The following is a 71,934-nucleotide window of genomic DNA, read 5'->3' as shown; positions in this document are numbered from 1 at the left end:
AATTTGAGACAAATAAAGGTAAAGAGACCGATTTAATACTTCCCAACAAATGAATGGAATGATTTATTTGATTATAATTTCACCCACTAATTTTCATTATGAAAAAATTGGCTCCAATTATTATTTTAACCAAAGAAATTAAAACATCAACTCACAACATATTATAATAAAATACAGATCATAATAAAATAAAAGTAATTTATATTTTTCTAATGATCTTAAAGTTAACGGATATTTTAAACAACTAACATAATATTTAATTTTAGTGTAATAAAATAAAATTCTTACAAGGGCGAATACATTATGTAAACTCTTCAAACTTCTTCAAAAAAATTTTGTTATTCTTCAAATTGAGAGGTTCTAAATTCACATTTCTTTAAGACTTAAGAGGATATGTATGCAAAAAACACTCTAACGTTCAAGTTAGTTAAGTGCGTCAGACACCGATTAGTGTTATAATAATGAACGTACATTATTTACCTTGATGACTATACTATTTATAGAGTAATTATAATGTTTGTGCGTCCTTACCTATATGGACTGGTGGGGTCAATGACCCATTTACCTCATGAACAAGTTGATTGATCCAAATTCTGCTAAGTTACAAAGTAATACGCTATTAGCATTATTATTTTGAAAGGTAGTAGGATTGACCGATTTATGGTCGGGTAGTGATAGTTATACAGGTCGGCTTGTGATCAGGTAATTGACCATTAGCTTTGGTAAGCGACACATAGTTCTGATAAACAACATGTAGCCTTTGACAGGCATTACCTAGTTATAGGTGACTCCTAATTTTGGTAGACAACACATAGCCCTTGACAAACAATATTTAACTCTTAATAGGTCACATATAGGTCTCGGCAAGCAGTATACAAGCCTTGTTAGACAACATATAGGCCTCGACAATTATCATATAAACCTCGATAAGTAGAATATAAGTTTCAGTATACAAGATATATGATATATTTTGTTCTAAACTATCCTAAAACGAGATTAAAATTATAAGACCGAAGAGTGATAGACCATTTACAGTACAAAAGATATAAAATATAAAAATATAGCAAATTCTTAAAAGTTAAGATAGATAAGCATGTATAAGTTTAGAGAAAATAAACATTGAAAATATAAATAATGTAACTTTTATTTTTAATATTTATTTATGAGTGCGTTTTAACTTTGAATTATATTATTGCCTACTCATTATTGTTTTTGCATTTTTACCGAATGAGTGAATGAGAATTCTTCTAAAACAACATTTGCATTTTTACCGCGAATGAGAATTCTTCCAAAACAACATTAAAAACAGTTATTTCATATATCAATTAGTCTTAGTTCATGTAAACTGTGCATTTTCTAAGTTATTTTATATATACAAATACTATATTACTTTTATTAAATCATTTAATATGTAGTAGCACATTAAAAGTTTTAGAACATAAAAATATATTACTATTTTATTTTAAGAAACTTTTATAGTTATTCTTGTTAACCATAATTCCTAGACCATCTAATTTTTGTAGGAAAGGAATTTGACATTCTTTCTTGATTTTGATTTCTAGATATAAAAAAGAATTACCCATGTTAAAGTTTTTTTTATAATTTGTGTGTAATCAAATTTGCTTGAAAATGTAGATTATAATTTATTGATATTTTAATCGAGTCAAATTAAATGTCTGTGTGTTAAATTATCTTCCATTTTGATACTTAAAAAGAAAATATTGATTGTACTATTTATATAATAATTTCGTATGCTTATTATATCTGGTAACATTTTGTAATGAAATTCCACGGCATAATCATATATTAAATTTAAATATTATTTATACTCATTTCCTTATTTACATTACATCATACCTTAGATACCTTTATTGCATTAACTTAATAAAAAAATAAAATAAATAAAATGTAAAATTAACACTTGCAAAATGATATTCTAGTAATATTCTTGGAGAGAAAAAAAAAACATATTATTTGTTTACCATCACTTTAGTTATGGACCCTACCCGCACTAACTAAATGAAGTTTTGTGAAGTGCAGCTTTAGGGTTGCCAACTATATATTTAGACCCACCCTTTTCACTTTCCTTCGTCTTCATGTTCATTCTTCTCTTCTCTCTTTCCCAAGGAACCAATTTACTTTCAATTCATCCAAAAACCTTGTAACCATGTCTTTTCCTCTAACTATCTTTCTTCCAAACATGTTGTAAAATCCCCACTCTCACCTTAGCATTTTCAAACAAACTCACAACTCCCCTGTTTTTTTTTCCTCTGTTTTTTTGACATTTTCACTGTTCAGTGTTGACACGCGCAAATGTCTTCCTCTAGTGTCTGCCAAGGGTTGCAATCTTGTCTCGAACCCTGCGTAATGGAGCCACGTGTACTCAGTCTCAAACTTGCACTACAACAAGGTTCCAATTTTCCTCAACCCTCTCCCACCACTGCCAACAACACCAACACAAACTCAGTTTCGCTTTCGTCTCTCTCTGCCTCTCTCGAAAAACCACTCACCAACCATGAATGCGACGAGGGCCACACAGAATCCAAAGAGGGTAGGGGCTGGAGTATCCTTCAAACTCTCTCACAATCTTCCGACTGTCACAACAAAACAGAGGACTCTGTCTACGTCCACCCCACAGTTAAACGCTCCTCCTCAATTCTCAGTGACAAAAGCTTGGAAATGTGCACCGAAAGCCTTGGCAGCGAGACCGGTAGCAATGCCGGCGACAGCACCGATGACATCTCCTTGTTCTCTTTTGACGCTGCCATATATAGTACTCTTACTTCTACTACTACTACTACTACTGATGTTACAACTACCGTTGCAAGTTGGGAGTCCAAAAGAGTGAACCGGGTTTGCAACTTTCCACCGCCACTTACCACAATCACTGATTTGGGTGGCGTTCAAGTCCGGCCACGTCGCGAAGGAGGAAGGCTGATATTGGAAGTTGTGGCTTGTCCTTCTCCTTGCCCTTATTTCCGGGCTGAGCGCGAAGATGGTAGGCTCAGGCTGTGTTTGTTTGAGAAATTTTCGGACAGTGAAGATGAAGTTTGTGATGTTGAGGAAGGTGTTGAAGAGAAAGAAGAAGAAGAAAATGAAAACGAGAAAAGCAGAGAAGAGTGTGATGCTGAGGATAGCGGGGCGGAGGAGTGTGTTGAGAACGTGGATGAAGAGATGGGAGTGACGAAGTTCTCGAGACCAAGCAGTTGCAAGGAAAGTGGGAAAAGAGAGATTTTTTGTGATGGCTTGGCTAGTTTGAACTTCCCTCTCTTTCTCTCTGTTTCTGAATAGAATTTCGTTTACTGCTATTATCCATTCTCTCTCTCTCTCTTGTTTCATTTTCTATTTAGGATTGGAAGATGATCAGTGCTTCATGTTTCAGAATGTCCTAATGCTAGTTAGTTATTATAGGTATTAGTTATATTGGACATCGTCCTTCTGTGGTGTTTGTTTCTTTTCTCTTTATTAATTTTTATTGTAGGTTCGGTGTTGCTGTCTTGTTTTTTTTTGTTTTGTATATTTATTTGGCTTTTCCTGTTCCTAGAATGCCCCGAAAGCATATTATTTCTTGACAGCAAAATTACAAAGTGTGATTAGCATTGCAGACGCCAGAAAAAGAAAATGGAAGGAATAGTCATGCAATGGGGTATGCAGATCCCAATCAGCATATAATGACATCAAATCATTCACACCATATTTAATTGCTTTCTTTTGAAGCCCTTTTATCTACACGTACAAGTCTTAAAAGATACTAACAAAATCATTGAGCCTTTGGTTTATTGTCTCGAGATTATTGATTTTGGATTAAAGTTCAGTACAAAGAACTTTACTTTCATAGAAGTTTTGCTTGATTCAACAAGTTTCTTAATTGAAAGACACGATAGAGATAACACAAAACAACAGTCGTAAAATGGTTATGATGGGGCTTTGTGTGTGTTTTTGTTTTATCTTGCTACAAATCAAAACGAGGGAAGTAGTCTTTTTCCTTTTCACACAGTGTTGACAATGGTTAGGGTAATAAAATAAAATAGTGTTAGAATTGGGGTCTCACGTGAGTCTCTAATGACAGTGGCTATTAGAAGCAAATCCCAATCCAATAAGAGTGGGTGCAATGCTTATTCTGAATAGGAAAATGGGGTAGCAAATCTGAGTCGTGGATGGAAAAGCATTGATGAAGATGATAATTGAATGGATGATGTAGTCGGAGAAGAATGTCAGTTAGAGCAACATGGGTGGGCTAGCTAGGAATCTTGCTCATGGAAGTGTTGGGTTGGGGCTTAGAAGGAGTGAGAGATATGAAAAGTGCATGGCTTCTTAATCTGGTAATAAATCAAAGAGGCAATTGAAAAAAGTATTGCTGCACGTACCTCCTCGTTCAAGAGCAAACCTAAAACAAGTGGTGGTGTACGGATTTAGTACCAATGCCCGGTAACTATCAAAAGGAGGGAGGGACCCCAAAACAGTAACGTGGACTGACTTCATCACTTAGTATCACCCATGTGAATGCCTTCCCGCTCCTCTCAGTCCATCATGTTATCGACGCATTCTAAATTGCACATATGGCCCTACTCTCTTCCTTTACTAAACCATTCTTATCTCACCTAAGCATTTCATCAAACACATTCTATACAATCACGTTTCATAACAATCATCAAAATTTATATTGAATGTCATTAGTTTTTATGAAATGAAGTAGGAGAAACCTATGACTAGAAAAAGAAAAGTGTAGGTGATACCCCTAGTGGCATTGATGTGACCCTGAGCTTGTTAAGGATTAGAGATGAGTGAAGTTGGGTGAGGTTCTTTAAAATCGTGGAGTCTCTGCATCCATTCGTTAGGTTGTTTTTGTTGAGGGTTTGGATGACAGTGGATGGAAACTTTGAAGTATCACATGCATCATTTGGTCCCTAATATCATGTGCAGTAGGAACCTTATTTTATATATTGCTTACTTTTAGCACATATATTCTCTCACCATGTCATGTCACCCTAGGAAAAATCCTTGGGGCAACTAGCTAGCTGCCATGTCCCTTCAAATTATGGATCCTAAATTTTTCATACTCGATCCTTTTTACACACCTCTGTCACTCAGTGTCAATATCTAACACTCTAACTAAATGTTCTAATAAAGCATGTTTTCCTTTCCCCTTCTTTCTTGTTCTCTATCTTGTTCATATGATTCAGTAGACAGAATCTGGACTGGAAAATACCAAAATGTAGCACATTACACAAGCATTGTATTTATCATTATAAATACTGTGATACTATGTAGTGATATTATGAGGAATGATTAAGAAAAACAGTTGTGTTGGCATGTAATACTGAGGTCGATCAGAGTTGAACTGATAAAGTTTAGTGTCCGACATTCTTTGTTAGGGGTGGGAGTTAAGAACATTTTACACGTGAGGACAGACATGTATGGCACCTCGCAGTTGCAGATGGATCTCATACACATGGTAAAAGCAACAAAATACTTGCGCGCAACTCTGAGAATATGGAATGTACTTAGGGATGAAAATGGACATCAGATAATATTTATCTTTATCTAATTTATAATAAAAAAATCTATTTATTATTCATTATATACTCGTTTAAAAATTATTTATGAATATTTTAAAATTTGTAAAAATACGTCCGTATTCATAATATTTTAAATAAATATTTTATAAAATTTTAAAATAAAATTTTAAAACATAATATAAGCTAAATTAAAATTTAATTTTAATTAAATTTAATCCTTAAAATATAAATTAGTTTTAATTTTAATTAAATTTAATTTAATTATAAATTCAATTTTAGTTTTAAATTTTTGTAAATAATGAATACATATAGATAATATATCGCATTCAATTTATTTATAAATAGATATTAAAATATCCTATTTATAAGTATCAACTCTCTCTTGATGAATTTTATTGACAAATATTTATAGATATAAGTATTTATTTTCTTATCCATAATCATAGTTAAGTATTTAAAAATGGATAAAATTCAATTAATTAATTATTTTTTTATGGCCAACTGTAAACTTGTAAAATACAATTATTCTTCAGCAATAGACTTGTTCTGAAAAAAGAAATTATTTACTGCCATGTAACTGAATTTCCAATGTCGAAAAAGGTTAACTGCTTTAAAAAATTGACTGGAATTTGGTCTCTTTAAATTAGGATGCCAGTCAGGTTTTTAAATTCTTTTTAAATGAGAAAACGACGAGGAAAAGAAAAAAATAATTAACTAAAATGTTGAATTTAATTTTAATTTGGTTTGAGAAAAAACCAAAAAAAAAAATTTTATCTAAATAAATTACAGAAATTTTTTAGTAAATTTTAATTGGATTTTTTAATTTAATTTTAAATATAAATTATCGTTAATAATGTAATGGTTTATAACATAAAAGTATTACTTAAATATTAATAAATAAAGTGATTAAAAAGTATTTTAACATATTATAAAATAATATTTTGAATTATGTTTATGATGAGTTAAATTATTTAACAATTTTATTATAAAGAATATAATTGAAATGAATTGAAAAAATAATTTAAAATATAATATAAAACATAAAGCGATGCGATAATACTTAAGAGTAACGATTAATTTAGACTATGTAAGATAAATTTAATTTAATTCTATTTAAATAAAATATTTGAATTTTAACTTAATTTATTTTTATTTTTATTGAATATTTTTCATTTGGAAGGAATTTTTAAAAATAAAAATATTGGAATGAAAATTCATTAATTAAAATTTGAGATTTTTTTTATAGAACAATTTTAATATAATGATAAACTTTTAGTCTCTATAATGGTGATAGTTTCAAACTGACAAACATGTTTATTGTATTAGAGATTGTGACACGATGATTATGATGGTTGTGACTGAATACTATAATAAAATATCTTATTTTTATTTTGTGGAATAATTTGGAATGAAGCGGAAGAACTATATGCTTAATTCAAAGTGTTAGTTACATAAATTGCTTGCAAGTATTGTTTAAATATAATGTTGTTAGATTAATTGCGAGCAAATTAAATGAAAAATTAGATGAATTTGGATACAAATAAGTATTTTTTTTTATCTTTCACAGTTATTGTGATGCCAAGATCATGAATTCTCCACTTGTGAAAGAATATATTTTAACATTATTTCCACATCCAATTTTTTTTATTTCATTTAATATTATCTTTCATTATTTTTTTCTTTTATAAATATATAAAATTATTTTTATAATTATTTTATCTATACATGACTTTAGGATTAATCGTCATAGTATTGTGTACTTTTTTTTTTTCATTTACAAATATAAAAGTGGATAAAGTTACCTTTTCAGTCATTATTTCTAGTACAATCACCTCCATACTTAGTTTTACACAAAGAAACAATAAAACAAACTGATCAGTTTTAGACTCTGAAAATTCATTAAATAAATTTAGAAAATTAAATACCAAAAAATAACGTAGAAAATCTCACAAATAATGGAAACTTTGTGAAGTGTGTTATTAGTATTAAAAACAGATGAAATAAGAGATATGTTTTTGGAAATTAAAACATATCACTTATCTATGTTTTTACGAAAATAGTTGCAAAAAACTGATGAAAAGTGTACGAAAATAAAGTTCGCATAACTGAAAAAGACTTCCAACTTTAGATAAAAAAAATGTTTTTCATAATTAGCTTCCTAATTATCGTTATTGATAAAATCATTAAAGAAAAAATAACTTGGACAACTATTAAGAATCATAGTAACGTTTCTATAAGATAATAACTTTTATATTATTGTCACAGTAATATAATAATGGTTTGTGTAGCAACCATCCTCGTATCTATTATTAACATATTTCAGAAAAAACAAATATGGGCATACTGTAAAAAATTATCCACACATTTCAAAAAAATAATTTATGGACATACTCTAAAAATTATCAACACATTTCAGAAAGAAATTGTGGATTCACTCTATAAAGTGGGTATAATAAGAAGTCTAATTAAAAGTTGAATACAGTGACAATTGTAGTAAGAATCATCATCTTAAGTAATGTTCTTTTCTTAATGTTGATTTTATTTTATGGCTTCCCAAAGGATGTATTCAACTATATATATCACGTATCAATTTCATAAGCACAACTAATTAAGTTCCATAATACCTCACATAATTTATAAAATATTATCAAACATTGAAGTGTCGCTATAAATATTGATAAAATATTTTGTTCACATTTTTTAATGTTCAATGCTTGTGAACTCAACCATTGTACATTGTTAGAAAACTACAATAATTTACTTCAGAATTTTTATAATTATCAAAAGATGCTTACTCATAGAAATAATTTTTTTCATAAACTCAAATTTATTAGCAACTTTTAAAATTTAACTATCGATTAATGAATATTTTTGTCGATTGATAAATGTATTTGACAATCATTTTTTAAATAATTTGTTATACATATTTCTTGGTCAATAAATTCGTTAATAGAATGAGCGCTAAATTTTTCATCAAGTCTAATGAGATTTTTCTATATATTATAAGAATATGAGTTAGAAGAAGAATAAAAGGAATAGGAGAAGGGGGACACAATGACAAGAGAGACGATGGCACCACAACAATAATGGCACGATGATGGTTCGACAATGGTGGTGACCAGAGTTGACTGAAGAGGAGGAAGAAGAAGAGTTGAAGATAGTGACATTAATGACAACATTGGAGATGAAGGAAGATGAGGAGGATAGGAAAAGGGGAGGAGAAGAGGAAGAAGAAGAAAAAAAGAATGGAAAGAAAAGGATGATGAATAAGACAAAATTGTGACAATGACTAGAGTTTTTTTAGTAATTATTGAATAATATTAATCGAAGAATTTACAACTGTCGAATTATTAACAAAAAAAAATTGTTGTTGTTAATATATTAGTAAACTAAAATTACCAATGAATTTTTATTATTATCGATAAAGGTTTAATCATTCAGATAGTCTTTATTTTCGATGACTTTTCTCAATTAGGTTCCTCATTTTTTTTTATTTCAATTAGGTTCCTATTTTTGAAAAATTGAAATAATTAGGTCATTATCGTTAGTTTCGCACTAACACTGTTAAAGACGGTGTCACATGTTTGTTCGTGTTTTTTTTAATTTTTTAAATATTTTTAATTATTTATATTTATATTTTTATTTTTTTAAATAAAAATTTGTCACGTGTCAAGCTGATATTATGTCACATGGCAATGACAGTGTGACGTGGCACTAATAGTACCACTTGTCACTGTCAGACTACGTGTCAGTGTATTTGTCTCAATTTGGTCCCTATATTTTTATTTTGTCTCAAGGGATTCTCCAGTTTCTAAGGGAGACAAGTTCAGTCTCAATCAATGCCCAAAAGTAAATTAAAAAACTTAGAAAATTCAGAAGATTTCCTATGCTTTAGCTGTAGGGAGGTTGAAGTATGTATATGTCTAGATATGCATACACAGTTGGGGTTTTAACCAATATTTAAGCAATCCAGGAATGAATAATTGGAAATCAACCAAAAGAGTTACGAGGTATTTCAAGAGAACATAGGTTTTATAAGATGACATATAAAGGTCACATCAATAAGAGATCATTAGTTATTCTAACTCAATTTTGGAAGATGTCAAGATAGTTTAAGATTCGCTTCAATTTACATTTTCTTGTCCTAGTGCCAAGCAAACCCTTACGGCTTCATCCACTATGGTTGTAGAATTTGTACCATTGAGGCATTAAATCAAGGAATATGGTTGAATTTTTGTCACAAAGTTGCACATTGTGGAAGGAATTGAAAGACCACTTAAGTTATACTATGACAAAAAATTAATTGTACCGTATTCTAGCAATAATAAGAGCTCGAGTAAGTCAAAACACATTGAAATCAAGTTTCTGGTTGTTAAAAAAAGATACACTAAAAAAATTTCCATAAAATTCTTAAGAATAAACTTCATGATAAAAAATCCTTAATAAGGCTCTTACACCCAGAGTCTTTCATAATTATTTTGCTCATATATGTATTTTACGTCTCTGAGGAATCTTTGTTTAGTGAGAGTTAGTCACTTTTATATGTTTGGTGTTCTATGCCTCATTTTATGTATGCATATGTTGTCTTTTGGACAAATTTGGTTTTATAAATATATTGTTTATTGTTCAGAAATTACACTTTGTATATTAAGGTTTTTATGTTTATCTCATTGAGATAAAGAAAAGATCAGTTGAAAATAGTCGTGTACAAGTCACCTTCACGCAATTTTCATGGTACACATTTCATAACGAATCTATGTCATTTGGTTTTGTTTGCATTAATAATCATTGTCAAATTTAGTTGTTATATAATCAATGGATGAGATTATTAGCAATTTAGGTATATATATTTGAACTCATAAAGTCTAACTTTATAAGAATTTATAAGGATATATATATATATATATATATATATATATATATATATATATATATATATATATATATATATTTGTGACTAGTGAGAGGTTATCAGCAATTTGGATCATATATAAAAAATCATTAAATATGTTAGGGTTATTATATTTAATTAATTAAGTCATGGCTAAAGAACATATATGTCATGAAAAAAATTATAAGGTAGAGACCATCAACAATATTTTAATTTGTTGAGGAGACAAAATATTGAAATTTAAGAAAAGTAATCCATAAAAGTTACATAAAAGAATCACGATCTCTTGTGTAAGCATATACAATTTCTTTTTCCTCGTCCACAAAAAGAAAATCAAGAGAGAACCTAAAGTTCATTAAATACCAGTTAATCTACATAGTTTTTAATAACTAATTAAGATACTTTTCCGAGTTTAAAAGAAATTAAGAATTGCTCTATTAAAAAATATTTATTATTTATTAATCATTGATATGTGTTTGAATGCATTAGCAGTGTCTTGTATTTAATACACGACACAATGTAATCATTTATGAAATGAGTATATAATACTTTACTATCATACGCTCTTAATGAACACATCAGACATTATATAATTGACTGAATTTTGACTAGTGAGTATCATTTACGTCTTATTTGTTGCTTAGACGGATCGAAAGGCATGAATAATGGGTGTTTGCATCTACTGATTTTTATGGAAATGCGAATATAAAAAGGTGAAAGTTAAGTTGCTCAAGTGATTATCCTTCCCATGAGAAGATGAAACAAGGATGCATTTGACTTGTTTTCTATTATACATAAAATTATAAAACTTAGATTTTTTTTTAAATTTAAGCAATTAACTTTACAATTGTAACTTAATTAATGTAAAATGATTTTAATTTTCCTTTTGGAATATAACAATTGAAAAACTGTTACAAAAAAAATAATATTAATATTATTTTCATTTTCCTTCACTCTCTTTTATTTCGTTTTCTTTCATTTATTATGAGAAGTGAGAACTCACACTATTTGTAACTAACATAATAGTAAGACATATTTTCATTTATTAGGATGTCAGCCGGACATAACCTGCCAAGAGAGTTACAATAACAATTCTCAATAAATAAGCATTTTGAGTTATTTTTACTTAACAATTTAGATTTTTCTTAATTTTTGCATTACCTTGCTAAACTTTCATCAACTCCCTTATGTTTTCGTGGTAATGTGTGATCTTAGTGCAAGAAAGAGGAAGAGTTAGACTCAGTTAATCTTCTCGTAAACTTTTCAATATTGTATTTGATTCACTTATTCTGACTTTTTCTAGCTTGGTCCATATACTTTTGAAAGCAATTATTATCTTATCTATAACTCGCTTTTTGTTCCTTTCAGACTGGAAGTGGAAAAAGATAAATGTTTCGATGTTAAATTTATTTCTGTACTTATTTCTGGAATATATTTATCTAACTTTAGCCTTTTTGGATGCAAAAAATAACTTAGATCGGATTGGCATAAATAAATTTCCTTATTTCCTTAAATGACGAAATATTTATCACTTGCCCAAGTTAAAAAAAAGAAAGTATCTTTATACAAATAATGTAACGAGATTAAAACCATTAACTCGAGTCTGGTGAATTCAAATGAACAAAAAAAAAATGATAAATCATAAACAAATTATTATTAATAGGGTTTAGCAAATCCTGGTCAATGCAAGGGATCGATTTGAAACTATTAATTAAAAACATGATTAATTGAGGTTGTACTCAATTTTAAATTATAAATTTCATTAAATTTTTATCACAATTGTAATGATGTGAATGGAAAAAAAGTGACTCCATTATTTATTTATAATCAATGTGGATGGATTTTTACAAGTTACACGATAGAGTGTACAAAATTTAGATATTTATTTTGGATATGGAATAAAAAAATGGGAATCCAAAATACGCATTAGAGATAGTAGATAACAAATGTTCCTTTACAAGACGGCAAAAAAGACTCTGCAATAGCACTGTCAAGAGCATCACACATATCCTTCGTTAGCTATGATATATTCCATGGCTCACTTCACATTATCATAGCATTTCATTACAAAGATTACATTTGTAGGGACAAGTCATTTTCTTCAAACAATGGTGTTTCTTATTATTTTTTAATATTGTTTTGTCTATGGGTTCATGATTTTGATCCAGTAGGTAGGTAACATAATAATATATAACATGGATTTTCTATGCGTGGATAATAACATATACCTGAGACAAAACATAATAATTACGCATATGAACAAACAAACACACATAAACATCAACTTTTATGCGCACGTTCAGAAAATAATAAGAGGCTATTTAGTTTCCCTAATTCCAAACGCCAAATGTTGTGCTTAATTGGAAGGATGGACGGATCTGAATAAGAAAAAGAGGATAGTCGGTCACTATTAACCTATTTTCAATCTATAACTTTTGATATATTTTTTTTTTCAATATCACATTAAAGGTTAATATGATTGTTAAAGTTAAAAAAAATTAATAAATAACAATTAATTTTAGAGACAAAAAATATTTTTTTATTATATTAATTAATTTAGATATCATTTTATGAATTAAATCTTATTTAAATTTACATTAATATATATTATAAATAAAAAATTACAATTGTGTTGTGAATTAGAGATTAAATTGATTTCTAGTTACTAAAAAAGTAGTATCTAAGTTCATTTATAATTTAAAATTAGAAACTGATTTAGAATTAATATCGTAAGTAATTAAAACATTAGTAGCTAACATTAGATACTAATTTCAATTTTAATTCACATATATCAATTATAACATTTTGTTCATAATAAACTATTTTAAATATTAATAACTTTTAGTTTATAAAATGATATCTAACTTGATTTTATTGTAATATTAAAAATAATACATAATTTCTTTTTCTTTGCTCACATGCAAAGTGAGAGAAAAATGTTGAATAGGTGTGAGAGAAAAAGAAGTTTGCTCAATTTACCTTACAATATATAAAAAGTAATTTTAATAAATAAATTTTAAATTTAACTTTGATATATATATATATATTATATTATATATTATATATTAGAACTAAACATTAATAAATAATTCAATAAAAGTGATATAATAAGTCTAACACATAATAAATTACAATATAATATACTTAAGATATTTGATATCATTTTAATAACTGACTTGTAAAATAAATTGTATACTTATATGATGTAAAATCTCAAAGAATAAACGTAATAATTTTACATGAAAAATAAATATTATTGTGTAAAATCCGGTCATCGAAACAATTGGTTAAAATTTACTAGTTATTTTAAGTATCCCACGAGCAGAAGCATATATATATATATATATATATATATATATATATATATGTGGTTTTGGAGTGCTATGATTGATAGGTGTTAGTGTGTTGAAGTGTTTGGTTTGGGACATGTTGTAAAGTTTAAACAGCAGGTAGTCCTTTGAGTGGCTTTAGATGAATTGTAAGGTTGGATCCGTGTCATCGTAGGCCTAATCCACATTCCATTTGGTGATGTTATGTCTTGAAAAGTTTGGAGTGCCCTAGAGGCCAGGATTGAATTTTTAGTCTTCCATTGAGCTAGATCAAATCCCAGTACATTAAACATCTTTCAGACATATCCCCAACTACCTCGCTACTTCTTTAATCAACCCATTGATAGGGACATCTTGCATGTGCAAAACCATCCAATTATACACTAACTTTTTATCTTTCTTTATCTATACCTTTCCCTCACATTTTAAATCAAACTAATTTACTTTTTTCTTAATCTAATTATACTCAAATTTAAACTAATTTAATTATTCTATTTGATTTTATGACTTAGATTAATATAAAAATTGATCAGCCTCTATTATTTGGAGGAACATATTCCAACATTTAATTTTCACTTTGGATACACCATCGCATATAATCATTGTCATGTACTACTATGCCACCAATTAAAAAAAGTTTTCTACACCCGTATACATGTGGTATTGAAAGATTTCAATATATATATATATATATATATATGGGGTTTGCTAACGCGCGTATGCCTGTTTTTCAGTTGGTACATTTTAGTAATGTGTACCGAGTTTTAGTAGACAAAAATATCCTTATATATAATGGATTCTAAGTTTTAAGGTTAAGGGTATTTTAATAATTTTCATTCTCAAAACTAAAAAAAAAAAAAAGAAACCCCCCAAACCCTTACTCACCTCTCTCGTTCCTCTGAATCTTTTCTCTTTCATCTTTCTCACTCCAATCTTTTCTCTGTCATCCCTGTAACATCCCAAATTCTCATACTTGATATTACATAAATAATATGAAAACTGTAACATTTCTACAGTCATTCATTTGAAAATATAAAATATCTCACATTAATTACATAAATTTAAACTCAGATTTCAACTTAAAGATAACCCGAGTTTTTCTTTACTATCCTTCCTCCTCCGTCTTCACTTGTATTGGATTAGACGACGCTCCTTCATCTGCTCCCGTATAACAAATACGTTATACGATCATCGCAAAAATATGATTTTTCCGGTACATGCACAAATAAATAAGGGTGAGCTACCATGCAACCAATTATTAAAATGAGGCATGATACTACTACTACGCCTAACTCATATTTATGAAAATGATTTTTTTGCTAGACTCAATTATCCGGATCTAACGTTGATGGAAGTCTCGGATGGTCGTGCACTTGTGATGACCTCGACTCCTCATACTAAAAATCATGGCCAGATATAACTTGTCAACCACAAGGTTAGTCCGTTAACACTATGTCCAAAATTGGGACATAGACAAGGACCTCCTGCCCCTCTCACCACCTAACTCATCCTTCTCTACTTGAGATTGGAGAGTTATTAGAGTATCCAGGATGACCTTCCATACAGGACCCTCAACATCAACGTGTACACAATACCATGCTACTACAAAATCTCTCCGCGAGACTCATATCATGTTCATATTTATCAACTCATACCATACCATTACAAAATCTTCTCATACTACTCATATCATGTTCAGATGCATAATTTCATATCAACATCATAAAATACATTCATCACAGAAATCATACAAGATAAATATATTACAAACAAATTAACAATAATAAAATATTACTATAAATTGTCACCGGAGAAGAATCAAATGTTTGAAGATCATTAAAATAATCTTAATAAAATTTCTTGGGGAAACAAGAAGTTGAATCTGGCAGAGCCGGTTAGACAACTTCTCATCCTTTCAGGAAGATGCAATAAAAATTAAATAGAACAATAAAAGTTCTGGGGAAACAAGAAGTTGAATCTGGCAGAGCCGGTTAGACAACTTCTCATCCTTCCAGGAATACAATGTAATTAAATAATAAGAATAATAACAGGTCTGGGGAAATAAGAAGTTGAATCTGGCAGAGCCGGTTAGACAACTTCTAATCCTTCCAAAAATAAAAACGAATAAGGAAAACAATATAAAGTATGGGGAAACAAGAAGTTGAATCTGGCAGAGCCGGTTAGACAACTTCTAATCCATCCAAAAATAAAAACGAATAAGGAAAACAATATAAAGTATGGGGAAACAAGAAGTTGAATCTGGCAGAGCCGGTTAGACAACTTCTAATCCATCCAAAAATACAACAATAAACAATTAATAGCATACATATGGCATAACATAATCAACATCACATTTTACAACTATCACACTTGGATCTAAACAAAGAAGCATGTTCTCATCCAAAATTCAAAATCATACAGAAACAAAATACTTCACATTCAAGATTTAAGATAAACTAAAAGCAACATATACAAGACTCAAAATAATATCAAACAAAATGTAACTCCCCTTACCTCTATTCCAGACTTAGGTTCCTCTTCTCAAACCGTTCTCCAGAAACTTCCAGAATTTCCCCTCTTCAACTAGAATTTCCTCCAACTCTCTCCTCTCACAATTTCCCTAGAATTTTGGTGCAAATCTTCATCCTCCCCCCTTGGCTATTTATAGCCAAAAAATTTTACTATTCATTTTTACTATTCACTTTTACTATTCATTTTTACTATTCAAAAATTATTTTTTATTCACCATTCTTATCTCTGAATAATTGATTCTACGTGGAGTGTCCTCTTCCACAATTTATTTTAATATTTTTTTTTAACTATTCACTATTCACTATTCACTATTCACTATTCACTATTCACTATTTTACTATTTACTATTCATTCATTTTTTTTTTAACTTTTAAAATAAATTCTCAAATTTTTTAAACTCCTTCCTTTGAAATTATTATTATTGTTACCTATCATAAATTTTAATTTTATTATTTTTTTTTTTACCATACTTTTATTAACTTTATAAAAATAAAAATAAAAAATAAAAAAAATAACTATTTATTAAATTTAAATATTTTTTTTTTCATGGGTCTTACAATCCCTGCTGTAGCCCCAATTGAAAAAATCAGAAACACTTGCCTTTAAACAATTTGCCTTTGTAAAGAGTTGAGTCATTGACATATTCACCTTCAGGCAAAGGTTCATTCAAGATCTCTTCAATTTCACCATCTTCACTAACCTCTCTAATTTCATCATCTGCATATGTTGAATCAACATCTCTAAAAAAAACCCTCCAGGCTAATTACCAATTCTTTTAGATGTCATTATACTTGTGAAAATTAGATAAAATTATATACGACAAAATTTATAAAATGAAAACTCATTATAAAGTCATTTTTTGTAAGAAATTGATTAAGAACGAGTGTTTCTGATTTTTTCTAGGCCAATTACCAATTCCTTTGATGTCATTATGCTTGTGAAAATTAGATAAAATTAGATAAAGACAAAAATTATAAAATAAAAACTCATTATAAAATCATTTTTTGTAAGAAATTGTTTAACAGCGAGTATTTCTGATTTTTTTCCAGGTCAATTACCAATTCCTTTATGCTTGTGAAAATTGGATAAAATTATATAAGACAATTGGATAAAATTATATAAGACAAAAATTATAAGATGAAAACTCATTATAAAATCATTTTTTTAAGATTGTTTAACGGCAGGTGTTTTTGATTTTTTCAATTGGGGCTACAGTAGGGATGACAGAGAAAAGATTGGAGTGAGAAAGATGAAAGAGAAACGGTTCAGAGGAATGAGAGAGGTGAGTAAGGGTTTGGGGAGGTTTCTTTTTTTTTTTTAGTTTTGAGAATGAAAATTATTAAAATACCCTTAACCTTAAAACTTAGAATCCATTATATATAAGGATATTTTTGTCTACTAAAACTCAGTACACATTGCTAAAATGTACCAATTGAAAAACAGGCGTACGCGCGTTAGCCAACCCCTATATATATATATATATATATATATATTATTATCGATACAGAAAGTGTTATTTTTTATACTAATTAAGTCTACAATCCGTATATAGAAAGTATTTCACATGTCTTCATCCCTTCCATTTTTCTTCTCATTCCCACCTCAACAACTTATGTTTGCCCTCCATCTTCATGCCTACTGTACTTCTACCTCACAAAATCAAAGGCACCACCTTTAAGAATTTTTTCATACCAAACATTTGCATTTTAGAAAAAGACATTAATTTCATATCTTAATAGATAACTTAAAACGAAAATCAAAATACCAAGAAATGTAGTAGCATGTTCCTCTTATATGAATCCTCATTTGCCTTAATTGGCTTGAACCAATCATCAATCAAAGAAGCACATGTGTTCTCCTTCGGTTGACTTCAATACAATCTGCTAACATTGATTCCTCAAAGCTTAGCCAACCCTACCATCTTCATCGTTTGCAACAGTTCACTTTTGATTTTGAGGAAGAATCCAGAGGTACACGATGGCAGTGATGCTTTTGCGGTGATCATCAACGATGAATGAAAACAAACGAGGTGGCAAAATAATAAATTGAGTATCTTCGTATTTGGAATTTCACATTTTGTAATAGAAAAATGAAAGCTTGTCCCCACTCAAATTCACCTTCACATTGGCCGTTACTACTATTCTTCGCCTCGACCCGTTGGTTGCCACCACCGTCAAACGCTTGCCAAACTAAGTGTGTGTGGGAGAGAAAGTGTCGCCTGGTTTATTATAAAAGTGTTGCCTGGTGAGAACATGTGTGGTGCTTGAGAAAGGGTTTCAATGTAGCATGGTTTATTGTAAAAGTTTTGTTGCATCACTTTATATATTGATTGTAGGTTTTCTACTTTATTACAAATTTGCCACCATCCTCACTTTCTATTTTTGTTATAGTGATGAGCGACATTGAAAATCTTACAATATTTACAATTATGTCATCGTGTCACTTGTTATTATCAGGTAGGTTACCTAACTAATTGAACCCCACATGTTTCCATCATGAAAAGACATAGATAAATTAAGGTGGAAGAGATTATAACGAAGTCCAACTTTCACATTCTCAAGGCATGGTAGGTTAATGGATAACTTCTCATTTAACTCACGTTTCTAACCTTATAAAAGGGAATGCTTGTTGCAAGAACAAAACACACAACAAAGAGCTTTGTGCAATTTTCACATTCTCTATTCAATACCTCTTATGAGAAAAATTAGAGAAGTCATTGCAGAGTATCTCTAGTGAGATTAGAGAGTGAGAATGTAGAAATTCCTACAAGAACTAGGATTATCACAATAAAAGTATGTTTTATATTGTGATAGTCAAATTGCAATTCATCTTAGCAAGAAATCAACCTTTCATTCAAGGTCAATGCATATTAAAGTCCAAAATCATTAGATTCAGGATGCCTTAGAGATGAAGTAACTATATTGAAAAAGATCCATACTAACAAGAATAGGTCAGATACGATGACAAAGATTCTACATGCAAGAAAATTTGAAATATGCAGAAAGGAAACCAATTTGGTAAACTATGGCTCTAATTAATTGGTTAAGAGGAGATGTGTCAAAAGGTTACCCAACTAACTAGGCCCCACATGTTTCCATCATGAAAAGAGATGGACAAATTGAGGTGGAAGACTTCATAATCGAAGTCTAATTTCCACACAATTTCTCAATATGGTGGGTTGTTGGACAACTTAGAAAGCCCCCTAGCACACATTTTTACCCTTATAAAAGGGAAAGTTTGTTGCAAGAACAAAACACAATGGAGAACAAAGCATGAGAGGTAAGAGCTTTGTGCAATTTTCATATTCTCCATTCAATATCTCTAGAGAGAAAAACCAAGAAGCCACTAGAGAGTGCTTTTAGTGAGATTAAAGAATTAAAGTGATCATTTGTTTGTTTATTTAAATATCTAGTGAGGTAGTTTCTTGTGTTGTTATACACTTGAGAGTGAGAAAATATTTTCTATAAATCCTTAGAAGTTTCAAAAGAAATTTTGTTGTATCCATTACATATTATTAGGGAAAGATTTGTCTAGGCTAAATCACGAAGGTTTTTTTTTTAAGTTTTTCACAATAAAAGTCTTGTGTTTCTTAAACTTTCCTGTGTTCTTATTGTTTATTGGAAATTTTTATATATGAACTACTCTTTTCACTTTCTATTATTTCTTTCAATAATTATATTAATAAATTATAACAAATTCAAAAAGTCGTTATTATGAAAAATTATTTTTATACTAATAATACAAAGAAATTAAGATGTGAAGTTCATGATGATAAAAAATAATATGAAATTGTATTGTCATAACACATAATAGCTAGGTTTAGGTAAGAATATATTCCATGAAAAATTAATGTAAAGATGGTAGGAAAAGTCATCATTTCAAAAAATGAAAACCATGAACAAAATATCAATATTAAAATCATTATATGACCAATTAAAAAAAAAATACTTTTTCTTATTTTTATTTTAACTTACTAAAATATGGTTACAAGTTTTTTTTTTTGTGTTTCTTCTTTTCACATTAATTAAGAATTTTTACTTAATTTTCATCCCTTAATATTATATATAGATAGAGATATGTAATATTATATATAGAAAGAGAGATAATGCAGGAATGGTAAGGGAACGTGTGAGCCACTTGGGAGTGGTCTTCAATGATATGAAGGCATAGACCCAACATGTAATTCCGTAGAATACTACACGATTAGGTATACATATTAGAAAGTCACTCTAAAAGCTCGAAAAAATCGGTTTGTAAAATAAAATTTATATTTTATTTATGTATTATATTTTGATTTTATGTTTAGTTGATATAAAATTTTTTACATATACAAAAATAATTAAACTATTTTAAAAATAGTTTTAAAATAAATATTTAATTATCTTTTATCATAAGATTAAAAAAATGAAAACAATACTAAAATAATTGTTAAGAGAATTTTTTGAAGTGACTGAATTGAAATTTTATTTTAGAAAATATTATTGAAGTTTCTATTTTTTTTTCTTTATTAAATTTCTAATTTTTTTATATTTTAGATAAGTCAATTCATATAACCAACGCTTGTAGTTGAACTGGCTATATCTTAATTCATTAAAAATGTATTTCTTAATTATGACCTAAAATTTTATTAATCCAGTCCTAGCTAAGCCTAGAACCAAACCAGCGAACTGTACCTCGCTCACTTTTTAAATATATATATATATATATATATATATATATATATATATATATATATATATATATATATATATATATATATATATATAAACTCAAAGTAAAAATGGAAGATTATCAACTGGAATTTTTTAAGGATTATAAATTATAGAATATAATTTAATATCTATAAATGAAAATAAAATAATTATGTAATACTATAAAATAGTAAAATACAATATGCGATGATAAAAATAGAATAAAGTGTCAGAATTAGAGTAATAAATAAATATTATAAAAAACAAAGTTTGAAACACATAAGGTATTAATGTTAATTAAAATAGACATTATGAATACATGAAATGTTAAATGTACCAGTGAAGGGCAACACAGTGAAGGTAATGATACTGACCCATAACCCAATTTGAGAGTTTCATTACCCAATCAAAAGGTGGATTGGGTTAGAACTAGGGGATCCCTATATTTAGGTTTGTATATTTGAATTATAAAATAAATTGTTTATATGCACATTATAAATAAGTTTTTGATGTTTACGAGGACCACATGTTTCCTAAATCTCGCATGTTATGTAAACAGGTATACACCTGCAAAAATTACCTAAAACAATTTACATAAATTTCTGAAATACTAAACATCTTTTAAGTATCCCAAATAAATTTTAAATTCAACCAAATTCAAATAAAAGAATTAAAATTAAATATAAAGAATATTAAGTATTAAATTATACAAAAGATTTACCTACTATATTGTATGATCATCGAACACTTCCGCCAATCAAAAATTCATGACAAATTAGTTAGTCGAATAACGTGAATCAAATAATCGATCTTAAACAAGAATTATGATTAAGGATGATTATTTTAAACCAAAGCATGATCATTAGACATAATTAGGTTAGCATTAGTCTAAAATTCATTTTGAAATCTATAAATACATATTTGAGGTATTGCAGTAAGTTGGTTGCATTTAATGTCCATTTATTGTTAAACTGCTGAATCTTTACTGATTTTGGCATTTATTGTTAAACTGGAGGTCATAATAAAAGGCGAAAGTAACCTCTGGAAGGAGTTGGAGGAATGGACGTTAAAGAACTATTAACATCAACGCCACTGAAACACCTAAATTTTTATAAACAATGGAAATTCACACTCATATAAATTATAAATTTATTAAAAAATAAATTTTAAGTTTAATTCAATTTTACAAAATTAACTTTCTAAAATTATGTTTGTAGTCACTTATATACTATAAACTAAAATTATCTTTAGTTAACATGAAACTTTCACCGCAAATATAACTCAATCTTATAAAATTCATTTGTAAAATAAAATTTGTGTTATTTATATACTTAAATTGATCTTAATTAAAATATTTAATTAATGTGAGAGTTTCATATGCAAACTATAAATTACTAGACGAAGAAGAACTTTTTCAAATATGGAGTTGCAATAAAATATAATGGGTAAAAGTAAAATGAGAGGTTAACTTGGTGTTTTCTTTTTTTCTCTTACTTTTGGTATTGATATTAATATAATGTGGAAAATTTTAGGAAATAGGTCATAAGTTGGTCTCCCTAACCACAACAGGTTGTCTACTTTTGTTATTGTATTTTTTTTTTCCTGAATGGAGAATGGGAAGTCTATGTCATCCACAGAATCCAAAAGATTGTCCTCTGTGTCCCATATCTATCAAACACTATACCAATCCTCATAACATCATTTTCTTTTCTCTATTCCAAATGACGTTTTTCTTTTTACAAAAATCAATTCCCTACCATGTGAAAAAAAAAATTATTCAAAAATAGCCTTAAAATTCATCTACATACATACTAAATTCTTTTTAATCTCTTGTATTATAGATGGACATTTTAAATTTTTCAACTTTTTTTCATACCATGGATTTTTTTTAAAATTAGCCAATGATAAACTACATAATAATTTGATTCATAGTTCTATAATTAATTATAATTTATAGGAATGTCTGCCTATTGGAATGGGTAAAGATTTTAGTAAACTCATTATCCAACCCACTAAAAATATATCGAATTAGCTTGGGTTGAGTTTTTTCATGTTTTTATGTTAAACTCAATTTAATCACAATTCACTTTTGAACATGTTAGTTATGAATCAAGATTTTGAAAGAAAGAAAAAACTCTTTTTTGATTAAAGGTATAACTTTCAATATTAAATAAATTAAAAATAATAACATAATTTTGACAAAAAATAATTGTAAGACTCCAAATAAACCAACAAGTTATAGTCATCATAAGTTTGTTCAAACTAAAATAAGGACATTAAAAGAAAATATATAACACAATTTATCCATAATGTATGTATAAGAAGATCATTCATGCTAAACTCATCATTCAATTAGTATAAAAGTAAGTTAGTTTGGATTAGGTAAAGTTTAATTCAATCATAAATAAAACTTAATCTAATCAAATCAAATTGAATGGTGTTAAATTGAATCATTGGATAACTCAACCCAATGAACACTGGAACTAATTTTCAAGTTTTTGTTTTAGGTGAAAATCAAATTCTATTTTCTCACTACATCATATGTTCTCACAATGTGTGGGACTATATTAATCACTATATCAATTCATGATTGATGATGTTGTGAGACTAAAAATCTAAAATTTAATATTTGGATACACTTATACTTAATTAACGGAATTGGAGATTACTGTTGGTCTGAAACCTACAGATTTAGTATATCTAAGATGCCGAGTTTGAATCTTGTTCATGAAAGAAAGACTAAAGATTAATCATTTCCTAGATGAATATTAATCATAAACAAAACGAGTACTCCACATCCATAATGAAGTATAAAAAATAAAATAAAAAAACCATTTAAGTGAAAATAAAAATGTTTAAATTAATATCCAAATGATATAACTGAAATTCAGAAAGGTTAGATAGGTTCAAGGAACAATTAATTCTTAAAAATATTTTCCAAATACTTATCAATTTAACCATACAACATAACTGAGATATCTTCATTTATATTTTTCATTTTACGTTTTCTGGCTCTGATTCAAGCCTAATCAGCGTTATGGGCTAAACACAAATTGACATAAGCCCTTGGGCACTCATTTTTTAAAATTCAAGGGAGAATTTTAACTGTTGTATTTGGTATGATTATATTATTTAACATAATTTTGTTAACTCATAAACTCACACATAAAAGAGATTAAAAAAAAGGAAATCCATAATTTTGATTAAACTCGCTAGATAGGTCATAATTCATTATTCTTATATCATGTTAAGAAGTAAACTTTAAAATTTAATTCTATAAAATCAGTTTGTAAAGTGAAATTTGTATCTACGGAGACAGAATAGAAGAGCGATGAAGAGTAAGGTTCGAAGGAAAGTGATGATAAAGTTTGAATCGACAATGGAGGAACATGAAGTTGGGGACCATGCACTTTGAAAAAGGATGTACTAAGGCAATAGAGGACAGAGAGGAGAAAAACCTCATTGAAATCGATCAGGTTAGTGGTACACACTAGTACTTGTAGGTCACATAACGTGTCGAATCCCTGCATGGCTGTGAAGATTGCCATGTTGCATCTCATTGCTAAATTTTGATTTTATGTTGTCTTCTTCATGTCCCTCACTTAACAAAACAGGTAAGAGGGAGCTAGCTAGACTCCTTGCTGCATGCCAAACCTGTCAATCATGTCACATACAAGAATATGTTATAAGAATATTCATGTTTAATGATTGAAACCACTAGCAATGTTGCAACTGTGCATTATTCTCTCCCCCATGTGTTTTTCTCATGGTAAGAACCAATGAGATTTGGGAGTGAAGAAACTTGCTGAGGAACAGGAAATTAAGGATCTTTTGGCAAGAAATTTGTGCGATGGTGTAGTACACAGCATAGGGGTCAGAGCAATTTTGACTCATCTGAGAGTCACCTGAATATAGACACGTCTACCATTTTAGATTTCCTCAGGCTAACTTTTCACATCAGAGTCACACCCTTGTTCAGTTCTTCCCCCAGCTTTCGCTAATTTTCTTCACATTCATCATTTTGGTCTCTGCTATATGTTTTAGAATTGTGTTTGGTTACTCATAGCATGCATGCTGCCGTATGACACACAAGGTCCAATCACATGTCCTACCATATCCAACCTCATCATCTTCAAAAGCTTAAGCTTCATAAATACCGGTAAATTTTTCATATGAATTATGGTATTTCAAGAAGGGATTCATCGGGAAAGAGATGATATAAATAAGTTTTTTTTATTATATCATACTCATCTTTCTAATTTTTATTCAATACAGGACTTACGTAATTTTCTACCAATAATAATAATATCTTACAACTAAGTTAAGACAACGAATTTCTTTTAATTTCTGACAAACTGTAAATTGCAAGGAAAACAAATGGTCCAGATTAAAGAAATTAATTACCATACAAATACAACAAGAGAACAATTACATACTCTCTTTTGTAATATAAATAAAAGAATTCACTCATTTAAAATATTCTCGCTTTTATAAACTACAATTTTTGGAGAAAGATAAACTAATATTGTATTTATTATTTATAACTAAAGAAGGAACGAATATCAATAAATGCTTAATAAGAAAGATTCTACTTTTCGAACCAACTTACTAGTGTAACATGTTTAAAACTTTCAACCATTTTACTTTTTTATACCACAAAATGTGGCTATACTTTCAATGTTTAACAACATTTTGTTTTTAAATTATTGGTTGTTTATTTATATAGTTATTTTTGTGCTTGTCAGCTCGTAATTTATGATTGTGATCATAGTTTGTGCTCTGTGGGTTGCATTCTCAAATGTTCTTTATGTATATCTCGTTTTCTGAATTTTCTTAAAGCTAATATTTTGATAATTAACAGTATTTTATTGGACTACAATTTTTGCTTAAAGCTAATATATTGTGGATATATTTTGCTTCTCTAGATATATCTTCTAGCGATTTTTTCTAAAAATCTACTAGTAAATAGATTATTTTTTATGTACAGATCAAACATACACTCGTATAATGTCTTCAAACTAGTACAACTTAAAGTATTTGCTTAAATCTCTTATACGATTGAATGTCATGTAAAAAGGAGAAAGCATTATATTCCATCTCACTATAATACTAATTAACAACCCAACCTACATGAACTAGTTGACACCCTACCAGAATTGAACTCAAGCGTGAAAATTTCTGCACTTGTTGATAGTGTCTTATGCTTTTAGTTTGGTTGGATAAATGCAAATATGATTTTGTGAATTTTGTGCTCACAAATACAACTAGAGACCAATTACATTTTGTGCCCATCAACCCACCACCCCACACAAACAAAGCAACTCCATTTTCTTCTTTTCAACACCTAGTTCACCTTCCAAATGTCCTTCGGTGTTAATAACACTCACATCTCTCCTTTATCTAATTTTGCAATGTGTTTTTGCTCTTATAGAGGAGGCCTAGAGGTGGCAATTAACTTATCTGATCTCAAGTGTGGAAGTAACATGTGAAGGTAAAGTTGATTTCCAAAATTGAGGAAAATGTATAAATATAGAATCAAATATCATTTTAGTCTCTTAACTTTAAATAAAAATTGAACTTAGTTGATCTTCAAAATTTTATTCAATTTATTTCTTCAACTTTAAAAATACGAAGATTTAGTTATTTTAATCAAATTTTATTAAATTTATTTGATTTTTTAAACGTATTTCATTTTGAGTTGTTTTTATAAATATTAGTTAAAAAACACATTTGAAACCTTAAATAAACTTTACAAATATAATTAAAAAAACTAAATTTACACAATTATAAAAATGAGAAACTAAATTAGTTCAAAAATTTTATTTTTTATTAAAAGTTAAAGGAAAAAAACAATTATAACCCAAATATATACTTTAACACATTTTTTACCTAATTTTAACACATTACTTTATTTTCTTTCATTATAAAAATCGGATTAAATGAATATAGATGTGTCATTCTACCATCTTACCATTGTCCACCGAAAAGATAAGTCTGGTAAGAAAGGAAAAAATAAAGGCAAAAATACTATTGCACAACAAGGCTTTTCTAAACAGTACACTACCAAATATATTGACCAATTTAAATATTAATTTATTTAAATAAAAAATTTAAATAGTAATTTATTTAAATATTAATTTATTAAAAAATTAAATTTAAATACTAATTTATTTAAATATTGAACTTATATACTAATTTATAACACTTTAAAATAGTTTTTATTATTATTGGTCACTAAATTTCGAATCCAGATCGAAATTTTGTTTTGGAAATATTCAATCTAAAATAAAAAATAAAGTTTGAAAAATACGTTTCAAAATATATTTTTAGGTTCGAAAATGACTTCAAAAAACCTGTTTTGAAATTTCTTTTGAACACTCATCCGAAATATATTTTTCATATTTTTTAAATTGAATATTCAAAAAATATTTTCAAATTCAAAAATATATTCTAAAATTGTCCATACGAAAAATATAAAAATATATTCTAAAATATATTCTAAAGTGTAAAAGTTTTATTATAATTTTAGTAAGGAGTAACTTGGAAATTAAAAATTTTATGGGGTGGAAGGTGCAGAAAGAAAGACCCTGAGCGTGACCCATTCAAATAGAATCCCTTGACTTACTAGATAGTATGTAATTACCATAAAACACTGCCTAGTAAATTTATATTCTTTTAAAAACATGTAACTTCTAATTATTTAACACATTTCTTTATTGAATAATCAAACGCCCTTATCACTACTCATTTTATGCACCACTAATCTCTTTTCTATACCTGATTATGAGAATGATATATATATATATATATATATATATATATATATATATATATATATATATATATATATATATATTCTCTAGCAGCACTTTTAATATAAAATGTTAGTAAAATATTAAATTTAAGACTTACATATTATAAGTATTTTTTATTCAAATTTGTAGACGTGAAAGAATCTTAAAATTAAGATATTAAAAGTAAAAAATTATTTTTTAATATGAATATGTTCATATTCAGATGCGGTATCAGTAAAATATTAAAAAAAAAAAGTCGTGATTACCACAAAAGGATTTATATTTTTATTCATCTAAAAATATTATACGAAATTTAACTATAATAGTTACGTTAATTTTTATAATATGATTTTTATTTAATTATAATTTCTTTTGTTTGTAAGATTTTAATAACATTTAATTGAAATTTAGTTATCCTTAAATAATGTAAAAAAAAAATTCAAATACAAATAAAAAATTATAAACACGTAAGCTTATGAAACCTCACAAGTTATAAGAAAAAATAAAAAACAATTGTAACATCCAAAAATACAGCAATAAACTATATAATAAAATAATTACATTTAATAATATTTTAGTTCGGTCTTACATTAGAAAAACGTACGGTTTTGGCCGAACGGCCTTACAGAAAGATTACAGCTAAAACTGTACAAGATAAGCAAAACTGATTGAACGGTTTTCAACGATTTATACCGAACGATCAAATGAAAATCAAAAGAGAAGGTAATCAAACGACCACACCGAACGATCAAATGAAAATCAAAAGAGAAGGTAATCAAACGACCACCTTACTATAACTAGACTACTGACCGAACGTCCTACAGTTCGGTCTTAACTTCAACTTCTACCAAATTTTCTTCTTCCAGCGTATCTTCCAACAGCACGTCCCCTTCTGCTCACATCTACACGGATGATCATTGCAACGACAAGACGAACGTACAAAACAAGACATGACAGGAAACACAGGGTAAGCTTATGTAATTTAATTCATGCGCATAAACATACATTTCAAACAATCCAACACACAAGATACATTTCATCATACATATCATACAAAGCCTATTACTAGACTGACTGTCCGGACTGTATGAAATTTGTGTAGCTACAGGCGTTCGTGCACCCGGGTGATGTAGTAACTGGGATGCCCTCAACAGTTGTCACCCGAGGTTAGTCCTATCTGTCCAAAGTACCCCTAAAAACTAGGACCTCCTGCCGTTCTCACACATGACCTACCCTCCTCTACGTGAGGACGAGTACTCACGGAACATCAGGATGAACAGCCAGCTTAGCATGCCCACAGTCATACTTTACAAATTCCAATATTCATACATGAGTCGTCCCTCCCCGGAACGCTCGTCCATAATCCCTAACATTTCCATATCACATTTCCTTCATCTTTCATTAATAAACATCTCATTTAACCACCTCGTACAAAGATTCATGAGAATTCAAAAGAACGAACGTTCAACCCAAGCTCAGAACTAGACCGAAAAAGTAGAGCGAGACCGAGAGATCTAACATTTAAGAATAGATTAGGGCCAAGGGGGTTGACATCGGGTTGAGAAAGATAACGAGTACAATCATAAATCACCAGAACTAATGGAACGAGCGTCAATTTCAACATTTAGCCAACTAGATGAACTGACTCTTGATAACTCCAATTGAACATCAAAAAGACCAAACCAAGAACAAAGACTCCAGAATGAGACCAATGAATAAGGAGATTTCAAGGCATTCAAAACTAATACTTAGAATGATTCACATGAAGAAACCGAACCCTTTGTGCATACTTAGTTTAATTGAATTTAGTATCAAGAAATCCAAATGTCAGTCAAAGACTGAACACAATAGTGAGCGAACCCTAGAGGGCTTGAACGAACGCTCGTATTAGGAAGTTTAACTTAAGGAGACAGAACGAGTGCCTGGTATAAGACCAAACACTTACTGAGTATGAACACTTGGTATAAGCCCAGGTGCTACTAACTTATAGAAAAGAGGCTTGATAAATATATTGAGATACTATTGAAGTAGTATTTAAGAATAACAATTTCATAAATATATATATATATATATATATATATATATATATATATATATATATATATATATACATACTTGAGTTTATAACCGAATATCAAGACAGAACTATGCTTGGTCGAACGCTCAAGCACGGTATTTCGAAGTGACTACGCTCGTCCTCAAATAGAATTCTTCCCAAATGAAAGAATCCATTACTTAACCCAAATTCACTAGAAAAACCAAACGGTCAAGGACCGTTCAGTAACGAACGTACATTTTCTTAGGGGAATTCACATCAGGATCATTTATATTCCAACTCATTTATTAATATATAGTTTCACAACTTTATAATTTTATATCATAATCAATTTTCATAAGATCAAACACCCATAACATAACAATTAATCATACTTCATATAATTAATCAATTCAACGAACGTACATGCCATTCAAACATCATGCAAATTAAATCATATAAGCTTCCCTTACCTCTAGTGTGAACAATCGTCCTAGAGACAGAAAACGCTTCGTCTGACTACAGATCTTTCTAACCTCAACGTTCAACGACTCTTCAAACCAGAATCAAACAACAGAACAAAATGGTTCAGAATAAGGATATGAATTCATGCAACTAGAACTTGGTTTGCATGTGTCCGAGAACGATCGTCTAAGGATTAGAAGAACTTACCCGTTCAGAACTCAAAACTGATCGGTTCAAATTGAAGCTTGGGACGCCGAAAGTACTTCTACGGTGCCTGAATGGAGATCGGAGTACAGAAATGGTGAGTTTCGGTAGAGAGAAGGGAGAGCTTTTTAGAGAGAAGAAGGAGAAATGGAAGATCAGAGATTTGGAGAAGAAGATGCATGCAGCGAGAGTGTGACGTAACTTTCAAGAACTTAGTTTTACTTAAAACGAACGTCCGCTTAGCTACTGACACCTGCATTCCACTATCTGATTTTCGGATCCTCGTTGCTTGACACCTGACGTCCGTTCAGAGGGATTTTTGATGCGTTTTTAATGATTCTGACAACAATATAATAGAAGATTCGCTTAAAATAAAATATGGTAGAAAAAAAAAATTAGACGATCCTATCATCAAATATATTTGCACCATCACGTCTAAATACTGACAATAAACTAAGTATCATAGTTCTTAGAAATATCCATCCTAGCCCAAGTTCTACCTAGCAGACATGTATAAATAATCATAGTTGAGTCTCCAATATTGTAAATGTTAACATTGTACCTTTTCATTTTTTTAGAAGTGTTTTTTAAACATTTAACACAATTTTCAATTTTTCTATTAATTTAAAGTATCATTTATTTACGTTATTTGTTTTTAAACTTAGCTTTATCAAAATTAGAGTTTATTTTTTCACTAGTTTTTCATTTCAAATCTCTATCACTTATACCCTCAAGTTAATTCTTTTTTTTTTAATTTTATTCAATTTGTTCGCTCATTTTAAATGTAAGATACTCCTATAATTATTTATTTAAATAAACCTTACAAATTTCTTATAATAATTTCAAAATTTTCCTTTTGATTATATTTTATACTTTTAGCTAAACTATAGAATGTATAGGATCCTTCTTTAGTTAATTCATTAGCAACTTGGACACGTTAAATAAATTAAAATGAATTCTAATTTTTATATTAGTAATTTATTAATTTTAGTGATTTAGTAATTTTACTAAGTATTATTGTCAACCCAAACAATTGAAAATAAATTAATTGTTATTTCAACGAACTTGACCTGTACTTAAGTCAAAAAAGGTTTCAAAATTAAATTATTTCATATTTGAAAATAAAAATAGGTACATGAAATATTTAATTCCTAACAAACTCCAAAGGAGAGAGATCAATAATTACATTAAATCAAAGTAATTTAACCATGAAATATACACAATAAAAATCAATTTGGAAAAACGAACCCAAACCATGTTTAGGTAAGCTATATAAGAAGCCGTTCTAGCAATAAAAATAAATGAAATTAGTAATACTATACATAAAATATAACTTGAGGTTAGCCAGTAAGATTAGTGTGCCCAATATTGAACACGAATTCAACAGTTAATTTAAGTCAGTTGTGTAAGTATAAAGTTTCTTGATGACTAACCAGACGAATTCTTCTTCGCTGCATATGCACGACATGCTGCCAAACCAACAAATGCCATTGCAGTCCCAACTGTATATTCAAGATAGACAGTTATTTAAAAATCAACAATTGAACAATACAAAAACAAATACTTTTGAAAACTTGTGATTTATGGCTTTATGACTCATGCAGCAAGTTCTAGTAGTGGAAGGTAGCCAACAAAAACACACCTGAGGCAAAAACAAGCGAGTGCTGAAGAAGCCGATGGTATTGTTTTCTTTTCTTGCCAATCTCAGTTTCCGGAATGCTTAAATGAGGGTGCTCAGCAGCATGGACAATCTTTTTGTACACGTTACTTGAATCGCCTAATTTCATACTTACATGAATAGGTGCCTCTATTCCCAATTCCTGAGTAACCTGTAGCAAAATTAAATGGATGGTAGTAGCTTCCTAAACTCGAAGGTTTAACTATGAAATAATACATAACAATAACACATTCATTATATCATAACATTGAATTGATATGCAATACCTTTACTGAATCTTGTACTGCCCTTGGATATGGCGTTAAATCATCCTTAGCAGCAATGAGGAGACAAGGAACTCTATAACCGGTTAGATCTCCTTCTCTAGCAACCTTCTCAAGCAAATCTCTGGATTTCCTCCATGAAAGTTCATCTGAGCTGGAAAAAAAAAGAAAAGAAAAAGTACGAAATCAAGATACAGCAGCATAATCCAAAAATAAACAATCAAATATGCAACTACGAATTGAACTAGGTTAGTTGAATTAAGGAAAATTCCACCTAAGAATAGACGTGTAGCAGAACCTCAAAATCAGGTATGGTGGTACTAATAAAAGTATCTAAGATCAATTTTTTTATAGTCTAACATGAACTTTGACTTGAGAAAAGAGCCTTGCCTAAAAACATAAACAATGAAGTGAGTTTTTGGTTTCTGCTTTAAATATAGCATGGGTACAAATGAACTCAGAATAAATTTCCATCACAACATATATTCATCCATAATATGAGCCTCTTTGTCAATCAATGAGCGCCTCTCTTTCCCCACCTCAATTCTCCCACCACCATCTCTATCTTCCACTCTCCATGATACCAGCACACTGATCAACTCTCAAAATTATTACGTTTCCTTCCAGAAAGATGGCGTTACTTTCTTGATTCCCTCCAAGCAAAAGCATGAAGTGGCCAAAAAGGCAAGCGTCTAAGTGTATATTCTAAATATGATAGGTTGACATGCACACACACATATATAGAGAGAGGATGGATCAAGTTACTCCTAATGGCTCTAACAACTTATGACCATTAGATTAAGAAACAAGAAGTTTGAATAGGGGGTCACTCTTGATCAAGCTACTGCTAGAGTACCTTTAAAGAGTTACTCCTCATCTACACCTTTCATTTTCTCCTAATCAAATGGTTCTAATAAGTAACTATTAAGATCATTAGATTTAGAGAAAATGAAAACTAAGGATGAAGACTAAGTCTGTTAGAGTTACTTTGGAAATAACTTGATCTCTCCTCTAATATATCATACTGGTTTTGAAATTTTGTTAGATTGGTGAGGATTTATATTGTGGCATCATTATACCTCAAATGATCAGATCAATAATAATTCTTTTGAGTGATTCGTAAAAGTTCAGTATAAAAGCACAAACAAAAGAATATAAGTTAAATAGACAAGATAGACAAAGACCCAGCCTACCAAACAGGTTAAGAAGCTGGAAACTCCGGAAAGATGGTTGGGAGAGTGAAAGAGAGAAGGTGAACGTAACCCACGAGAGTGGGATTTTAATGAAATATTTCATGTCAATCATTCATTTTCATTGAATGGATATTCTTAGTTCATTAGATCCGGTCATCCTAATCATTCTTTCAACTAGATATGCTCATTCTTCCAGCAAGTTGTCCACCAAGTAAATGCAAGGCATATTAAAATTCACATCAACTTTCAATGAATTGAAATTGTTAATCAAAGACTAGTTTTGATAATTTACCGTCTGTTTCTAATTAGTAAATAACATTCATATTGATAGCTAATAGGGTAATATACCATGAAAGGCACATATTCAAGGGATCTAAGACAGAACCAGATGTCATTGCAAGCAATATTGCACAAAATAAATTTAGGTAGTTAGTTTATGCATAAATACACTCGACACCAACATCTCTGCAATACATCATTTTAATTTACTGCTCATAAATATGCTGATTACAGCAAAGCAAGGTGTGAAACAACAATCCAATAATTTAAACGTATCAAAGCATGATCACATAAACACACTTTGCACGTACCTGTCATATACAAAAACAGCTACATCACATGCTGCCAAATAGTCCTTATTTGACAAAACATTTGATACTTTACTCTCTGGTATCTCCCGCAACACAAGAGTTTTTCTGGCTCCCTGTATAGCGGAAGCAAACACTAGGATATGAGTATATAGACTGCATATTGTACCCAATTTCCTCTACAAAATCTGTGACTCCTATATTTACTAGCAAAGCATGAGATAAAGGCAATATCATTTTTCAAAATCATTTAAATGACAGTAATGTTGTGACATCATGATACTCACCCCAATTAATTCAACGGCATTTACTGCAAACCTTTCAACTGTAGATGGAATATAATTGTTTGAGAACGGCCTGTGAAAATGGAGTTAATTGTTTCTTAGAAGGAAAATAGATATAAACAGTAGGAGAGAACGAAATTCTAACTCATGGATCAAAATATATTTAAAGACACGCTGACTATGGTGATTGGTTCTGAAGCACACCTTCCCAATAATGAATCCAACAGAGCAGACTTCCCAGAACTTTTAGAACCAAAAACATAGCATTGGAACACATTCCTTTCTGTTGCTTGCTTCTTGCGATCTACTGCTCTTCTCCGAGTAACACGGAGAGCTGCTGCCGGATTACCACTATATCCAATGTAAATCAAATTAGCCAGGCTACATGGTGGATCAAGTAATGTCATAAGGGTCCACTGCATCATACAATTCAAGAACTATATCAATAACTAACTCATTCCGAAGAATAAACAACAGTATAAATTATCCCCACCTGTGACAAGAATCCATTAAGAGATATGTAACCCATGTCATTCATCTCAGCAGAATCCTTATACGGAGCATCATTCCAAGGACTGCAATCACAACCATGTACCAAACTAAGATGGACGACATCAAGTGGAAAAACTAACTATAAATAATTTCAAGAGTATCACAATTGAAATAGGAAACAAAGTGAATAATATACAAAGTACATACTACCTTTGAACAATAGATAAAATTAAAAATCAATACTACTATCAGATATGCTTCAGCTGAAAAATTGTAAAATAGTAATGTTTCCAAAGGTAACACTCTGTCTTTTATAGGATTGTGGAAAAAGAGTCTATTTTCTGAGCTCTCATAATGCAGAAATAAATAGGTGTTTCATGCTGCACAAGCACAGACTTTAGCCAGGAGTAGTCAAAGCAATCTTTTAAACAGAGATTTATTGTCAAACATAGACTATCCGGAGTTGCTCTTCATATCCTGAATTTTAATGATGTCTCCAATATACTAATTGCTTCAATTAGTCTAGATAATGTCCGGACGAAATTCTTTTTAAACACATATAAGAGAAGAAAATAAAAATGTCAAATGAAGTGAACTGTTCTTGTAAACTAAACTCAACTTATGCACTTAAGTTTTATAGAAGTTTTCTCATCCGACTTCCCCACACCTAAGATGCTTAAATTGATTTGAACTTATGAGATAAGCTCAAGGCATTTTAGTTATTATTTTCTATTTCTAAAAGTGTTCATAGAAAATTTGTGTAATCGGCACCCTAATTACATTTCTAAGCTTTTTGATATGCCAAAATTGGTTTCTATCAAATGGCATACATACTTGTAAAGCAAACCTATGAAGCTTGGACATATCTCTCAAATGATGTGTTCGCGTATCCAACACTTATCAGACACCAACATGTGTACAACATTTATACGACAGGTATTGGTGAAGTGTCTAATTCAAAAGAAACTTTTTGTTTCTAAAATAATTTTGACATGTTTCTAACACAATGTTAATAAGGACAAATACAATGATTTTTTAAAAACCCATAAAATTATAAACTTATTGCATAAGTTTCTATTATGATTATAGAAATAAGATACAAATCTTATATAATCACGAACATTTAGATTATATAAGTATTATTGAGAACGTTTTTATTTCATCTATTGTCATATCTTCATATAATGTGGAATTTTTTAAAATTTGTTAAGCATAAGACATCAGTCACATCTTAGTCACGGAATTGCACAAATCTATAAACAACACCTATATAGGGATAAGGCTTTTAAGAGGCGTGTCATTTATGACTTAACCTGAACATTTTGCAGGAAACAAGTCTACTAATTCTCAGTGAGCCTACGAATGTTATAAAGGATGTTATCTTCTTCTCTTTGCAATGATTACTCAGTTTTGTTGCATCTATAACTTATGTTAAAAATTTCCTCCTATAACAGAACCAATAGCTCAAGCTTTTAGAGGCAGTCAACCAAATCTAGAGTTATACATCCAGGATAAGAAAAAGTAAATTAGTTATGCGGACTAAATATGACAAATGAGATACGGGTTATAGAAGCGACAATCAAAAGATAAGTTCACCTTTTATTTTTCTATACAGAGAAAGTTTAGGATGAGGGAGGTAGCAAGTTCACCTTTCTGGAGCAGTACAAAATAACTTATCAATTTCAGCAGGTCGTAGGGCTCGATCCTAGAGAGTATCAAGGTTCAAAGAAGTAAATAGAGAAAATTTATATTAGATATGGAATACTACCTAAAAAGAACAGAGAGACAGGGGGTCGAAACACATAATAGAAATCAAGGAAGTGATAAGAAAACCATTACTACATACTTTATCTGAATCTAATAGTCGAAAGATACCATTTAGAAACTCTACAGCTTCACCTGTCAGCTCCACACTCTGTAAGATTATGTTGTACAAAAGTTAATACTTCGTATCATTTCAAATTTTAACATGAAAATTAAAATAACTTCACAACAATTGGTGATGAATTGTTGAACTATATAATGTCAGGAAATGCACTAATTGGGAAAAAATGCATATTACCATGCTGTGTCTTTTTCGTCTTCAAAAACCATTTGACTCAACAGAAAGGTATCATAAAATCAATAGCAACAAATATCATCATCTCTCTCAATCTCAATAACATGGAATAAAGCAGCCCCTCAGTCCCATTTTACCTAACCTTTTAAAAGTTCCGCAAAACATTAATTACTATTTTCTCAAACATAACCTCATCTTTACCAATCCCTAATTATTCTACACACCTATAAAAAATGAGAGAGGTAACGGTAGAAAGAGTTTTAGAGTAATTAATGTGATCTTGAACTTAACAAGTGACCAATAAATAGAAACAAATTCTCCAAAAATCTACACTTAAAAAGAAACGGAGGGAGTAACTGAGATAACACATAAAAGAGATAGGCGGCATAATTAGGAAAATAAAAATAATTCTAGTACATATATGAGTAAAGCAATTGTATTTCTTAATATGTAACCTATAACATTAAAAACCAAATACAAAGAAAAAGTGGGAGAATAATATATCAACAACAACAAACTAATTGCAAATCCAAAATTCTACATGTGTATATACAAGAGGAATGCTGGCAGATAAGGAAAGATCTGGACAATAACAATGTCTCAACATATAAGGTCATTTCTAAGAACAAATTCAAAATCCATACTAGTATATGCAATTCACCAATCCAGGAGACATAGGTTTTCACTGCTAGTATATGTGAAACCTACCAGTGAATAGCTGAAATTGCAGTCAACAAATAAGTGTAACCTAAATTGAAAATCTACTCTTCCCAATTCAACAACCACACATATTTCCTATTATTGTTAATACCAATACTGAATAATGTACGGTCAATTTGTTGTATCGCTACTTCAGCATCTTCAATTTAAACCAGTCAGGTGGACAAAAAAGGTGGAATTTTGACAGTAATATAACAAAGAAACTGTCACCTGATCCAAAGCACGCTTAGCCGGAACAGGAAGGAAATCATCCTTCAGTTTCAAATGATTATCATATCCAAAGTTTCTTAGGACAGCCCATAATGTCTCTGGACGCCCTTTTTTGAGGAACATATTATGAACACAAATAAATCCTGGAAAAGTAAGACCAAGTGAGTTGACCCCTTCTGGTACTTTCTGCTGTACAACTGATTTGACCTCAGCCATTTCAGATGATTGCAATGGTACATTGAAACATCTAACCTGTTGGTATATTTGCATGTTTGAATAAATGACCACAATGAAAATAATAAATATTCAAACGCAAAAAAGGAAATTTGAAAAAAATATAAATCCAACAATAACCTGAAAATCATTTAGTTCTGCTTCATTGAGGGCTTCATCCATGTCACGATCACAAAGAACAAATATTCTTCTCAATGCCCTAACACATCGATCTGTTAAAGCTTGACTTCCAATATTATACAATGGATCTACTGGATGCAGTACCGCTTTTTGAGCAAAATAAAAAACTTCAGGGACCTGAAATATTAGAATTAACATTAAATTCAGGCACTTATATTTTGCAAACAATGACGACAATATTATCAAGATCCTTATATATAAATTAACTGCGATATTACATAGACTCGTGAATTTCTTACTTTACACTTGAGTTAGGCTGTATTCGATAATGTTTTCCCATAAACATTTGTAGAAAAAAGAAAATAAGAGAAAAAAATGAAATAAGATTTTCACATGAACTAAAATGCTTGTGTACAAGTTAAAATCAGCTCTTTGTAGAAGCTAAAATCATTTAACTCTTCCAAAAATGTTGATTTTAATTTATACACAAACTAATTTTAGTTTATAAGAAAAAATTATTTCATTTTTCCTTTTAATTTTTTTTTCTCTTACAAGAGCTTCTAGAGAAGCTTATCCTGACATGGTCATGCATCTAAAGGAGAAATAAGAACTCATTTAACTGGATTTTTTTCCATCTTTTGCACTAATTGTATTTGATGAATATGTATCATTTTAGACTTCAATAAAATACGCCTTTTATTTTAGCACAAGGGAAATGCATTCGAAACTAGATTTATTTACAATATACCGCTGTAAATTGTAATGAATGGACGTGATACAATCTATAACATCGACCGATAGTTGAGCAAGAAAATAAGATAGAACCCTGTTTTCTTTTATACAGGATAAAATGTCTATGAATAATTCAGCATCACCACGTACAAATAATGCAGAGAAGCAAAATACCTGGTATTGCGTAGCAGCAGAGCATTCAATGCATGTGACAATTTCCTTGAACTGTTGCAGTAGCTGTGTCATGAGGCGCTCCAAGCTCACTTGCTGGCTTTCATCCCTAAGATCCAGCTTGCAACCAACCACAATTACAGGCACCTTCACCTACATTGATGCATCACCCAAAAAAATCAGCAACAATAAACAAATTATCACTATTTGTTTACCATTCACACTTCGTTCCTCGTTGAGAAATGGAAAAGGTCATCAACCTCCAACTTATGCAGTTCCGGGAACCAGTAAGAACTCAACCGAGAAAACGAAGCCGTGTCGTTGCAAGCATAGGTTAAAACCACAACATCAGCTCTTTTTAACTCTTCGTTACGCTTGCTTTGTTTATCCAAGCTACACACAACAAAAACGCGCGTTTATTCGGAGCATAATCAAACACTTCAAATCTAGAAGGATCACCGCGAATAAGATAGCAATAACATGCATAACGTAGAACGAACGAAGTTCAATAAAAAAATGCGATTCAGCTATCGCGCCTTGATTGATCAATTGTTTCGTAAAATACGGATTGCTTCGACAAAAAAGAAATTCAATGAAAGTAATGCGTGAAATTAGTCTTGGAAAGTTGCGGAGCTGAAAGAGAAGGAGGATGACCTGGAAGATGTGTCAATGACGGTAAGAGGAACCTTATCGGGGAACAAATCAGGGGGCAAAAGAGTGGGCGGAATAACCGGCGTAATGGACTCGGCAAATGACTCCGTCGCGATGGCAGCTATCAGGCTCGATTTTCCGGTGGCGCGGTCGCCGATGACCACTACTCGAACTCCACAGCGACCGCCGAAGCTTGACTGATTTGCCATTGATACGATGCCAGATATCAGACCAGGAACGACGGGAAATAATCGAAGTACAGATAGGTAGAGTTTCGGGGTTTAATAATTGCTTGGAAATGTTAGTTAATTTTTATGAATTAATTATAAAATAGTTACTTTTAAGATAATTAATACTAAAATAGTTTAATTATTCAATTTATCAGTACAATTAAAGACAACTTTGCTTTAATCTTTATAATGTTTAATAATATTTATTATTTTAATTATTTTATATACTATTTTTAACATTGTTTTGTTTTTATCAATTTAGATGATAAATAAAAAAATTAAATTACATTTGTAGGAAATAAAAAAATAAAATAAAACGAAATGGGTAAGAATTTAAATAAATAATTTTAAAACGTAAGAAACAAAATGTAAAATTTCAATGGCTACAAAGATTAAATGAGTAACTAAACGTATACAAATTAATGACTTGTTACGTATCGTCTTCTGCAATTGAATAACGATGTAGATTATTTTATGTAATTTGACTTTTTCTTCTTAAAACGACTATTTATGAATTCAAAATAAGAAATAAATATGTATTATTACATAATAATAATGAAGCTCTATATTAAAAGATAGTTTAAATTCGATGGAAACGTGCTCTCCTAATACAACTATTTTATATATTGATATAATTTTCAAAATAGTAACTATAAAATTATAAGAATTAACTTATTATGAGTGAGAAATTATAATTAAATTATATATATATATATATATATATATATATATATATATATGAGTATATTTTTAATTGAGTTTTTAAAATAAACTAAAGAAAGTAAGAATTAATTTACTTTTTTACAACGATTATTATCTAATTTTTTTGTAAGTTTAATGGTCTCACATTAGATACTTTTTTTTCAATTTTTAATTTAATAAGACACTTTCACGAAGAGTTTATTTTATTATTATCAAAAATATATTTTTAAAACAGAAAAATAGTTTTCTAATTTATATAATTTACTATAATGTAATTATAATAAAAAGTGTAGTCATAATCAATATAAAAAGTGAACATGTATTTTTATAATTAAAAAAGTTATATTAATTTTAATTATAATCTATATAAAAATAATTTTTTATTTCTAAAAAACCAACGAAATTAAATTTAATTTGATATGGTTAACGGTATACCACGTGATGCCAACTTATTTTCTTGATGTGTGCTACATTTGTACCAAGTTTGTTACCAGCACGCTACACTTAGAAACTTTTATTCTTTCCACAATCACCACCACCACAACGTTGTTAAACCACCACCTTCATCCATCATCGTTTTCATCTTCGTCACCGCAAGACCTTCGTGTTGCGATGGTGAAGCAAACTTGCAAACCCAAACCACCATTAAAGTCAAATTGAAGTTCATAAACCTTCATCGCGCATCAGTTCGTCTTCCTCCACCACCATAGAGACCAAATCAGAACCTAGAAACACCAAAATCACATAATCCTAAATCTCCAATTTTCAAAAACCTTAACATCACGCGTCTTCCTTCTCATCGCAATCATCAAATCTAGAAATGCAAAAACAAACCCTAGCGCATCAATCTTCAAACCGCAACACCATCTTCCATGGCCATCATAGTGAGTCCACCATGGACAATACCTGCAAAAGGGTAATCATGCACTTCATCTTCTCGAACTCCTCCATCACGAAGAAACCTGCAGGAAAACACAAAATCGTGAAACGATAGCAGTTCGCGTCATCCCTTCAAACCATCTTCATCGCAACCAAATCACCTCACGAGCTCCTCCATTTCCAATCTCCATTGCGCCACAAACAGCCAGGAGGGAGAACCCCCAAATCGCGAAACCCCCTTTTGCGCAGCCATGGGAACCTGCAAAAAACCAGACAAATCTCTAATTCAAGAACCTAGAAAACACACTAACCCTTCGTTCACTTGAATGGATTTGGAGGAGAGTGATTGAGTGGATTTAAGAGAATTTGAAGATAAAATTTTTGTTGTTTATTTGAGTGAATTTGTAGGTAAGTGAGAGTGAATTTGGAAGCAACGTTTGTGAGAATTAGTGTAGGATTTGATTGATGTGATAGATTAAAAAAATTTACTTCCAAATCCACTCTCACCTACCTCTAAATTGACTCAAATAAACAACAAAAAAATTTATTTTCAAATCCTCTCAAATCCATTCAATCACTCTCTTCCAAATCCATTTAAGTGAACAAAGCCTAAGTGAAACAAGTATCAAAAGTGGCACACAGTGGGCAAGTAAGTTGGCATCATACGTGGTACACCGATAGCCACATCAGATTAAATTTAACATCGTTGGTTTTCGAAGATTAAAAGTTAGAATTTCTTAAGATGAAGGATCAAAGCGAACTAAAATTTGGAAGAGTGACGAAATCCAAAAATGTTTTATACTTGATAAACTATAAACATATTTAACCTTTTTTTTAACTTGTAAACATAAATACACATTCATCCTCCAATTTTTTTTTCCATTCTTCCTGCACTTAACATCAAATCCCTAAATATATCATCATTTATTCCAACCCACTCTATACTCCCCTCTCTTTTCATTCCCTCCCATATTTGCTAGAGAGGCTTGCAACCCGGAGGAGCACCCAGCAAACGCACGTGGTGGTGGCTCGATTTGCTTTGGTATGTATCAACGAAGGTGAAATAACTACTTGCCAACATTGTCATTGTGCGTACATGGCACGATCTGTGTTGCACGTGTCTTTCGTGACATTTTTTTTCCGATTTCGTTTCAAATCTATTTGTTTTGTGGTTGGTGTCGCTCGGAATCAAAATGTAACAATAGCACCCGAAGAGGAAGAGAAGCCAAAATGAGAGGAGAAGAAAGAGAAGGTTTATTACTAAATTCATTGTTTTTCTCTTACATGTTAGCGAAAACACATGAATTATTACGCTTGTTTGTATATATTTTTTAAATATTTATAAATTATTTAAAGTTTAAATTAATAATTAAAAGAGTAAAATTGAAAAAGTGTATATAATCATAAATATAGTTATAAATAAAATAAATTTTAGATATTGAAATAAAAAATATTATAAGTAATATTATATAAATAATATTATGAGTAATTATTTAAATTTGAAAAAAGTTACTAAAATAATTAAAGAGTAAATAATTCTGTTATATTTGGAAACATGGTTACTAAATGATAATAAAGTAAATAATTCTTTTATAATGAAATAATTACTTCAATTAAAAAAAATATTTATTATAAAATGATAAAATTGAAAAATATTTTTTAATTGTGAATAATTATTTAAATTAAAAAAAGTAGTAATTAAGAAGACCTCTTTATATATAGTAATAAATTTTTATGCTTTTCAATTTTTTTCTCACTCAAGATTATCTATGTAACCTGAGGTTGCAACAATGACTTTGAAAGTGCACCTGTAATGCGAAGCTTGCTCTAGGAAATCAAGAAACACATCAAGAAAATGAAAGGTTTGTTCTGTTGTGTAAAAATAGAGGAATATACAAAAAAATTAATTTTATGAACAGTTAAAATATGTTAATAATGCTTAAAATCTATTGATATAAAAATGACTAAAAAATCATTGATAAAATCTTTATATATAAACTTTATCGACAAAACAAAACTTTTATCAATAATCAACTTTTGACGAACCTATTGATAAAATCCGTTAATACATATTGACAAATTTTTCCTATAATAACGTTAAGATATCTTAATAATTCATCTCCATAAGAGAATACGACAACAAAGTATCTAATATATAGACAATGTCCTTGAACATATTAATAATAATAAAATGTTATATATTAAACTTATTTTTTTATTTCTATTATATGTAAGAATGTAAATTACTTAAGATTTGATTACTAAATATTTTATACCATTAAGTGTTATATTGCTATCAATTGTTACATTACAGATAATATATTATTTAGATTATTTTTACATGGTAATTTAAGGCATAAAAGTTGTATTTATCAGTCTCCATAGGATGGACGTTTCTCTTCCATTAATAAGAAAGTATTTCTCTTGCATATTGTTTCTTTTATTATCTTCAGTTCAACCACTTTCTTCAACATGAAAGGAAGTCATGTATCAATGTAAATACAAAATAATTATTCAAAGCATATCTTGAATGTTTAGCATGAGATTATTTAATAACATATCAGTGGTAATTAAAAATAAATTAAAATTTAATAATAAAAAAAATTGATTTGGCATGCACTGCTTGACAGTTTAGACGACATTATTATTTAGAATCTACCTTTAAAAAGGAACAAGTAAATTATCATTTATAATCTTTTTATTTCAATATATGTGAAACAAACATCCAACAATATTAATTAATCAGTGTTAATTTATATGACTGTCAATGTTTAGTTCTAATGGATGTTAAATATTATTTTAGTGTACAGCATAATGATATACACATAACTTTATAAATTAAGTTTATAATTTGCCAAGATTTTAGCTAAATTATAATTATAAACGAATTATACTAAATAAGTTAGAATTATGAACAAAACTACATTAATAAATTTATATTTCTGCATTTCTTTTTTTTAAATCAATTCCTTAGGAACTCAAACAAAATGTTTTTCTACTTCCCTTTAGAAAATTAAGTTTTTATCACTTCTCATGAGATTATATTAAAATTTTTCATAAAATGTTGAGAATACATAATAAATTTTTGAATAAGAAAGGATATTATATGTTAATAAATCTATTTAAATAAACTTTGATTTTAATATCAAATAAACTTTAAGTTCAACTGAATTTCACAGTATTGACTTATAAAATAAAGTTTATATTTATACTATAAACTTTTATTATCATTAATCGATGTAAAAAAAGAAAATATACATTATATTTCTAACCGGAATCTTTGTGCTTTTTTTTTATTTACTGTAGATAAATAATCATTACATGGAGAGCTTCTATATATTGAGCATAACAGCAGCACAAGGAATGTATAACACCCGGATTTATGATTGGATTTTGTTTCTAACTCAGAGCATGCAACGCATTTACAATATGATCTCCTTTTGTGTGTTTTTGGGTTGCATTAAGCAAATGAAGATCCAGTTAGTATGTCCATTCCTTTGGAAGAAATATATCAGGAGAACAACTTTGACTCTGAGAAATAACACTGCATTGCTTCATACCCTCTTTTTCATAATTTTTCTTCTTTGTTGACTCACTTCTGTACACTTCTCCGTTTCTTTCGCCATATTTGGGACCTGCATGTCATTATGGAACTTTCCTTTTATATATGGTATAAAATTTAGAGAATAAATTTCATGTAACGAAAATATTGTTTTTAACTTAAGATATTAGAATATGATATGTATAATGATATATGTTTTTTCTTAAATATAAGGGTTAGATGTGAGACCTTGAGAAGGTGAAATCTGCATGCCTAATTGGTGTACTTTTAGATTTAGAGCTTGAACTACTCGAGCTGGAAGGAGGACTGGAGCACATGCTGCAAAACATTAGTGAGGTTTATTATTTTAATGTAAATTCCAATTATGTGGATGTTCACCAAAACCTAGACAAATTGCATGGCAAAATTAAAATCTAAATTTTAGCTTTACTCAAAAAACGGCCTGCTGAAAATTATTTTATAACTAAATAGCCATATCGGATTTATTCATATTAAATTTTTCTGTTCAAATTAATTTTAAAAATAATATACACCCAAGAGAGAAGAGAAATCAAGGGTGCGTATATAATTATTATTATTCTTTTATAAATAGCTTATTTCTTCCCTAAAAATGTGAATGCCTATCTAATTCTTCAATATTATAAAAAAAATGTTCCAATTTGGTCGTACTCGTCCTTAGCATTTTCGTGACAATTGATGTGTACGCAAATGACATTCTAGTTGAATGGAAAGTTGATTTCTTTTTTCTTTTACGATACTTGTGATGTTAACTTATTATTTTCAATTCAGTTTTTTTTTTTAAATTAACCACTTTTTATCATTTTGATATGTGAAACTACTTTAAAATTTTAATTAAATATCAGATTGTATATATTAATAAAAACATCATTGTCTTTCTCTATTTTCATATTCTTTTTTCTTTTTTAGTTTTTTACATTTGTTTTATTATTCATCTTGACTTTAGTCTTGTCCATATTTTCATCAAGTTGATTATTTAAAATTTAAATAAATTTCAAGGCGTGTTGAGTCCCGTGCTCAAGGTTTAATATTGAGTTTGAGAAACTCTTTTAAATATTTTTTTTATCCCTTTGATAATATATATGAAAGTGATTGTAATGATATTTTTTGTTATGCTTAAGAAATTATTATATTTTGTTCATTCAAAGTTAAAATTTTAAAAAGTCATACAATAGATGTTAAAGTCGTATGGCGTGTCTATTATAAACTATTTGCACTTACATATAGTAGCAATTATTGATTAAATCCAATAGGTCAATTAGTAAGATTTCAAACCAAAAAATATATTCTAAATCAAATAATTAACTTATATGTTATAAACATTTTAGAACATATCCTTAAGCGCTTGTGATATATAAAAACATAACTTAAAATTTATATTTAATTATGTGAGTATTTTAAATTTTATATAGTGAACTTAGTATGAAGATGAATGATAGAAAATTAAGATGAATCCATAAAGAGTGTTAAAGAAAAAACAAGAAGCAAAATGATAATGCTTTTACCAATAATTTATATATAATGCGAGACTTAATTGAAATATTGAAAGCATTTTCAAGGATTAATATGAAATTAAATGATTAAATTTAAAGACTCTAGATTAATAAAAAAATATCATGTCACGAGTATTTAAAAAGTAAAAATAAAGTTAACTTTCACTTCGGACCACTAGACTAAACTCTCACGTGTCATTTATGTATACGAAGTCAACTACCACGTAGACCCACAATATTTCAGATAAGTATCAAATTAACAAGAGGAGTAAATTGAAACATATGTTGAACTTTTTAACGTTATTTTTAAATTTTTTTTGTTTTGTTTGTTTTACTTTCAGGAGTTGAAAACTATCTATTTATCCTCTCTTTGTTTTTATCCCACCCAAGTTTTACTTTCTTTATTTGAAAAATAAACCCTAAAAAACTTAAACCAAACATCATTCCCAACATAAATTTAAACTTCGATTAGTTATGTTATTAACAACTAGATATTTACCCTAGACTAAACCCTTTTATTTATGAAATTTTTGCTGCAGATATGACAGTCTACAAACACAAGCTTCAAACTACAGTTAAATTTCAACTGCAAACCTGGTTTTCTTGTTGATTTTGTGCCTGCTTTTTGGGGTAAGAACACACCAGTACCACCACATGATCCTTGTCCCGAAACTAAGAAAACAGCTTGCATTCCAGGCCCACCTGTGGCATGTTTAGGCCTTTGATACGATGATCTTGCAGTAAATTTTGAGCGCTGAAGTGAACATAACATATTTTAATTTCAGATACATTGAAACGGTGAATAATTAAACAAGATAAAGTCTCTGTCCATAAGCAACTACATTAAATACATAACAATAAATAATATTTCACTCTGCCTCCGCCGTATTCATTAACTGCTATATGCCTATTTATAGCAGAATTCCCGATATAGCAGACATTGACACAGTGGAAGTTACAATTAAACACTCCACCATTTTTTTAAGGCAATTGGGAGTTAAACAATTAAAATATACAGGTTGAATAAATAACAGATGAAAGTTTCAACGCCTTCGACATATCAGTTTATTTTTTTCAAAAAATTCTATTCCAGATTGCTTCTCAAACTGCCTCTGTCAAGAACTGAGAAATCCTGACCTTACACCCTCTTTATTTAAACCATCAATCCAAATTCTTTCTTATGTCACTGCAGCTTCGTTATGTATGAATGTGAGTAACGAGGCATGCGTCATGACATGTCTAATTTCGTATTGCAAGCTTTACAACTTTTTTAACAAGCCACTAAATGTCATCTACTTTAGCACAGCTTTGTTTAATATAGTATATATAGATGCTTCATCTTTTCAATTTTTAAAATGAAACCAGACTCACTAGCTAGATTGACACTGTTTTCAATTGACACGTTAACTTTCATCCCTTTATTGCTGAGTTTTGAGCCACGCCATCTGCCACTTAATTAAAACTAGGATCTGCTTTATTTCTGGTCTTTTGCTGTTCTCAACTCAAAAGAATGTTACCCACAAAGTAAAAAGATCAGGAATATCTTTTATCAGAAGCATGCATCTAAAAAGACCCTTTTGTTCTTAAAGAAAACTGTGTGCAGCAAAGGGTCTAACAGTTCAAGGGCAAAAGCATATCTTTTTTATTCCCACTAACACCTATCTAAATTTCCTTATACAAAAGTGAAAGTCACAGATATGCCAAATTCAAATCTTAACAAGACGAGCCCATGATGATTACATAAAACTACTTTTACATTCTCGTTTGGTAGTTTCACTTATTAATAACGTGCCTAACTCATTTTTGGAATTTCTGTCATCTCATATATCTATCTTTAAAGTGCGTATTACTAAAACTACACCCTGATTAATACCTAAACCTAACTAAAACAATATATTTATATTCCACCTACCACAAATACGCAAATATTGCACCTTTTTGTTGGTGACCACAACAGAGGCAGAGAGAGTGAATAAAAGAATTACATAGAACAGTACCTGTGATTGTGTTTCCCTTTGATATCTGTGATAACCTGGTTGCTGATATTTCTGGTGACTCCTCTTATGAATCTGTATGAACGTTCAGATAACACTAATTAGCTGAAGAATAGTATGTTGTTATTTGTAAAAACTATTGCATCACAGAAGCCAAATGCACTATATCAGTTCAATCAAACATTATGTGAACCCTGAAATGTGGAGAGAAATGAATCTCAAATTATAATGAAGCGGCCCAGCTGCTTGTTTGGAATTGAAACAGGTAGAAAAGGTGGTGTTGAAGGAAACAAAGTGATGAAAGAAAGAAGAGAGACTAAGGTACTATTAGTACTGATTAACCTTGTTGCTGGAGTCACATGCCTCGTCCAGAACATTAGAGGGTAGCAAGAGCTTTCCTTCTTCGAAACCAACTTCACCATCATCATGAAGAGAAGCCATGAGAGGAATAGAGAAAAGATTACAGTGATAATGATTTTGATGAATCTTACTCTGGAATGTGAGAGAGGGAGAGAGAAGCTTTTTAAACTCCAACTTCCAACCTGCAACTCAACTAAAATAACTTGCGTGTCAGTGACTGCAGAGAAAAATAATCTATCTTTCACAAAAAGTTGTCAATTGATTAGTTTTCATCCATATTCATTTTGCAGGGCCCACATCGATCACAAATACATATTAGGCATTTTAAAAAATAATTATCTTTTAAATAGAATTTTTTATCATTGAAAAATAGTTTTCATCCATAAAAATACTTTAGGCATTACAGAAAATAATGATCTTTTAGGTTTTTACTTTTTTTCTCCGTCACTATAATATCTTGCCCTGAATTAATCAAAATAAAAACTGTAAATTAATCAACATTCCTAATTAGTGAATGCTTATATTAACTTAGTTTAAAGAAATAACTGATTACTAATCACACTACTGGAAGAACTTTAGAAAAACATGATTGTTTCTTGAAAAGTAATTCTCCCAAACATGTGCTCCAGTGATTATTCTTTATGTTGCTTTTGGCACTCTCTTTTATTTACTTTATGTTATCTTTTGAAATCATTTGATCTGGTACTCTAGAAATGAGAGTCATGTGTATAAAGTGTTGAGTATAAACTAAAAAGTGTATATGCATCAATATAAATGAATTTTTGCTAATTTAATTAATTATTTTTAATTTAAGTTATTATAATCTTAAATACTTAAAAATATTATTTAGAATGACTTTATATCAAATTCAAATAATAATAAAAATATTCGAGACCTGCAAAGAGTACACATAAAAAGAGAAAAATACATTTACTTTCTCAAAAGTTATACTAAATTATATCTCAGTATCCTCTAATTCACTTTTAAGTATTTTCTTAGTTAAAATAAATAGCAATTTCTTTTAAATTTGTAATAAGATGTAAACAATAACAAAAAATTATTTTTTTAAATAAATATTTATATCTCTTATTTTAAGATTAGAATTAGATGAAAGAAAAACAAGTACAAATAGAAACCATGGTGTAGGACTTAGGTTGGGTTCGGTAAACCCCTTCATCTATTTTGGTGTTGTTGAAACTTTGATTGCGGTTAGTAACACTCTCCTAGTTGCTCCATGCTCTTGTGTTTATTTATTTTGGTCAAAACCTTAATTGGAATATTATTATTTTTTTAAAATGATGTGAAATTGTTCTAATATATATTTATAGTAATGTAATGATCATTGTCAAAATTTCGTTTAATAAATCATCTAAACCTAAATTTTCAAAATTAGAATATAACCTTATTATATCTACATATGTGGAAGCTATAATTGTAGCAACTATTCTTAACCACCATACCAAACCCTTCCAACCTTTTTGAAAGAGTAGGAATAGAAACAATCTTCACCACTTCATCAATACACTATTTACTACTTTAGGAAGTGAATGGATCAATTTATTCGATCAAATTAAAAAAAAATGAAATGAGGTTTTGTACAAGTTAAAATTAATTATATACAAGTTAATTTGTAAAAAAATCACGTAGTTTCCTTCTAAAAGGGTTTGTTTTACCCTTGAATTTATTTTAATCTCCCAAATTTCAAAAAGGTTCTTTTAGTCAAAAAAATAAAAAAATAAAAATTCATCTTGGTAGATGAACATCTAATATGAATGACTAAAATTAATTTTTAAATATTAAACTTCAAAAACTCATCTTAATTTCTCAAATTTATTGTTTGAAGTCTAAATTTTTTGTTTTTAATTTTGAAGGATTAAAACATTTTATTTGGAAACTAAAAATAAGAATTATAACCAAATTTGAGATTTCTCTAGAGGATACACACACAAATTTTAACCTGAATAATTCATAGGTAAATTATACAAAATCTTAAAACTAAAATTTATTTTTAAATCAAAATTTTAATATAAAAACATGATAACTTTTTGTTATAAAGACCGCACACAATTTTTAAACAATTAACTAAAATAATATAAAATTAGGTAACAATATTGTCTTCTGTTAACTTTTTATAAAAAAATAAAAAGGAAAAATAAGTTGTGAGAGGGAAAAAATAAAATATCTGGAGTTTTATATCACTGTATACTATGGATTGCCATGGATGACGAAAACTGTCATCTAAAGTAAGGGAACCATATTTTAAGATTTATGGATTACAATGATTGAGGATGATACATGTGGGACTGATGCTTCTGATACAAACTAACATACAATACTTATTCAAACAAAAGTCAATCTTAATGTTTTTGTTGTTTATTATTTCAACTTCGTTTAATGTGCAGGATTTGTTGTTTGAAGCAGGTTATGAATGCGATTAATGAGCAGTTGAGAAGATACCAGAGAAAATAAACAAAAACAAAAAGGTGTAACATGTTTTATAAATTTATAAGACATGTTGTATTTAATGTGGCAGATTATGGTTGGTGAAGCAAGGTTCTTAGTTTTTCTGGTGAAGAATGTTGAGAAAACTAGAGACATATGGAGAGAACTAGATTGCATCTATCCAAACTCAAGTGATTTAGGTCACCAAAATTCTAATCTTATCATGAGTTGACACCAACACTACACAAAAGCAGGTATATCGCAACCAAACTCTGCAAAACCAAAACTATATAAATAAATTATAACTAACCTACAAATTAGGTTTAATGTGGAGGATTAGTCTTTCCTAACATGGCAAATCAATGATGTTTGATTTTTTTTTTTAAAAGTGCCCTCATTTAATATTAACCCTACATAGATGGTCAATTAAACAAATACTTCTTAGAAATAATATATATATTAATATTATATGTAATAAAGTGTTTGATTGTAAAAATTACAAAATAAAAAGTTGTCATCTAAGTTACAGGAAACATATTATTCACCTAAATGAAGATTTTAACATTATATTTTTAGTGTATAATACGAGCTTTGATTATTTTTGTCTAACACACATATGTATATATAAAAGAATAGAATAAACTTATATATATATATATATATATAATCAATTATACACTACAAAAATCTGGAATTTTACCAGGGGTTTTTTTTCATATTTCCGGCGGTTTTAACCCCTTGTAAATGCATTTCCCGCGGTTGGAAAAACCGTCGGGAAAAGCACCGTCGGCAGATATTTTTCGGGGGTTTTACAAAAACCGCCGGTATTTGCGGGGGTTTGATAAAAACCGCCGGTATTTGCGGGGGTTTGATAAAAACCGCCGGTATTTGCGGGGGTTTGATAAAAACCGCCGGTATTTGCGGGAGTTTGGTAAAAACCGCCGGTATTTGCGGGAGTTTGGTAAAAACCGCCGATATTTGCGGGGGTTTTATGAAAACCGCCGATATTTACTGAGGTTCAGCAAAACCGCCGGTACTTGCAAGGGTTCTCCAAAACCGCCGGTAATTACTGAATTTTCATAGTTAAGATTTCTAGAACTGTCAGTAAATAATTTGTTTTTCATTATTCAAATGAATTTAATAATCATAAAATATGTTTTAATAATAAACCAAAATGTGAAACCAAAATTAAATATTATTATAAAAAATAAACCATAAATGTTAGAAATACAATTAATTGTTCAAATTAAAAATAATATGTTCATCCCTAAAAATTAAAATAAACATTTTCTAAATTACAATCATCAATTTTGTTGTTCTTCATTGTCTTCATTGCCTTCATCATTTGGCACACTTCTTTTATCATATATCTACAATATAAAATAATAATTTGTTAGTATACTAATGGTATGCATTGGCTCTATCAAGACAAAGTGATTAATAAATGCTCCATTCCTAAGTAAAGTAACTTTGTTTAGATGAGAAAAATATCATAAAATACTTCACAGACACTTCAAATACTCCTGGTTACATATTAAGATAATTTTACTTTAACTTAAAAATATTTAAATTAGTAAAGACAAAAAGATATCTATAAATAAATTGTAACATTTTATTATGTCTACAATGACCCATGCTCATTTTATAAGAGTATCACGTTGGATTCAATGTGTTTTATGTTAAATTTATATTAGTTTCATATATTATAGATAATCACGTTTTCTAAATCATGAAATTACTTTGATTCAAATAACATAGGCTTAGTTTAACAACTATTGATCAATAACCAAATCTTACCTCTTGGAATGAATCCCATCAGCAGATTCTCCGTTTGTTTTACCAAGTTCACTACTTTTTACTGTAATCCACATATTCAAACTACAGCCACTAGCATTTCCTTTTGATCTTTTGACTCGTAATTTTTCCTTCACCTCAGGAGGTTTAGCACCAACTTCAATGTTGCTTGGGTTATTAATTTCCCTGCATGTCAACTTGTAGGTTACTTTTACTTGGATAAAGACAATTAGCGCACATGAAGGAGAAAAAAGACAAATGCAAAACACTAAAAAATACTGTTGGAGTTTGTTTACCAAAGGCCACTCAGTTTACATTAACATCTAGATTGAGAAAGCTTGTCAAGCAGAAATGGTTTGGTTATTTTTTTCACTTGCGGATAGTGATCAACTTGCAAAGGATTTTGACAAAGCCTGAAAATTCAGTAGCCCAAGATCAGATAGCATTTATGAAACCTCGATGGAAATTTCCAATTGCAAGCTAAAAGTTAATCCGAATCAGGATCTTAGACATTAGAAGCTTCAATGGTTTAATTAACCAAAAGTAAGGATAAACAACATCTCCTAAGTCAATTTTAATTTCCCTTTTTGAATACCAATATCCCCACAATGTCCTAGAGATCTCACACATAAAGATTATAAAGAATTAGTAAGTATATAATTTGATTAAAAATTATGAAAAAGTGTAGTGAAGATTAGAATGAAATGTATATATACATTATCGAGTGAGAAAAAGTGTAGCTTTGGGATAGATCTAAAGGCATACATATCTGGGCAAGTAGTTTCCTTAGAATTGCAGGTTTCCCATCCGCGTACTTGATCAGACCATGTTTTCTGTTTCAGAGAATTTGGAGTAAGCATCAATCTTTGATAAGAAGTATCATACATTGGGATAAAATACCGTTATATTCTCTTGAATGGCTTTGGTGAAGCTATTTATGTCTGAGTCATAAAATCTTTCTTTGGCTGTTTCAATTATGTTGACATCCCAAACCTGTGTAGCAAAAAATTGGTGAGTAGAGTAGATGGTGAAATAGATCATACAGTAGTAGTGAATGAACCTGAGAATTAGACTTACATGGTGAAGATTTTGCTTCCTTCTATACCAGTGAATGTTAATTAAATTGCCTCCTTTGTCAGAGGTAAATCCCACATGTAGAGGGTGCCGATTCACCACGCAAAAGAGCCATTACAATAACTAAATTGCAAAGTCAGATGCTAGCTTAGTATATGGTGATTTTTGTGGTTTATCATGCTCACCTGATGTACATCTCCCATAAAATGAGAGAGGAACAAAAGAGTTTGTGTGAGGATATCTGATATCATGATTTCACCAATTCAATAAGAATTTGGTCAGTGAGAGAATAAGATATAAACAAAAAAATTGGGAAAAAATAGAGGTTGTAAGCTCATAGCAATGGTTTACATGGAGTGTCTTTGCCATAGTCCAGGAGCTGGTCTGTGTAATTCTTAATCGCTCTCACAACAAATCCTTGCAATCCCCTGAATTTTCAGACAGCTGATCAAAACTATCCCACATCACCCGCATCACCGGATTTCTAATCTATAAATTTTAGAATCCCAAAAGCGAATCTGATTTATGAGATTCTGCACTATCAGCAATTGATAATTTTTCAGAACTGTACAAATAATGTATCCTATAATAGTGTTAGATTATTTAACACAAAAACAGAAAATAAACACCAAAATCCTAAGGAGGACAAACATGGATATTAAATTAGGAGCAGAAGATGAGAAATGAACTTACTGTCATACTGATAATTGCAATGGTTGTCTGGCGTATCAGCAAAGTGCAATGCAGAAGATCAGTGCAAATAAACTTCGAATGTCTGGTCGAATAATTATGAAATCTCTTCGTAATCGTAATAGTGTTTCCAGAGTGCGAAAGAAAAGAAACTAACATCAATTCCTATTTCCATAATATCATGTCAAATTACCAATTTTAATGCGATCATTCATCATTCGAGTGTTGTGCTCAAAATCTAATAAATCTATACATGTTGCGTTAGGATACTGAAAGCAAAGCCATAATAGGAGAAATCATATGAAAGATAAACTTACTTCATCCCAAGACTTCTCCTGAGCAAGTCGTGGATATAGAGGCACCTTAGGATTGACAAATGATATGGAATTGGATACTGCCATAAGCTTAGGCTGCATTGTTCAATCAGATGACTCTAAGTCAGCCAAAAAAATCATATTCATTTAGTAAGAATGGGAGGGAGATAACAGGTTAAAGTAGCTATCTCATATCTCATCTACTTGCTTTACTCATAACCCTTCCCAAATTTCAAAAGAAAGTTTCTAATGTTACTACCTTCTTTGTATGGTCTAGAAAATGTTCAACATGTGCTATTTGCCCAGTTTTGTTAGTTGTCATCTCTAGTAGCTTTTAGATTAGTAGTAAACTTGGCATACTATGTATCTATCCATTGTCTTTCATCTCATAGACAATAATACTAACCTTGTTGAAATTGAAGATTGATCTTTATAGTACACTAACAAAACATCTATAAGCTAAAATAAAGTTAGAATGTTATTCTGCAAAATAAATTGTATCTTCATCAGCCAATCCGTAATAGAAAGCAGACAAACACACTTTTTAGGAGCAGAAGATAAGTTGATATTAATAAATTAATCAATGTAGCAATTCAAATACTGCTACTAATAATAATAAACTACAACCTTTTTATTAAATCTTCCAAACATTTAATAAAAGAACTCATATTCTGGAATGAAAAATTAAGATCATGACCTTTTCAATTGCAAATCTTCAAAATAAAATCAATCGAATTCTCTGTTTCAGAAAAAAAAATAAAGACAAAAACCATAGATAAAAAATAGTGGCAAACCTGGACTTTAGATGAGGGTTTGGTCTTGACCATTGGAGGGAACAATTGTCAAGATCGCCAAGCCTGTAATACTGTGTATTTAATGAATCGGCGCTGCAAACATGAAATATACAAACTTTAGGGCAAATTGGATGATTCAATTGAAAAATACATGAGGTTTATTTAGGTTTTGGGAAAATAGGTATTACAATAGCTGAACCAGTGCGCGTCGAAGCTAGCAGTGTACGATACTTTGTGATAAGGGGTAAAGCTTAAAGCTTCCTACTCCTCCGACTGGATTTTTCTCTTTGTTCCTCTGACGTTTCTGCTCATCGCCAACATCGCCGTTCTCAGCGTTGCCGTTGTTAGGGATGTGAGCTTGGTTGATTGTGTCGGAAAGAGAAGCATATATTCTTCGAAAGGGGTTGTCGTCGGAAAATAGGGAGACAGTGGTTGCGGTGTCCTGCTCCGGCACGTTGTAGAAGAGAAGCCATATTGAGATGCAAAGAGAAGCCATGGAGGCGCAAAGAAGTCCAGAGGCAGCGAAGAAAATGAAAACCTAGAGAAGATGAAAAGGTGAATTGAAAGTGCGGCGAGGAGAATTAGGTTTAATAAAAATATTCGCAATTTTTTTCGAGGTTTTATAAACCGCCGAAATAAAACCTCTACTATAATCTATTATTTTTGTAGTGATAAATTGTAATATTAAAAGGAAAAATAAATTGTCGCATGATTGGTGGGAAATGTTCTTCACCCACGGCTTGTTTGATTATCAATGGAAAGATAAGTTGGCACCACTACACCTCCCTGTAAGAGCAAAAGCACCGCTCTAGTCTTGAGTTAATTCCTTCCAGTTTTACCTTCTTGACATTTTTTATATCAATCCATACGAGGAAGATTCCTTTAGCTTTTTGTTTTTATATGATTGAAATGTACTTATTTAGGAGGATCTTGATAGTTATAAACACTTACAGTAATTGAAATGATTTCGGTCTTATCAAATTGTGGCGGTTAGAATTAATTAAGTAAACATTAAAATGAATTAATACATCATTAACCATGTTAATTATGATGATTATCCACATTAACCATATCCGTCCAAGTAAAATCCATATAGTATAAATAGCAAAAATTTTTAGATAAACAATTACTATTCATTATTACTACTTTTATTACTCTAGCTGATATGTGATATTATTTCAATAAACGTGTGTTTGAGCTGTTTCACAACAAAAATATTTGATAAATTTTATTGGACTGTACTATTTATATTGAGTCAAATATGAAAGTGTAATAGATATATTTTTTCACTAATAATCATAAAATAAAATAAAAAATTGACGAAGAAGTTATTATTGAAAGACATAAGAACATGCTATTGTTCCGAAGATAATAAAAAAGAAGTTAAATTTACTAATACACCAATATGAAAGAACGCAGGGAGTTATGAAGAAATAAAAACTTCTACAAAATAAAAATATCTCTTATTGTTATAAAGAAATAGTTATATTTTATAAATAACAATTGAACATATAATTTTTAGATGTTAAAAATTAGCATAAAACATCAGCAATTATGTAATGTTTTTACAAAAAGGATAAATAAATCTCCGACAAAATAAGAATATGATAAATATCTCATAATAAAGAAATAGTTATATTTTAGTAACAAGAGTGAAGTATAATATATATTTTTATGTTAAAAGACAGGCATAAAACATAACAATTACGCAATGCCAAATGTAAAACTCATATTGATGTCTTGTCCAAAAGATTACATCAACTTCTCAAATTCTCGTAATCGATTATTTTTCTCTTTTAAGTTTTAATTTAATTATTTGTAGTCCTTTCTTCAGTGTAACATATTTGATTGATTATTTATTATTTTTTATTTATTTTTATACTGTTCATTTTCCTTCTGTGTAACATTCCAGATTATATATGAACATATAACATAGTAAGTCTACATTTAAATAAGAGAGAATAGTTAAAGTAGACTGTAAATAAAGTTAAGCTTACAGTCATCCCAAAACGAGGCAGAATTTAAAACTTAAGCAAATGAAGTATTTCAAAAGGGTAGGAATCACAGGTGGATTCATAACAACTGAATATTAATTCCAAATACCGAAAAAAAAAAATTATAGAACCCTAAGGAGACTAAGCAGCAACATCGTCTTCCTCCAAAGGCTGCTCCAGAGGCACCTCATCCGCCTCTGCTCACATCCAAATGGATGATCATTGCAAAAGAAAGCATACCCAAGCAAACACAAAACACAAGCAAGGGTGAGTTAGATATAAAAGTCATGTTATAACAATCATACACAATAGACAGTTAAATACAGATACTAGACCATACAAACTTGACTTGTTACACTTAAACTTGACTCGTCCGGACTAGAATGATTGTCGAGCTATGGCAGGTTATGCACTCGTGGTAGCCTCTACTGCTTTGCAAAGTCATTGCCAATGGGTTTCACCCTACCACACTCACGAGGTTAGTCTGTTATCACTCACCTTGGGTCATACTGGAAGCACCCAAGGCTAGGACCTCCTACTACTCCTCACCACATGGATCAATCCTCTCTACTTGAGAATGAAAGACCATTGGAGCATCAGGAAAACCCCTAATACTGAGCTACCATGCAAATCATTCTAAACATTAAGGGCACCACCATGAATCTTCTCCTTGAAAATCATGGAATTACGTCCAACACTATAGGGCACCACCATGTGACCTCCCTTTGAGATCCATGGAATTACGTCCATTAACCATACTTGTTGCACTTACGCCAATCACAACTTTGTTTCATATATACTTTCAAACTATAATTCACATACAATACACATACCCTCAATCATGTTGCAAAATCAAGCCACCCAAATCAGTTATATAGACATACATACACCCTGGCAGTCAAACAACATCAAACAGCTCAAACAGATGAGGAAAACTGTGAAACCCACTGAACCAAGTCGCACAGCGCACCAAAATGCAAGGCAAGACAACAAAAATTTGCCCAGCGCACCACCCTTGGTGCGCTGAGCGAATTTTCCTAACGAAGGGAATGTTTTTCAGCTAAAATTCGCATATCGCACCACCCTTGATGCGCTGGGCGAATTTTCCTAACAAGGGGATAGCTAAAATTCGCATAGCGCACCAAGTTTGTGCACTATGCTAAACTAAAAATTCTAATACAAATTATCACACCCTAAACCCTCGCATAGCTCCCCAAATTTGCTATTCGAATTAATTTAGTCTTTCTCAAGCAACCCCCAGTCGCACGACGCCCGGATTCACTATGCGAATCACCAAACATAGAGCAACCCTCTCTAGCCATTCGCACAACGCACCAACTCGCGGTGCGAATGATCAAATAGAGAGCACCTCTCTACGAGGACTCGCTATGCGAAAACATTCGCTTAGCGAGTCTGCATAATCTGCAGAACGTAAGTTTTTGCTAAATTATGCAACTCAAACACCCCTTAACATTTCTAATCATTTTTCCCAACTTCTAACATCTCTAATTTATATTTTATACTTAATTAAACTTGTCTAGATGATCTAAAACCTTCCTACTACCATTCTAAAGTAATTACAACTCAAATTCAACTCTAAAACATAATTTCCACCACTTAGGGACCCAAATTCGATTCAACCATTTTGCACCTGTTTTGATCAATTTGATGACTCTAACAAGTCACAAATAACCTCCCTATATTGTCCCAACAGACTACAAGAGCCCTAGACCCTTAACTCTCAAATTCACTATCCCACTTCCTCTCAAAGTGACCTAAGAACTATATAAGCTCCAAATTTCCTATCCAACCAAGGTTATACAGACTTCACACTTCACTCACTTCCAATTGATCAACTATAACCATTCCAAACCCATCCAAATCAATTCCAAACATCACAACACAGTTTCATAACATATGAACAAGACGTACCATTTCATACACTCAAAACTTAACATATAGTCCAAACAGCAGAATATTACAGATTTCATCACACATGCATACCATACAATAAAATCAAAGAATGTCTAGCTCCCCTTACCTTGTGGTTACAGTACAGTACAACTCACAACAATAGCAAGGCTTTGATAGCTACACAACCAGCACCCAACAAGACCCTACAATCCACTGAAGTGGGAACAACACAACTCTTAGAACTAGAATGGACAGAAAATCGAAATGGGACACCACTAGTTGCATGCAACCAGTAGAGTTGCATGCCCTAGGTTCATTGAAAGGGGAGGAATTGACTTACCCGTCCAAATCAGAATTTCAATCGGATGAAAGGGAAGCTCTCAACTCCGTGAACGAGAGCACACCACCTATTTGAAATTTCAACGGTGGAAAGTGGTGAAAAAGTAGAGAGAAATCAGAGCAAGAAGAGGAGAATGGAACTGAGTTTAGAGAGAGAAAAAGTAACTTTGGAGAATGAAGGAACCCCTTCTAAGATCATAGTGTCTTTGACCCTTTGGGCCTGACTGCCTCAGAAAATAAGGTCACACAGCCCATACAGTTTTTCAGGACCTTACACTTCGAATTTCAATAGTTAAAATTACAAGTTCAATAACTCTTCAAAAACTTTATTTTTGAAAAATTGAATTTTGTATTCTTTAAACGATTTCTTCATTTTTGAATGATTTAATTAAAACATCCACCGCACGCCACGTATCGAGAATGCACACGCACTGTGTCACGGTCCAATGAAAACATCCTTAATATCGTCTTACATTAGTTCGCGAAGCAGAGGATCTATGTCAAGGTGAGGGTTTAATTGTGTATTTTTAAACCACAAAAACCCCTCTTGCTCTCCCTCTTTTCCACACTCACTAGTATTGTTCCAACTCCAACCATGGAAGCAACGCGATTCTCCCCTAATCACTTCCATCCACACTCCTTGCAAACCAAACACAACGCTTCCAGAGGTAAGTTTCCCTCTGTCAACGATGAAAAGGAAAAAAGAAGATGCTATTTATATAAAGCACTGTAGTCTCTTCTTGAACGCTAATTACGCAGTCTGCGTTAAACCTCTTCTATCTCGCAGAAAGAAGATACGTAAAATGCATCAACGGAATTGGTACTAGGGTTTCGCTTTTCACAATCCCCGCGTTCAGCACAAGGATTTCTCCTTCGCGGAACCGGACTCTTTCTGTTAACTTCTCCGACAGGCTCCGGAGTGATTATGCACGCGTCGACGCTCCGAAGGATGAGCTTCCGAACGAGGAGGTTGTTCCCGCCATTCGCGGTGGGGAAACGGCTGTTGCGTTGTCTCCGGAGTTTGATAAGTCGGTAACCTCGCAATTGAAACCTGTAATGTTCAGAAACAGGTTTCTGAACTTCGTGCGGTTGGGTTCCGTGGTAAACGGTGCGGCTGAATCGTTTTTCAAGAGCGAGATTAGGAGGAGGTTGTTCGTGACGGCGGTGCTGATTGTGATTAGTCGCGTTGGTTATTTTATTCCTCTTCCTGGGTTTGACAGAAGGTTGATACCGGAAGACTACCTGAGCTTTGTGTCAGGATCATCTGTTGGTAAGTTGCATTGTGTTGCATTGTTGGCTGCTCACATGTAGAGATTGAGTTTAACTTTGTACCTCTTACAACATAAGACACGTTTTTGATTCTCATTGGTGAATGTTGATTGGATTTAAAGCTTCTGTGAATGTAAAGGGACTATAGTTGAATGTAAGAAAATCAATTGAGGAGAAATGTTTGGTTTAAGTTGCTAATGGCCCCAAAACTCAAATTTGGCACATTTGATCTCAGATTGAATGTTAGCTCAGGTAGCTTGTGAGTGTGAAGTGGTAAATAAAATTTGGACCATTATGTTAGTGCTTTTTATTTATCTTTTTTTTCTTTTTCTCTAGAAAGTAGTGGAAGGGTGATAGTTTAATTCCAAAATTGATTGTAGTTGTGCATGAGATATACATAATGTCCTAAACCAAGATATCTACAATTTGACTTTATCTAAATCTATGATAATATATATGAAAATCTTAAAATAAGATAAGATATGTACTAGTTGAATTGAAATAAATCCTATTATAAGATATAAACCGTTGGATTACAGAATTGGGTCAATAGTCCAATATTTTCTAGAGCAATTTTTTGCTTGAGTATTTTTCTGAGTTTATACATGTGAACAGTCATTCATGTAGCTTCTGGCAGATGAACTTGGTGATTTCTCCGCTGAGCTCAAGCTATCTATTTTCCAGCTTGGTATTAGTCCTCAGATAATAGCGTCCATTATTATGCAGGTATTCCCCGTTTGTTTTTTGAGTTTGTTACACTTTGTTGCAAAAGTTTACTTTTTGTTACTTTGTCAAAGGATGTTCAACTACCTTCTATTATATATGCCTTTTATTTGTTAGGTATTTTACTATTTTGTCCTTGGAAGTTTGTGATATATATGGACCAGTGGTGTTCCTATTTTAAAACAAAATAAATCTTTGGAAAAGTTGCTCTCTGTACTTCAGATTTTGTAAGGAAATAAGTCTTTTGTAAATAAGTATATTTTTCAAGGAGAATGAGTTTTCTTATTACTTTTACTGTGAAGTACATGATTGTAAAGACTCGAGAACACTGAGGTTCTCAACCAGATACCCATTTTTCTTGAGTATTGTTGATTTTTATTTTTTTGTGATTTTGCCTGTTATGAAATGCATTTGTACAATATATTTATGTGCAGGTACTCTGTCATGTTGTCCCTTCGCTAGTAAAGCTACGAAAAGAAGGTCTGGATGGGCATGAAAAGATTAAGAGTTATATGTGGGTCTATTTATCGATCTTGAGAAGTGAACTAATTTCTTGTTTCACATTGTTTTTCCATCTTCCTTTGTCTGATATGTGTTTTTACGAATCTCAACTGATTAACTGTTCATTTTGTTCCGCACATTGCAGATGGTGGATGTCATTTGGCTTTGCAATTTTGGAAGCTTTAATAGTTTCTTGCTACTCACTTCCATATTCAATTTATGCTGCCAGTTACAGGTAATCTGCATTTTTTTTTTGCCTCCAAGATTTTAATAATCCAACAAATAATTGAACTACCAATGTTTTTTCGCAAATTGATATCATGAATATGGGTTACATAGACAATTCTTTATATATTGTAATTCCAACTGATGTCTTTAGAAGTAGATAATCTTAATCATTGGTGGACATAGAAGTGCCATTTTCCTTCATAAGTTAGCATTATGACATTGCCCTTTTTTATAAGCACATTACAAAATTTCTATTCTAAATTTGTCTTAAGCTTTATACTATGGTTCTCATTCTCTTGTTATCATAATTCTACCGACTTAAAGATATTGTGGGACGTCTTGCCTCAAATTCCTTGTTTACATTTTAGATAAAATAGTTGGTACTTTTGCAGGGTCAAACATGTAATGCTGACATCAGTTTTATTGGTTTGTGGTGCAATGACTATTACATGGATATGTGATACTATATCAGAATCTGGATTTGGTATTTTTCTTACTACAAAGCTATTAATTTATCTCCTTTGATTGGAACTGTGGAAATTAAAATTTAAAAGATAACCAGAGCATATGGTAGGGAATGTTATGGATGAATATCAACTTCGTATTTGTAAGAACTATGCAAATAATCAGTGAATGATCCTCAATTAACTTGTCTTATTTATTAGTTAGGCATCATATGTAACCTTGAACCATAAAAGATGACAATGAACAACATTTTATGGTATGGCTTTGATTTTGCCATTCTTTTTTTGAATTTGTCATGCTCTGCTTTGTAACTTCGTAAGTATGTAATCTGCTCTGCAATGGAGGTAAGATTCTTTAACTTGGCATACAATACTGCTTTTTTGAAAGCCTAGTATTTTGTTTTTTATAATTACTTGGAAGGAGAAACTTGTCTTTCCAAATTGTTGGCTTAGATCTGCATCTTTCATTCACTTCTTACTTTGAAGTTTTTGTTTAATTATATTTGCAAATGACATTTTTAAAGTCAGTTTTTATTCAAAAATTGTAGATCTGTTGGAAAGAACACAAGAATCATAATTACTTTGTCAATTTCGTCTGATATTGTTGACTTCATTGTTATCACTTTGCCACACTAGAAAGAAGCTGGGATGTTGATTATTCCCTATACTTAAAGTTATGTGATTTGAAAGACTCACCAGAAATTGAATGTCTGTGTAATTGTTCAATCTGGTGCTTCTAATAATACCATCTTCAGGTCAAGGCTCGTCTTTAATCATATGTGTGGGAATCCTTACGGGGTATATGGAAACATTATACAAGATGCTTACTCAGCTTTCAGGTACATGTCTGGATGTGGATGAAGGCTTTTGAAATTTTACCTCATCTCCCTTCCCTATGTTCCTCATTCTCAAGCTTATTTCCACATATTAAACTAACATGTCTGACATCAAGGAAGTTGATTTTCCCACTCTACTAATGTTTTGACTGAGCATTTTTGGTAACATTGTTTAAGGGGATAAGGCACTGTTTTGTTTGAGAAAATGTTATTTTTTGTTTGGTTCATTTTTTCACTTTTAATTGCTAAAATGTTTGTTACGTTGTTTCTATTTTGTTTTTCATTTTCAAAAGTTTGTATATGAAACTTGAAAATAAGTTATTTCCACTGTTACATAAATTTTTTGAAAACCATACACGAAAATTAAACAACGTGATATTTTTGCAATTAAAAGTTAAAATGTTTTCTCAATGTAAATAATCCTTCAATGTATATAATCCTTCACTGTAAATAATTCATTATTTTTGAAAAAAATTCTCAGGAAGCAGCAAAAAAGAAGCAATAATTCTTCTAAAATATGCTGAGCCAAACACACTTGACTTTCTTGAAATGTATTTTCATTTAATTTTACTTTAGTGATAACGAGTATATCTTAGACATGCTTTTGCATGCCCAAAAATAAAAGAAAAGGAGGACCATAAAGACAAGTAGATAGTTTCAGAGGATTCTTTATATTGCCCACTGATTTGATTAGCATATCAATGAGCAAGCTTGCAGTTGAAATATAGAATATACTTCTGTTGAATTGGTTTTGCTCGTAAGAGCATTATACATAAAATGAATATTACAAAAGTGCTTTTACGAATATAATATCAGAGTATTATACAAATTTGATAAGGTGAAAAACTAAGGCAATATTATTATATTTATATCATTGAATCCTTTGTAACTTTAGCGATTTGTATTTATTAATATTGCAGTGAGTGCTGTGAGCTGGTGGCCATATGTGCTTGCCGTATTGGGTATCTTCACCGTTGTCACTATGTGGGCAGTTGTAGTAACAGAAGGTTGTAGGAAAGTAAAGCTGCAGTACTATGGTTTTAAACTTGCTTCTGCAGCAAGGTAAATGACGTTGTCTTTGTTCAGTCGTTTGAAACTTGTTCTCTTTGAAAATCTAGATGTTAATAGAGTTTTGATATTCTAAAGCATTGTACTTGACATTTTCCATTATGGATTTTTGAGGAAAGTTGTTTGTACCACTGGTTGAGAAAATAGTACATTTGACTGTGCTATGCTCTACCTCTGCCTTGAATATTGACTTATATGGGACCTAGCTTATATGTTTATTAGACTTTATTGCCCTTGTTATTTTTATGCAGATCCAGATAATTTATACTTCCTGTCTTGATGGAATTAAATGATATTTTTGTGTGTACTGATGCTTTTGACAATTGATACTTTCATTCATTTGAATCAGAGAGCAATCGCCTATTACAGAAGTGGAGCCCTATATTCCTTTCAATATTAATCCAGCAGGGATGCAGCCTATTCTTACCACCTCTTACCTCTTGGCACTTCCGAGCATTCTTGCAAGGTTTGTATACAGTCCTTTTCAATATTCAATTGGTATTCTTTGTTCAACCTTATATTAAGTTTCATGCTCTTTTCTCCGTTTGCTAGGTAACACATTTGCCCCATTCTTGTCCACTTGTGCTGTCTAGAAAGTCCTTTCTTATTTAATTCTAAATTGGTATTATTGGCAGTCTGCTGAGTTCACCTTTTTGGGAGCACGTAAAGGAAATATTGAACCCTGAAAATTCTGTCGGTGCTGAGCCATGGGTTTACTATTCCATATATGCTTTTTTTGTCTTCCTGTTCAATATATTTGACATTGTAAGTTTTTCTTTACTGTTACTGTATATTCTATTTGATGTAAAGAGTTTCTAATTTGTATTTTGAGTTTCATTTTGATATAAGCTGTTAATTTACTTTACGAGAATATGTGAAAAAATAGTTGATGGATAAATTTAAGGCCGAATTTGCTTTCAACTGAGAATTTGGAATGGAACAAGAGAAACAGTGTCAAAGCTGTTCCTTACTAATCTACACAATTATCTGATTCCGAGCTGCTTATTTTGATTGTTTTCAACACCATTGAAATTTATGTATTGTAAATCAGTTGAATTGTTGCTCATTAAAAGTTTTTCTAGGTTAAAATATCGAAATGACCTATGTATATTTTGTAAATGGTCTTACACGTGGATTGTGCACAGGCTAACATGCCAAAGGAAATTGCGGATTATTTAAATAAGATGGGTGCGAGAATACCAAACATAAAGCCTGGGAAGGCTACCATAGAATACCTCACCAAGGTTCAGGCATCCACACGATTTTGGGGTATGCTACTGGTGAATGGCTGCAATTTTAGAGTTATATTTTTATTTCTTTATCAAATATATTTCTAGTTATTGTTAATTCACTACCTTGTGGAAAATTTGTAGGGGGGCTACTGTTAAGTGTTCTGGCCACTACATCAAGTGTTCTTGACCACTATTTGCGGCGTGTCAATGCTGGGTTTGCCATTGGTTTTACATCAGTTCTAATCATTGTAAGTGCACGAAAGATTCTTGTAATTGTACTCTGCATGCAAACTCATTGGTAATATCAAATTATCAGGCAAGAAATTCATGCCAGTTGAACTTCCCTGACTTGAATTGCTTTTTACGCAATTCCAATATTGGAGCACAAAATTGGCCTGCTAAGTTATCCTTTCTACTAATTTCAACATCCCAAAAAAAATGAATCATTTGTATTGTGCATACGGGGATTTAGTCGAACACTATTTCTTGTACAAAATGATAATGGATTTGGTTCAAATGTCATACTTATATTACCGTATTGAAATCTGAAATAGTATTTCTTCAAACGTAATACATAAACCATGGAATGCTTTGTTCAACTTCCCTGTCTGTTGTACAGATTAACTGAATAGTCCTTGGTTTTGTTGATCCAGGTCGGTTCCATTATTGAACTCAGAAGATCATATCAAGCATATAATGTGATGCCAAGCTTAAGTAATGCCTTGAGACGATATGGTGTATAACTTATGGAAAAGCTATGCTGTCACTCCCCTGTGCCAATTTGATTTGGACCTCTGGGGTAACATTGGCCACCGTTGTATTTGATGAGTAGCCTAATTTTTCTGTGTAAGGTTTTACAAATTCCGATACGGATGATAATTGATCAGGTCTACCAATTGCTGAAAATATTTCGAGAAAGCTTGGTTTTCCGGGGACATCACAGATTTAGAGTTTAGTTTGGCGGTTTAAGAATATCGAGGTTGGAGTGTTTTGTTGGTAGTAAGGGGATGCTATATTCGGCGTGTCGATACATGATAGTAGCTGATTCAAAAGCCTCATCTTCTGGATTCTTTGGTGGAATTTTTATGAATTTAGGAAACTATGTAGTTAGGGTATAGTTGTAGTGGGAGATGAAATATGTACAGGAATTTATCGTGTTGTTTGGTTGTAGGAGGTTAAATGCCTTTGATAGTGGGTTGGAGTGTTTCTTTCTACACAAAATATTTGAAGCAGCTCTCATCTATTCAGGAATTGATTTTTTCAGAATGTATACTCTGAATAGTACATGTCAGAATATGAGAATTGCCCAGATTTTTATGGGGTACAGGAAGTTAAATTAGTGGGTTGATATCCCAAAGGACTGGCCAAAGTGGTGGGCATTGTTGCACTAACAATGTTGTAACAAGAGACTCAAACCTCTGTGTTTTGAGATTACTTTTTTCTACATCCCCACGGTTCATTTGACATCTAGAATTGATACTTACGTGTTCCGGAACTACTTTGTAAGCAAAAAAGAAACAATAACCAATTCTTGGATTTGGTAGTTTCAAAAGTATATTTCTGATTTGAACGATTTTGTAATTCTAAAACTCCTAAGTTGATGATTTGTTTTCTTTTCCCTCCAAGGAAGAATTTCAATGTTATGAATCGTAAAGTAATTTTAGAATTTTAAAATAATATGGATGCATTTACACTCTTGGAACTTGAATGTTATGAATTTAAGTCGGAAAAATCGAAACGTTCATAACAGGAGTAAGGAAAACGTTGCAGATTTAGGAAAATTAATGGAGAATGGGAGTGAAAAAGGGATTGCCCGAAATTTTGGCTTATGGCAAGGTGATATATACAAAATTTCAGAAAAAGAATGCTTGACTTATGAAAAAAAATAATCGAGGTGTTGAAAAAAGCAAACAATAGGAGCACAATATTTTTTTGCCGTTCAAAAAGCCTTAGGGTGCCATACATCAAGTTTAATGATCCATGAAAGACTTCTGAGCAGTGAGTACCATGCATTTGAGTTTGAGATCCATTGTGTTTCCTTTTCGTTGAAAAAATATTTGGAAATGAAAGAAAACATGAAAAACAATGTCTATTTTATAAAAATTGGCTGGAAAGAAAGTGAAAAGAAAAATTTTCTTTCCTTCAAATCCAATTTTCAAAATTTTTCTCCATCTTTATTTTCCATGAAACAACCAGACCATAAATTATATTGGGCCTGTATGAGTAGGTAGCTGAGCCCACCTTTTGGCGGGTCTTCTGATTTTGATTTTTGACATTTGAATCGAGCAAGAGAATAACCACAGATTTTAGAACGGAAACTATGGCGAACTCAGAACCGAAGACGGATCACGCAGAAATCTATACAGCATTAGATGCCTTGGACGCCTCCTCCATCTTTCACACCTTCTACGACGTCGTGGGGTTTGTTCTTTACATGCACCAGCAAATCCCCTCGTATGTCTTTTCCTTCATTACGAAACGCCCGAACCATTTTTTCATTATTTAGTTAAAAAATTGCAAACACGTGGAATATTTTGCTTCAATTTCGATTTCTAGATTTGATGACATTCAATTTATGCAGCACGGTGCAGGATATGGCCATCGAATTTGAAGCGATGCATTCGGAGTACAAGGAGCTGGTATGTGATAATTATGAGTGGAAATTTTGAATTTTGAGTCGTTATTGTGTCATCGACTTCATGAACCCCGAATTCGTTAACATCAGGAAACGGAGTTGGGAACTGAGGTGAAGCCATCGTTTCGGAGAAAGCATGTTAGCAAAATGAGGGATATCAAGGTAGGAATTAAGAGATTGGATAAGTTGATGAATTCACTTTTGAATTTGCAAACCGCGTTTAAAATCGTGATCGACGAGGTTCCCACCATAGACGTTGTCGTTTTGGCGCTTGGAGCTAGCCCACTTCGACCTCAACATATTTATGAGTTGAATTTTTCCCATTCGATTGGTGTATCCAAGGGCGCTGATGATTTTGCTAGGAGTAAAGCGGCTGAGAGTCTTTCGAGAAAGGTTCCTTATTGTTATTCCTTTTATGTTCCTAGTTAAAATTTTATGTGCTCTGTGCGGGGTAGGAGTGTTGAGATTATGTTTCGTTTTTTCTTTGACAGGCGATTCGGACACTGATATCGAAAGGTGCTGGCTCTGTGACCTATCCCGGTAGTTATTCACTTCTCTAGTAGATAAATATTAAGGTCAATTTTGCTCTGTTGGCTATTTTAGGTGAACTAAATAAGAATATAAAGTGAATTGAACTTCTATTTGTAGGATCTAAATAGAAGAACTTCTTTAAATTTTAACTTACGGAAAAAGTTTATTTCATTTTTTCTTATTTTCTTCTGCTATAAGTGTTTACGAAAATATTATCTAAACAAGGCCTAGGGAGATTAAATACTCAAATTGTTCCTGTAAAGAGCCATGGTCTTAAAGATGGCCCTTCAAAGTTTTGGTATTTCATTGTGTGATAGAAGGATCAAGGTACCAAATTAGTGTTCAGTGGAAATTTGACGGACTAAATTGATGTTTGTTCAAGCATAAGGTGTCAGATTGATGTCCAAAATCTTTGTTGGATCAATTTGATGTGCTGTGTATTTTTGAAGGATCAATTTTAGCATTATCTCTTAATTTGAATGAATTTTCTTTATGTAATCGCATTTTTAGATTTTCTTTTAATGCCACTCTTCTATTTTGTAGGCCCTATCAGATTGTTTATGTTAATAAAGGCCCCTTCTTCTTTCAATCAGCCTTTGCATTTTCTGCCTAAACGCGATTTTAGGTATAACAGAAAGGTAAAATAGACTACGAGGACATATTATGGTTGCCTTTTTACATGTTGTAAATGCGTGATTGTTTTTGACTGCATAAGGCACCGTGTCCTGTATTTGTTAGTCGAGCCTTTCTGTTTCTCACTATTTCTTTATTTGGTAATGAAATAGCAAGTGATATTTATATTTGTTGCTTCCTGAATTCAAATATGGCGCACATTCTGTTTCATCAGAACCTTGTGAAACTTATGTTAATTTTCTGCTCGAACTATTTGCAAGACTGCTGTCATTTCATCATAAAGATCATCAATGACATTTCATCATAAAAGTAATCATTATACAATGAAAGTGATTCAATTTAAACTAAACACCAGATTATCTCATTTCTACCAGTCTATTCATATGATTGTTGCTGTTGTACCCACTGAATGGTAGACCCAAGACCAGGGAGAGCAATTGATTTAAAAAATAAAAATGATAAGTATTAAACGCTCTTATATTGATATACAAGCATTTCACTTGATAGAGGATACAAAAATTAAAAACTAATATATTTTTTTGCAATTTTGGACAAAAGAGGTGGTGCAAATACCCACCCTCATACAAGCAGGTCTGCCATGGCTTGATTTCCTATGAAACTGAGAATTTTTTTCCTGGCACTGTGATAGGCCACATATGTTTTAGACAGTAATCTAAATCTTCAAGTATTTGTTAGGGGGTGTTTGTCAACTTCCAAATCTAGCCAAGAGGATGTAAATAGGACCAAATATATGAACTTTTGTGACAAAGAACCCACTGATACTCAAATTAAATTGAATTTGGTTGAACACCAATTTATAACTGGTTTTACTACAATGTTGTTTCTCTTAAAATTAGAAAACATAAAATAATTTTGATTTCACAGAATTGAGATAGTAAGTTTCTTTTAAGTTCCCATAACAAAATAAATTATGTCAGGGGAGGGGAGTCAAGAAGGGTTGGACCAGGAAAGTGTTTTGGAGTTAGTCCTTTTGAAAACTTTTATATTTAGTAAGCAGCCCCACAGTACATACAAGGATATATTTCTTTTCTTTTGAAGCTACCAAACTCACGGTATGATTTGTGTTTAATGTAATTCATAAATTCTATATGTCAATGATTTTAGATTGGCTTATAGTTGTTATAAATATTGTTTACATTATTTAATCTAGTAGCAGCTTAGTAGGATCACATGCACTATATATCTCAATAAAATGATTTTTTTATGGGATGAGTTTCTGCTAACAAAATTGCATTTCCACCATAGGTTGTGCCTCTCGGGCTACTGTTTAAGTGCAGAAATCAGAATCAGGAAGTGGTCGCTACTACTTCAGAAGATTTAATCTGGTATCTTTCACAATTTATGAA

General features: G+C 30.7%; 6 protein-coding genes across 26 annotated transcripts in view; 3 read left to right on the top strand and 3 right to left on the bottom strand.

Annotated features, from left to right (window-relative positions):
- Positions 1 to 1,855: 1,855 nt before the first annotated feature.
- LOC124832774 (protein FANTASTIC FOUR 2-like) lies at positions 1,856 to 3,539 on the top strand. The gene has a single exon (XM_047307061.2). The coding sequence runs from the start codon at positions 2,314 to 2,316 to the stop codon at positions 3,289 to 3,291; it is 978 nt and encodes a 325-aa protein (XP_047163017.1). The 5' UTR covers positions 1,856 to 2,313; the 3' UTR covers positions 3,292 to 3,539.
- Positions 3,540 to 28,293: 24,754 nt separating this feature from the next.
- Positions 28,294 to 40,120, bottom strand: LOC124832775 (mitochondrial Rho GTPase 2-like). 5 transcript variants are annotated; one of them, XR_015786961.1, is made up of 18 exons: positions 39,858 to 40,120; positions 39,464 to 39,596; positions 39,207 to 39,356; positions 38,301 to 38,477; positions 37,947 to 38,198; positions 36,804 to 36,872; positions 36,607 to 36,662; positions 34,959 to 35,040; positions 34,670 to 34,881; positions 34,469 to 34,538; positions 34,185 to 34,297; positions 32,405 to 32,555; positions 32,103 to 32,289; positions 31,894 to 31,962; positions 30,663 to 30,799; positions 30,464 to 30,530; positions 30,265 to 30,344; positions 28,294 to 28,658 (listed from the first exon to the last, which is right to left on the bottom strand). XR_015786961.1 is itself a non-coding variant. In XM_088116640.1 (15 exons), the coding sequence occupies exons 1-15, from the start codon at positions 40,061 to 40,063 to the stop codon at positions 28,594 to 28,596; spliced, it is 1,992 nt and encodes a 663-aa protein (XP_087972766.1). In that variant the 5' UTR covers positions 40,064 to 40,120; the 3' UTR covers positions 28,294 to 28,593. The 5 variants fall into 5 exon arrangements, 3 of the variants coding, with proteins under 3 accessions (XP_087972766.1, XP_087972767.1, XP_047163018.2); XR_015786960.1 differs by having other exon boundaries at positions 30,464 to 30,799; XM_088116640.1 differs by lacking the exons at positions 30,265 to 30,344; positions 30,464 to 30,530; positions 30,663 to 30,799.
- Positions 40,121 to 44,910: 4,790 nt separating this feature from the next.
- LOC124832776 (uncharacterized) lies at positions 44,911 to 49,279 on the bottom strand. 2 transcript variants are annotated; one of them, XM_047307063.2, is made up of 5 exons: positions 49,075 to 49,278; positions 48,736 to 48,807; positions 47,333 to 47,492; positions 45,456 to 45,545; positions 44,912 to 45,300 (listed from the first exon to the last, which is right to left on the bottom strand). In XM_047307063.2, the coding sequence occupies exons 1-5, from the start codon at positions 49,171 to 49,173 to the stop codon at positions 45,146 to 45,148; spliced, it is 576 nt and encodes a 191-aa protein (XP_047163019.1). In that variant the 5' UTR covers positions 49,174 to 49,278; the 3' UTR covers positions 44,912 to 45,145. The 2 variants fall into 2 exon arrangements, with proteins under 2 accessions (XP_087947825.1, XP_047163019.1); XM_088091699.1 differs by lacking the exon at positions 45,456 to 45,545 and having other exon boundaries at positions 44,911 to 45,300; positions 49,075 to 49,279.
- Positions 49,280 to 52,711: 3,432 nt separating this feature from the next.
- On the bottom strand, positions 52,712 to 56,945 carry LOC124839720 (uncharacterized). Of its 15 annotated transcripts, none has more exons than XM_088091857.1 (11): positions 56,389 to 56,945; positions 56,201 to 56,293; positions 55,410 to 55,502; positions 55,096 to 55,257; positions 54,754 to 54,891; positions 54,406 to 54,643; positions 54,229 to 54,321; positions 54,094 to 54,161; positions 53,625 to 53,741; positions 53,332 to 53,514; positions 52,712 to 52,904 (listed from the first exon to the last, which is right to left on the bottom strand). In XM_088091857.1, exons 2-5 carry the CDS (start codon positions 56,231 to 56,233, stop codon positions 54,808 to 54,810), a joined length of 372 nt encoding a protein of 123 aa, XP_087947983.1. In that variant the 5' UTR covers positions 56,234 to 56,293; positions 56,389 to 56,945; the 3' UTR covers positions 52,712 to 52,904; positions 53,332 to 53,514; positions 53,625 to 53,741; positions 54,094 to 54,161; positions 54,229 to 54,321; positions 54,406 to 54,643; positions 54,754 to 54,807. The 15 variants fall into 15 exon arrangements, 8 of the variants coding, with proteins under 8 accessions (XP_087947983.1, XP_087947984.1, XP_087947988.1 ...); XM_088091858.1 differs by having other exon boundaries at positions 54,406 to 54,587; XM_088091862.1 differs by having other exon boundaries at positions 54,406 to 54,587; positions 54,754 to 54,830.
- A 4,010-nt stretch (positions 56,946 to 60,955) lies between these two features.
- SCY2 (SecY protein transport family protein) lies at positions 60,956 to 68,214 on the top strand. Its single transcript, XM_047307055.2, has 13 exons — positions 60,956 to 61,115; positions 61,235 to 61,717; positions 62,354 to 62,442; positions 62,874 to 62,953; positions 63,086 to 63,175; positions 63,561 to 63,652; positions 64,388 to 64,471; positions 65,389 to 65,530; positions 65,886 to 66,002; positions 66,172 to 66,301; positions 66,682 to 66,805; positions 66,910 to 67,016; positions 67,422 to 68,214. Exons 1-13 carry the CDS (start codon positions 61,043 to 61,045, stop codon positions 67,509 to 67,511), a joined length of 1,701 nt encoding a protein of 566 aa, XP_047163011.1. The 5' UTR covers positions 60,956 to 61,042; the 3' UTR covers positions 67,512 to 68,214.
- Positions 68,215 to 68,591: 377 nt separating this feature from the next.
- LOC124832772 (non-structural protein) overlaps positions 68,592 to 71,934 on the top strand; it is a 4,578-nt gene continuing 1,235 nt past the window's right edge. Inside the window, exons 1-6 of one of the 2 annotated variants that reach the window (XM_047307058.2) lie at positions 68,592 to 69,222; positions 69,350 to 69,407; positions 69,494 to 69,796; positions 69,895 to 69,919; positions 70,478 to 70,572; positions 71,834 to 71,913. In XM_047307058.2, coding sequence (XP_047163014.1) covers positions 69,089 to 69,222; positions 69,350 to 69,407; positions 69,494 to 69,796; positions 69,895 to 69,919; positions 70,478 to 70,572; positions 71,834 to 71,913 — 695 coding nt within the window. In that variant the 5' untranslated portion in view covers positions 68,592 to 69,088. Of the gene's footprint in view, positions 69,223 to 69,349; positions 69,408 to 69,493; positions 69,797 to 69,894; positions 69,944 to 70,477; positions 70,573 to 71,833; positions 71,914 to 71,934 lie in introns of both variants that reach the window. The other variant, XM_047307057.2, reaches the window with a different exon arrangement.

The sequence above is a fragment of the Vigna umbellata genome, chromosome 5, assembly GCF_029865625.1.
Source record: "Vigna umbellata cultivar VRB3 chromosome 5, Vumbellata_1.0, whole genome shotgun sequence".
Lineage (NCBI taxonomy): Eukaryota > Viridiplantae > Streptophyta > Magnoliopsida > Fabales > Fabaceae > Vigna > Vigna umbellata.
Note: the sequence above shows the minus strand (reverse complement) of the source record. Positions and strands in the feature narration are given on the sequence as shown.

What these genes read in the sequence shown, in the direction of transcription:
- LOC124832774 (XM_047307061.2), top strand. Translation starts at nt 2,314, where the DNA reads ATGTCTTCCTCTAGTGTCTGCCAAGGGTTGCAATCTTGTCTCGAACCC.
- LOC124832775 (XM_088116640.1), bottom strand. Translation starts at nt 40,063, where the DNA reads ATGGCAAATCAGTCAAGCTTCGGCGGTCGCTGTGGAGTTCGAGTAGTG. An exon ending in CGGAACTGCATAAGTTGGAG is followed by an intron (nt 39,357 to 39,463) that starts GTTGATGACCTT and finishes GCATCAATGTAG; the next exon opens with GTGAAGGTGCCTGTAATTGT. An exon ending in CTGCTGCTACGCAATACCAG is followed by an intron (nt 38,478 to 39,206) that starts GTATTTTGCTTC and finishes CTAATATTTCAG; the next exon opens with GTCCCTGAAGTTTTTTATTT.
- LOC124832776 (XM_047307063.2), bottom strand. Translation starts at nt 49,173, where the DNA reads ATGGCTTCTCTTCATGATGATGGTGAAGTTGGTTTCGAAGAAGGAAAG. An exon ending in AAAGGGAAACACAATCACAG is followed by an intron (nt 47,493 to 48,735) that starts GTACTGTTCTAT and finishes TGTTCACTTCAG; the next exon opens with CGCTCAAAATTTACTGCAAG. An exon ending in GCAGATTTCACCTTCTCAAG is followed by an intron (nt 45,301 to 45,455) that starts GTCTCACATCTA and finishes AATGACATGCAG; the next exon opens with GTCCCAAATATGGCGAAAGA.
- LOC124839720 (XM_088091857.1), bottom strand. Translation starts at nt 56,233, where the DNA reads ATGGTCAAGACCAAACCCTCATCTAAAGTCCAG. An exon ending in AACCCTCATCTAAAGTCCAG is followed by an intron (nt 55,503 to 56,200) that starts GTTTGCCACTAT and finishes TGAACAATGCAG; the next exon opens with CCTAAGCTTATGGCAGTATC. An exon ending in AGGAGAAGTCTTGGGATGAA is followed by an intron (nt 55,258 to 55,409) that starts GTAAGTTTATCT and finishes TTATGGAAATAG; the next exon opens with GAATTGATGTTAGTTTCTTT.
- SCY2 (XM_047307055.2), top strand. Translation starts at nt 61,043, where the DNA reads ATGGAAGCAACGCGATTCTCCCCTAATCACTTCCATCCACACTCCTTG. An exon ending in CAAACACAACGCTTCCAGAG is followed by an intron (nt 61,116 to 61,234) that starts GTAAGTTTCCCT and finishes TCTATCTCGCAG; the next exon opens with AAAGAAGATACGTAAAATGC. An exon ending in TGTGTCAGGATCATCTGTTG is followed by an intron (nt 61,718 to 62,353) that starts GTAAGTTGCATT and finishes AGCTTCTGGCAG; the next exon opens with ATGAACTTGGTGATTTCTCC.